This window comes from Benincasa hispida, chromosome 9, assembly GCF_009727055.1.
Source record: "Benincasa hispida cultivar B227 chromosome 9, ASM972705v1, whole genome shotgun sequence".
NCBI classification, from domain to species: domain Eukaryota; kingdom Viridiplantae; phylum Streptophyta; class Magnoliopsida; order Cucurbitales; family Cucurbitaceae; genus Benincasa; species Benincasa hispida.
Genome location: NC_052357.1, coordinates 32,592,109 through 32,664,197, shown reverse-complemented (window position 1 = coordinate 32,664,197; position 72,089 = coordinate 32,592,109). Strand labels below are relative to the sequence as shown.

The following is a 72,089-nucleotide window of genomic DNA, read 5'->3' as shown; positions in this document are numbered from 1 at the left end:
TCTAAACAATTTCTGAGAAAAGTTCTCAGGCTCTCACCCTCTTTTCCTCTCCATCTCTTTCCTTCTCCAAAATCACATAGCCCACAAACTATTGTGATTCTCATCCCAATAGAGAATACAGAGGTTCTGATTAATGGTGTCTAAATTAGGATTTCGATTTTGTGACCTTTTCGAGAAGAGGAATCATACTTGAAGATCGGATCTTCAAGGGTTAGTACCTCTTAATCTCTTTTCTTTTTTTTTTTTCTATTAGCATGATGTAATTAAATTAATGCATAATATTTCTATTTTATTACTATAAATTTCATGTTCTATAAAATTGGGATTTGAGTTCCAATTCCTGCTTCTGCTCAAGGACCTTCACCGGTTCCTTCAATAGCAAGTTTTTAAGTTTCATTTGAAGTATGGCAAAAAATAAGTTTCCATCAAATTTATAACAAATACACTCTCACTTATGTGTTTCCTCTTTTCTTTAACCCAAAAACACTCTCAAGAGTATTTTCAATTTGAGTACTTTATGTTTCTAGTTGCCAAATTTGAGTTCAAAAACGTATATTTGCTAAATTTTTGGCTGCATCAATTTTTTTTGGGACAATTTTGGGGGGAGGGGGTATCAAAACTCTAATTTGGAGGTTGATTATACAATTACTATGTTAGTTGAATTATGATCCTTTTGATCCCATCAGTTTTGAATTCACTTTATCCTTTTTTTAATTCCATTTTATCTATTTTCTCAGATTTTATTAATTTTTTTTTGGTGTTGACTTATTTTTTCGTATTTTATCAAATTCTATCTATTTTTTCATCTTTTGTTTACTTTATTTTTTTCATATTGTTCGAGTTAGGTGTTTCGAATTTGGAAGTTGGAAGATTGTTGTGCGATAGTTGTGATGTGCTACGTACCAAGATAAAAAATAATAATCATAACAATACTACCTCAAAAGCTACCTAAAACATAGGCATACGCACCCTAAATAACCTAAAAATGAGTTTGAGTTAGGCATTTCAAATTTCTTGGAAGATAGTCACGAGATATTACAATATAGTCGCAGTATGCTATGAAAATTAAAAGAATTATAATACCAAGAAAGATAGAAAAACATGTGCATACCCACCCTAAATCACCTAAAATACGCATAAAAATGAGTTTGAGTTCAGCATTCCAAATTTGAAAATTGTAAGATAACTACGGGATGTGGGGAGATAGTTCAGAGATTCTGCCAAGATTAAAAAATGAAAATAAAAATTTAAAAAAAAAAAACAGTACCTAAAATGCTAGCTAATATATATGCATACCCACCCTAAATCACCTCAAACACGTATAAAAATTAGATTGAATTAGGCGTTTCAAATTTGGAAGTCGGAAGACAGTTGTAAGATGTTTACAAAGATTTTTTTTCTAAAAAAAAGAAAAGTACCTAAAATGCGTAGCTAAAACATGTGCAAACCCCGTACTAAATTACCTAAAACACATGCAAAAATGAGTTCGTGTTAGCTAGGCATTTTAAATTTGGAAGTTGGACGATAGTTGCGAGATTTTATGTGATAGTTGCAAGAAGCTACCAAGATTAAAAGCGGTACCTCAAAAGCTAGCTAAAACATATGCATACCCACCCTAAATCATCTAAAACACGTATAAAAATGAGTTCAAGTTAGCCTTTTCAAATTTGGAAGTTGAAAGATAATTTCAAGATGTTACGAATTAGTTGTGAGATGTAGATGCTACCAAGGCAAAAAAATAGTACCTAAAAAGTTAGTTAAGACATGTGCATACCTACCTAAATCATCTAAAACACGTATAAAAATGAGTTAGAGTTAGACACTTTAAATTTGGAAGTTGGAAAATAGTTGTGAAATAATCCCAAGATTAAAAAAAAAAAAAAAAAAAAAGTACATAAAAACCTAGATAAAACTTGTGCAAACCCACCCTAAATAATCTTAAAGACGTATAAAAATGAGTTCGAGCTAAGAGTTCCAAATTTGGAAATTGGAATTGTTGGGTTTTATGCCTTAAAACTCATAGATAGTAAATGTAAATAATTGACTGTCATCAATAAAGAGTTATTGATGTTATTTCAATAAGTGTTAATGATTGTGTTATATTCATTTTGTCTTAATAACCCTAGATCCAACAAACTAACATCCTAGGTTGTCTTATGAGTTTTAAACTATATGTGGAGGCATATAGGGATCAATGTTCAAGATACAGCCTAAAGAAAAAATAGTATAAGGATAAGACTAGTACCTTATCCTAGTGACACTATTGATACGAGCCACTTTGTATTTGATACAAACGCAATGAACCAACACGTTCGTGTAGGTGACATACGAGTGAGGTATCCTATCCAATCAATTTGCATAAGATCGAACTACGAAATAGTAACCGCTAGATGTAACTCCACTGACTAGTTAGGTTTCTATTTCAATAGGATGACCTAGGCAACTTAGTCTTAATCCGGAGTCTATTATGAACTCTAGTTCACAAGGGATTGTCCTTTGATTTGCATAAATGAGAGTGACCAGTTTACTGACTCAATAAGCCAACCATTTTGGGGACAAGACTGAGCGGAGAGCTGGGAATATAATAATACAAAATGGATTTCACTCCTTTCTAATTTTAGGGTAAGTAGATGAATGTTTCCTTAAGTGGTGTCTCGGGACATGAACACAATGCCTTACCTTCTCACTGGCCCGAGAGGGGTTTTTTTTTAATTGGGTGGACCATAAACAGGTTATTCATTAAAAGAATACTAGTACTTAAGGATATAGAGGTAACCTAGGGGTAAAATAGTCATTTGACTCAACTGGTATTATGAACACTCGTGAAGGACTAACTTGCTGTTATTGGTCTATATCTGTGGACATAAAAATATCTATAGTGAAAAGAGTGCAGTTGTAGGTCTTTAGTGAAGTGTACCCAAAATTAACAAATATTGATTAATTTGGTAAATGAATTTAACCAATTAATCTCATATCGTTGGAGCTTTTCATCTATAGGTCCATGAGGTCCCCTCTTTAGCTCGTAAAGGGAATTGAGGTAACTATGTCTTGAATAGAGTTTGAAATATTTAAATTCACTTAGGGAAATAATATAATGTATAATGATACATTATAATATAAAGTTTATAGTTTAATTAAATTTTTTAATATAAATTTAATTTTGGATATGATTCAACTTCTGAGAAAATTAAATATTTGAAGAAGTTCATATTAATTTAATATGATTAGATTCATAAAACTATAGGTTAAAATTAATGTGTATTAGATGCACATTTAAATTATAGGTCATGATAGAAATACAATTGAATATGATTCGTTTATAGGCTAAATTAAATATTTGATATTTAATTAGATAATTATTTAATTGGAGAATTAAATAATATTTTATTTTATTTTATTAAATTAAAGAGTTGTTTCATTTAAATATGATTTAAATGAAAGCATTAATTAAATAAGATTTAATTAGATATTAATTAAATTAATTTATTTAATATTAAATTAAAAGTTAACTCTCACGTAGGAAGTTAACAAAAACATTGGATGACTCCCACGTTTCTCTCTCTCCTTTGACTATAATCCTACAATTTTTTAAGAATGTAGGTGATTGCATAGAAGAAATAGAACGGTTTTGTGAACATACTTTCTCTCCAAAAGAAGAAAAAAAAATTATCCTCCTTCTCTTCCCAATTGTTATTTGGCTCCCAGAAGCCTACAATCCTCAATTCTTAAAGAATAGGGAGGAAGCCCTTTTTGGTGGTGCTGTTTTTAATCAAATTGGAGAATTGGTAATTGTCATACGATTCTACAAAAGTAAATAACATTTCTTTTTTCTCTGTAGATTTAAATATATTGCATGCATAACATAGATTAATAATATAGTGGGTTGTATTTTTTTTCTTTTTGTCTTTCTGTTCTCTGTATTTCCCAGTGTATGGGTATTTCACGAAGTCCTAAATTAATTTAGAGTATGGTCTCGTGTTTTCTTCTGCTGCATTAGAGCTTTCTGTGAACCCCGAATCCCAATTTTACACTTAAGTGTGTTTTCTTATTTAAATTGTCTTAATTTTTCACTTAATTGTGTGTCCCTATTTAAATTTGTATAAATAAGTTGAGTAGGTTAATGAGAAAGTTAGTGTGAAATGGTGAAGAATGAATGGGGATTTGAAAAGAAAAATATGGACATTGAGTTTGGAAAATTTGAGAAAAATTGGCTAAGTATGAAAAATTTATGTGAAATGCGTGTTGTGCACAAAGCACTGGAAGGCAAGTGACTAGTGGCACAATCGTGTAGAAATTGCACGGAGACAAACAATGTTCGCAGTAGCTAAGAGTGAGATCGTTGAGAGTGAGATCAACGAGATCGTTGAGAGCGAGATCATTGAGATCGAGACCAGCGAGAAAGTGGGAGAGAGCGAAAGAAGCCTGTGCATCAGCCATGCCTTGTCCGGTGCTACATTCGAACGTCACGCCCATGCCTCACCTATGCATTGAACGGCCGAGCAAGCTTCTGGGCGATGTATTTGGATGCGTTGGGGTGAATTATGCATTTAAAAACCCTAATTTGAATACAAACAAAGCTTGAAGACGTAAGGGCAAACGTCAATTAAAATCTAGGTGTCCGATTAAGAGAAATTCTTAAACCCTAAGAAATTGTGTTGGATGCGTTTGGGAAGAACACATTCAACCAAGGTGAAGTCAGCTTACGTTGATAAAGGGAGGACTAAACATTTGGCCATGCAGCCAAGTAGGTGCTGTCAATCCCACGAGCAATTTGAATACCTGTAAATGGGGAGTTGGGATTTTATTTTCAAATCACATAAAAATCATAAATTTCGTAGAGAAAGTAGAGGGCAGTGAGGGTTTAGAGGAATGTGTCAAATTTGGACGAGGAGATCTTCCAATCTACTTGTGTGTTTGGAGTGATTCCAAAGTTATCTAAAAGCTCTAGAAGTCTAGTTTTCAGAGTAGGACTGCTGGAGGAAAAGGCTCAAAGGAATTGGGCTGGAGGTTGAGAAGAATGCAGAAAGGTCAGACTGTCGTATCAGTCTGAGCCAGTCTTAAATATTTTGAGATTCCGGCCAAACCACGAGAAATTATGAGCTAAAAACTTAGGGTAAGCTTCCTAAGACATTTTAGAATAAGTTTGTAGAAGAAAGTATTTCCAAATAAGGTTCGAAACTATGAGTAATCTAAGTTGAAATTTGAATCTGGATTCTAGGGGTGAAAAAGGGACCCGAGGAGCTATTGGAGTGAAAAGTTTCTAAGAATTCGAGGTGAGTGGCTAAAATGTTTTCGAACTAAAACGTTTTAAACTGGTTTGATTACAAACGTTTTACAGAAAGCCTGTTTGCGAAAATATTCTCATGCCTACTAGTTTTATAAAGTGGTTTCCAAGCAAGTTTGAATTGTGATTTGAACGCATGCATATTGTTGAAAAACTATTTACATATNATTATGCATTTAAAAACCCTAATTTGAATACAAACAAAGCTTGAAGACGTAAGGGCAAACGTCAATTAAAATCTAGGTGTCCGATTAAGAGAAATTCTTAAACCCTAAGAAATTGTGTTGGATGCGTTTGGGAAGAACACATTCAACCAAGGTGAAGTCAGCTTACGTTGATAAAGGGAGGACTAAACATTTGGCCATGCAGCCAAGTAGGTGCTGTCAATCCCACGAGCAATTTGAATACCTGTAAATGGGGAGTTGGGATTTTATTTTCAAATCACATAAAAATCATAAATTTCGTAGAGAAAGTAGAGGGCAGTGAGGGTTTAGAGGAATGTGTCAAATTTGGACGAGGAGATCTTCCAATCTACTTGTGTGTTTGGAGTGATTCCAAAGTTATCTAAAAGCTCTAGAAGTCTAGTTTTCAGAGTAGGACTGCTGGAGGAAAAGGCTCAAAGGAATTGGGCTGGAGGTTGAGAAGAATGCAGAAAGGTCAGACTGTCGTATCAGTCTGAGCCAGTCTTAAATATTTTGAGATTCCGGCCAAACCACGAGAAATTATGAGCTAAAAACTTAGGGTAAGCTTCCTAAGACATTTTAGAATAAGTTTGTAGAAGAAAGTATTTCCAAATAAGGTTCGAAACTATGAGTAATCTAAGTTGAAATTTGAATCTGGATTCTAGGGGTGAAAAAGGGACCCGAGGAGCTATTGGAGTGAAAAGTTTCTAAGAATTCGAGGTGAGTGGCTAAAATGTTTTCGAACTAAAACGTTTTAAACTGGTTTGATTACAAACGTTTTACAGAAAGCCTGTTTGCGAAAATATTCTCATGCCTACTAGTTTTATAAAGTGGTTTCCAAGCAAGTTTGAATTGTGATTTGAACGCATGCATATTGTTGAAAAACTATTTACATATGTATATGTATTGATTTTATCCAGCATCGTTTACCATCTTTAAAGCCATGTTGTATATGTGTTATACTGTACATGTTTTAAAGAGAAAAGTTGTTTATAAATAGTTTTGGTAAAATGTGATGCCGAAGTACAAGGAGAAAGCATCCACCTAACTAGATACTGAAGTACAAGGAGAAGGTATCTATTGGTACTGAAGTACGTTTGAGAAGGTACCAAGCCAACGGGATACTGAAGTATGTTAGAGAAGGTATCCTAGTAGCTCGATACTGAAGTACAAGGAGAAGGTATCTGAGCAGTAGTACCTAATGTGGTCACAGGTGAATAAAGTCAGAGATTGAGCAAAAGGGTTCTCTTTGGACTAGTTGTTGGTGTTGGGATTATTTTACCAGTTATACAGTACTTTGATTTGAGAAATGATTTTACTGTTTTATGTTTAAAACAGTTTTATATACATTACGCTTGGAAATTGTTTATGCTGCATTAAATTATATTTCAGATAAAACTATCTTCTAGAATTATGCATGAGAATTTACTATGTTTTCTCGGTCACTCACTGGGCGTAAGCTCACCTCGTTTTTGTTTCCCCCCCTCCCCCAGGTAGCGGTCAAATCCTCTGAAGATAACTCAGTATCTGCTCTGCCACTAAAGGACAAAAAGACTTGTAATCGTTTGCTAGGTGGTTACTGTTAATATTGTACACATGTTACTATTGTTCATATAGGGACTAGGGTTTGTGGGTTTTGCGACTTGTAAATCTAATGTTGTAAATACTCTAAACATATTAAGTTTCTAAGTTAATAAATTGTGGGCCTATAGCCATCTCGTTGCATATAATTTGTATTTGGTATCAGAGTTGTTCTGCGGGAGTTTTTAGGCAGTAAGTGTCAACCTAAGGGTTGATAACTGCTGCAGTCACGCCCTTCTCTAGGTTAAGAGAGTGGTCTGGGGCGGGGTGTGACAGTTTAGTATCAGAGCATAAGTTTTTGGGACAATTGAGGAATTAGTTGATACCAACTTGGTAATAAAGGATGGGTTATACATAAGTTTGGGAAAGATTTAAGCTAGCTTAGTACTAAAACATAAGACTTTGGGTGAAAAAGAGAGTTCATGCATTAGATTAAAGTCCCATAGATAAGTCCCTAACATGTGTACTTAATAACTAGGCAAAGATGCTAAGGAAAAGAGGCAGACCAAGTAAGTAGACTGAGAAGAGGAATATTGACCCTACCAATGGAGGTCCTAAGGTCTCGTCAGACCCAGATCCGAAGGGGAAGAGAGTTAGAGACTCAGTAGAACAGGAGGAAACTTCTGAAAACGAGTCTAGTACACCAAAAGTAGATGTAGAACCCCAGATGGAGGATCGAGTATTCGATAGAATCACTCAAAGATTAGCGGCGAGTGTAGGATAATTTCAAAATGATCCAGAAAAGAAGTTCGACGTCGAGAGGCTGAAAGCTTTAGGAGCCACGACGTTCGATGGAACCACAGATACATTAGATGCTGAAATCTGGTTGGATTTGATTGAGAAGTGTTTTAAAGTTATGAGGTGCCCTGAGGACCATAAGGTCGAGTCAACGGCATTCTTGCTGCAAAAAGGGGCTGAGAAGTGGTGGAAAGTGACAGAGGCTAGAAGGGATAGTTCAGAAACTATGACTTGGTCTGAGTTTAGACAAGTATTTGAGGATAAATACTACCCTAGTTCTTTTAGAGATGCAAAGGGGGAGGAATTCCTTAGGCTAACTCAAGGAGTGATGATGGTTGCTGAGTATGAGCAAAAATTTACTGAGTTATCTCAGTATGCCCTTCCGATCATCACGGAAGAAAATGAGAGGTATAAGAGATTTGAGAGTGGCCTAAGAAGAAAAATATGTACACCTGTTACCTCTACATCTAATTGGGTGAATTTCACTCAGTTAGTTGAGACCGCTATCCGAGTAGAGTGGAGTGTAGCGAAGGAGAATGAACTTCAACCAGGAGAAGGATAGTTTGGAGTGCCTGGAGAAACAATAAGTAAAAAATTTAGATCCTCGTTCTCTGGACAGTCGGGGATAAGGAGTTTTGGGGGCATGAGCCAACAAAGTTTGAGTCGAAAGAAGTCCAGACCTGTAGCAAAACAAAGTGGTAAATCAGTATCAGGTCGTACTAGTGAGTCAGTGGCTAGTACGGGGAGGAAACCACTTTGTGTAAATTGTGGTAGGCCTCATACAAGAGTATGTTATGGTAATAGGAATGTGTGTTTCCAGTGTGGACAAGCTGAGCATTTCAAAAGAGATTTTCCTCAGCTAGGTCATGGAGCACAAAATGAGCAAAGAGGAGTTACCCAGACTGTAAACCAACCTAGAACGACCGGAACTAGAGGTGAGAGATCTGGTGTAGCTAAGCAGAAAGGGGTAGCTGGACGACCCCAACAGCAACCGCAGCAGCAGCGGGTAGAATGTACGCTACTGACACACCAGAAGCAGATGGAGGAAGAAGCTCCAGATGTCGTAACTGGTACGATAAACTTTATGTAATCAATCCGCTTAAATGCATTATTTGATCCTGGTGCTAACACACTCATCATATCTAGTATGTATGCATTACATATAGATAAAATACCTGAGTATGGATTAGGAATTATTTATCTCACGCTGTAGAAAGATACTCTAGTGGTAACATAAGTATTATAGAAATTGTGAAGTATTCTTGGACCAAAGTTTTTGGGTCGACTTAATTCCATTAGAATTACTAGAATTTGATGTTATCTTAGGTATGGATTTCCTAAGTAAACACTATTCCACTATAGATTGCTTTAGAAGAGAAATAGTGTTTAGGAAACACGGTGAAAAAGAAATAACTCTGGTAGGAAGTAAAAGAATACTCCAAGGAAGTTTAATATCAGCGATAAATGCTAGAAAACTGTTAAGTAAAGGATGTGAAGCCTATTTAGCATCTGTAGTAGTTTCCCAAGATAAGAAACTAAAACCTGAGAATGTACCTGTAGTACAAGAATTCTTAGATGTGTTCTCTGAAGAATTACTAGGCTTACCGCCTGATAGGGAAGTGGAATTTACTATTGAGTTAATTCCTGGTACTACACCTATATCCCAAGCACCATATAGGATGGCCCCAACGGAGTTAAAAGAGTTAAAAGTTCAATTACAGGAACTTGTGGATAAGAGGTACATTCGACCCAGTGTATCACCTTGGGGAGCTCCAGTTTTGTTTGTTAGTAAGAAAGACAATACTCTTAGATTATGCATAGACTATAGACAGTTGAATAAAGTGACCATTAAGAATAAGTACCCATTGCCTCGTATAAATGATCTCTTCGATCAGTTAAAGGGAGCAACGGTGTTCTCTAAGATAGATTTGAGGTCAGGCTATCACCAGTTGAAGGTGAAAGACAAAGATATTCCTAAAACTACATTCAGAACTAGATATGGACATTTTGAGTTCTTAATAATGCCGTTTGGATTGACAAATGCTCCTGCGGTATTTATGGACTTGATGAATAGGATATTCCATTCTTATCTGGATCAGTTTTTTATAGTATTCATAGATGACATACTTGTGTATTTCAGTAGTGCGAAAAAACACAAAGAACATCTAAGGATGGTATACAAACTTTAAGTGAAAAGAAGTTATATGCCAAATTTAGTAAGTGTGATTTTTGGTTAAATCAAGTCATATTTCTTGGGCATATAGTTTCAGCTGACGGAGTTAGTGTTGATTCCCAAAAGATAGAAGCAGTAGTTAATTAGGAATGACCCCTGAATGTAACCGAAGTACACAGTTTTCTAAGTTTAGCAGGTTATTATAGGAGATTCGTGGAGGGTTTCTCTAAGATATCCCTTCCATTGACAAACCTGACCAGAAAAGATGCGAAGTTTGAATGGTCGCCAGAATGCGAGCATAGTTTCCAAGTGTTGAAACAAAGGTTAGTATCAACATCAGTATTAACTCTACTACACTAAGTAAAGGGTTTGAAGTTTATTATGATGCATCTCGACAAGGATTAGGATGTATGCTGATGCAGAAGGGAAAAGTAGTAGCCTATGCTTCGCGACAGTTAAAGAAGCATGAATGTAATTACCCTACACACGACTTAGAATTAGCAATAGTTGTGTTAGCTCTAAAATTGTGGAGACATTACCTGTTTGGTGAGCGATGTCATATATTTACAAACCATAAGAGTCTAAAGCATATCTTTGATCAAAAGGAACTAAACTTAAGACAGAGAAGATGGCTTGAATTGATTAAAGATTATGACTGTACAATTGACTATCACCCAGGTAAAGCAAATGTGGTAGCTGATGCCTTAAGTCGAAAAACTAGATCAACTAGAGCTAGTATTAATTCAGTGAAGGGTAGATTGATCCATGAGTTGTATAATACTAGGGCAACATTATCAAGAGGTCGAAAGGGAGGATTACTAGCCTTATTTCAAGTGTGTCCTACTCTTATAGAAAATATTCTACGTGAGCAATTAAAGGATTCTGATCTGAAGAAGTTAGCTGAAGAAGTGGATAAAGGATTGAGGACGGACTATCAACTAAGAACAGAAAAAGTGCTACTAAAGGAGGGTAGGATTTGCGTACCTAAGGACTTAGCTCTTAGACAAGCTATCCTAAAAGAAGCACATAGTTTGGCATATGCTATGCACCCAGGCAGTACGAAGATGTACAGAATATTAAAGAAATCGTACTGGTGGCCGGGTATGAAAAAAGAAATAGCGGAGTATGTTGACAAGTGTCTAATATGTCAACAAGTTAAACCAGAGAGACAGAAACTAGTAGGATTACTTAATCCACTCCCAGTACCAGAATGGAAGTGGGAACATATTACGATGGATTTCTTGTCTGGATTACCTAAGACACCAGCAAGCTATGATGGTATATGGGTAATTGTGGATAGATTGACAAAAATAGCTAAGTTTTTACCTATTAAAGCCATTTATACCCAGAACCAACTAGCTAAGCTATATGTTGATAGAGTCGTAAGTCAGTTTGGAGCTCCAGTTTCAATTGTATTAGATAGAGACTCCAGATTTACATCAAAGTTTTGGCCTAGTTTGCAGAAAGCTATGGGGACCAAGTTATATTTCAGTACCGCTTTTCATCCACAAACGGATGGTCAGTCTGAGTGGATAATCCAGACATTGGAAGACATGCTGAGGGCATGTGTGTTGCAATTCAAAGGCAGTTAGGATACGCATCTGTCGTTAATTGAATTTGCGTATAACAACAGCTACCATTCAAGTATCGGAATGGCACCATATGAAGCCTTATACGGAAGACCTTGTAGGACTCCGATATGCTGGAATGAAGTCGGTGAAAGGAAATTACTAGGTCCAGAACTTGTACAACAGATATCAGATAACATTAAGATTATAAGAGATAATCTTAAGACGACTCGAGATAGGCAAAAAAGTTATGCTGATAAGCGGAGAAGAGAATTAGAGTTTGAAATGGGTGATAAAGTATTTCTGAAAATATCTCCGTGGAAAGGGATACTCAAGTTTGGTAGAAAAGGGAAGTTAAGCCCGAGATATATTGAACCCTATGAGATAATAGAAAGGATTGGTCCAATGGTATATCGATTTGATTTACCTCCAGAATTATCTCGTGTTCATGATGTGTTTCATGTGGCAATGCTTATAAAGTATGTGTCAGACCCTACTCATATATTATCTGAGCAACACGTACAGTTGAAAGAGAATTTGTCGTATAAGGAGGAACCAGTGGAGATTCTGGACAGAAAGAAACAAGTCTTGAGGAATAAGACAATCACATTAGTAAAGGTACTATGGCGGAATCATGCTATAGAAGAAATAACATGGAAAGTTGAGGAACAAATTAGAAATAATTATCCGCAATTGTTTAACTGACGAACTTGTGGCGAAATTTCGAGGACGAAATTTTTATAAAGAGGACGTAAATGTGAACCCTGAATCCCAATTTTACACTTAAGTGAGCTTTCTTGTTTAAATTGTCTTAATTTTCCACTTAATTGTGTGTCCCTATTTAAATTTGTATAAATAAGTTGAGTAGGTTGATGAGAAAGTTAGTGTGAAATGGTGAAGAAGGAATGGGGATTTGAAAAGAAAAATATGGACATTGAGTTTGGAAAATTTGAGAAAAATTGGCTAAGTATGAAAAATTTATGTGAAATGCGTGTTGTGCACAAAGCACTGGAAGGCAAGTGACTAGTGGCACAATCGTGTAGAAATTGCACGGAGACAAACAATGTTCGCAGTAGCTAAGAGTGAGATCGTTGAGAGTGAGATCAACGAGATCGTTGAGAGCGAGATCATTGAGATCGAGACCAGCGAGAAAGTGGGAGAGAGCGAAAGAAGCCTGTGCATCAGCCATGCCTTGTCCGGTGCTACATTCGAACGTCACGCCCATGCCTCACCTATGCATTGAACGGCCGAGCAAGCTTCTGGGCGATGTATTTGGATGCGTTGGGGTGAATTATGCATTTAAAAACCCTAATTTGAATACAAACAAAGCTTGAAGACGTAAGGGCAAACGTCAATTAAAATCTAGGTGTCCGATTAAGAGAAATTCTTAAACCCTAAGAAATTGTGTTGGATGCGTTTGGGAAGAACAGCCGTCCTGTTGCATATAATTTGTATTTGGTATCAGAGTTATTCTGCATGAGTTTTTAGGCAGTAAGTGTCAACTTAAAGGTTGATAACTGCTGCAGTCACGCCCTTCTCTAAGTTAAGAGGGTGGTCTAGGGCGGGGTGTCACACTTTCAAATGATGTGACACTATTGGATGCGACCCATTTTGTGTAGGTAATACAAATGATGTGATCTATAGATCATTCATGTAGAGACATGTGAGTGGAGGCATCCTATACAATGAGTTTGCATATAGACTGGACCATGAAATAGTCAATTTTTCTTTACAACGATCATTTACTGTTAAAAGTGACTATTTCATACTTAAGTAACCTAGGATAACTCGATCTTAAACCTGAGCTAGCTATGAAATCCTGTTTATTCAGGATTCCTTTGATCTGCATGGGTGAGAATAGTCTAGCAGCACTGCTCAATAAGCCTTCCATTTTGGGGATAAGACCAACTGAATAGCTGGGGACATAGCCCTGCAAGATGGAATTCACTCCTACCCATTTTAGGGTTAGCAGATAGGTTGTTCTCTTAAGTACTAATTCCAAGTCTAGAACAATTGGGGCCCTGCCTTCTCATGATAGAGAAAGAGCTTGATTCATAAGTATTATGAATCAAATTGTTCATTAGAGGGTCAGTGGGAACTTAAGGAATGAGATGTATTCACAGGGGTAAAATAATAATCTTGACCCACCTGTGATTACAAACGACCTATGAAGGATCAACTTACTGATTATGGTTTATATGGATAGAAATATATCTACAATGAGGAGAGTGCAACTATCGAGCTATAGTGGTGTGCCTTGATAGTTAACAAATAGTAATTAATTCGATTAAAGAGTTTTGATGAATTAATTATAGATCGTTGGAGCTCATAATCTGTAGATCCATGAGGTTTCTTTATTAGCTCATTGAATTGGAATAACAAATTGATATAGATGTATGAATTTAGGGTTTTCGATTGTTGTATATGATACAATTATAAACATTTATTTTAATTGAAATTCAAAATTGAGAAATCAATTAATATTTAAAATTATGATGTAAATATAAAATTTGATTATTTGGTCATATTAACATTTTATTAATGAATATTAGATATTAAATTAATATTATTTAAAAATCAATTAAAATTAATGTATTTAAATTAATTATTTTAAATTAATTTTATAAAATTATTTTATGAAATCATTTTATGTTAATGGGTTTTTCCAATTTTAGGAAAAATCCACTAACATGTATTATGGAATATCCCCAAGATCCATTGCTAGTCTTCAAGCTGAAGTTGCCCAACATGCAACCTAATACATTTGCATGGTTTTTGCCTATATATAGAAGCTCCATGCATGAAGCCCAGCGAGAGATTGAAAAATAAAAAAGTTCTGAATTGATAACCCTGCTCTCGTTCCTCATCAACTCAACTTGTTCAGGTGTTTCCATCACACATTCCAGCTTGAGCATAATAGAGAAGATCTCAGTAGTAGTCCTCTCGATGATTCAAGCGAGATCTTAGTGTTTTTCAGCTGATTTTGTGGAGGAATCTTCAAAGGTAATATGTGTTTCAAACCCTCTTTTGAATATAATATGTACAACATGCTCGAAACTCAAATTAAATGTAATTTAAGTGCTTATTGATTCTGTAGTCTTCCATTGCATGATATTTCATTCCTTCATAAGTCTATAAGAATTATCTTATCCATAACTATATGTTATGACTATGAAATATGACAAATGGATGTCAAGACTGCCTTTCTAAATGACAATCTTGAAGAAAGCATCTTTATGTCTCAGCCCGAGGGGTTCATAACCCAAGGTCGGAGCAAAAAGTTTACAAGTTGAATCAATCAATTTATGGGTTGAAGAAGGCGTCCAGATCTTGGAACATTAAATTTGATACCGCAATCAAATCTTTTTGTTTTGAGTAGAACATTGATGAACCTTGTGTCTACAAGAAAATCATCAATGGTAAAGTAGCTTTCTTAGTATTTTATGTGGACGATATCCTACTCATTGGGAATGATGTAAGGTACCTTCCTAATATTAAAAAATGTTTAGTAACCCAATTCTAAATGAAAAATTTGAGAGAGGCAACTTATATTGATAAAATGTTGGCCCGATATTCAATGCAGAACTCTAAGAAGGGTTTATTACCTTTTAGGCATGGGATTCACTTGTTTAAGGAACATTTTCCTAAGATACCTCTAGAAATTGAGGATATGAGACGTATTCCTTATGCCTCAGTTCTGGGCAGCTTAATGTATGTTATGCTCTACACTAGGTAAGATATTTGTTATGTAGTAGAAATAGTCAGTAGATACTAGTCCAATCCAACGTTAGATTACTCAATTGCGGTTAAGAATTGTTAGGTTGTATGTCCTAAAACTTGTAGTTTGTAGAGAAACATTTTCGATTATCAATAAATATATTATTCAACATTTCTTCAATAAAGCTATTATTGAATTTGTAAATTGCACTTGTAAAGATTAAATTCAATAAACTAAGATCCATGACTATTATATGAATACTTGAACTTTATGTGGAGATATAAAAGTGAATCAATCAAAATGATCTATAGTATACGAATAAGGTTGAGTGTCTTATTCTGGTAACACTATCAGATGCGGCCCACTCTGTAGTTATTATAATTTGTTGTAAGGTGCTATAAACAAGGTGATCCTAATTCGTTCATGTATTGACATGAGGAGTGGGGGCATCCTATACAACGAGTTCGCGTAAGATCGGACCAAGAAATAAGTCACTCTTACTTTATAACACTATTTACTGTTTAAGATAACTATTTTGATTAGATGACCTAGGTAACTCGATCTTAATCCTAAGCTAACTATGAACTCCCGTTTATTCAGGATTATCCTTAGATTTGCATGAGTGAGGGTTGGCTCAATAGCGCCGGCTTAATAAGCCTCCCATTTCAGGGGTAAAACCAGGTAGATAGCTAGGGACATAGGGTGCAAGATGAAATTCACGCCTACCCGATTTAGGGATAGGAGGAAGGTTATTCTTTTAAGTGTTGAATCCAGGTCTTAAACAAGGGGCCCCACCCTCTCATTGGCCTGAGAGGGATCCGACTAAATGATTGGATCATAACCCAATTGTTCATTAGATAATCAGTGAAACTTTAGGAGCAAGACGTAATTGCGAGGGTAAAACAGCATTTGACCCAGTCGTTATTACGAACAACCTGTGAAGGATTGACTTACTGATTATGGTTAAATTAAGTAAACACAAATATATCTACAGTGAGGAGAGTGCAACTATCGAGCTATAGTGGTATGACTCGATAGTTAACGAATATTGATTAATTCGGTCTAAAGAGTTTTAGCTAATTAATCTCAAATCGTTGGAGCTCATGATTTGTAGGTCTATAGGGTCCCTCTACTAGCTCGTAAAACATGAACACCTTGAATTAGTAAATTGAGTAAATTTGGAATGATATCAATTTGAAGTGTTCAAATTGAATTTAGGGTTTGAATTTGAATAGTTCAAATTAAAAATATGGTTTGTATAATTATATTCGATATAATTAATTAACATTTAATTTATCGAAATTAAACTAAATTGGAGAGTTTATAATATTTAAATATTAATTACATGAATAGGATTCATGTTTAAAATTAGATGTGTGATTAATTTAATATTTGGTATTAAATGATTATTTAATTAATTAAAATCAAATTAATTTTTAATTTTAATTCAATTTGAGAAATTGGTTTTTGAAATATTGAATTTAATTAATTATGAATTTATTAAATAATATTTTAGTTAATTTTGAATTAATTAAAATTAGAAATTAAAGTTGGAAATTGAGTTCTTAGTGGAAACATCCAATCTTATCTATATAGGAGGTGGATTCTTCCTAATTCACATGTCTTCCCCACTTCATCTTGTCCATTTGAAATGGCATCATCAATCTCCATAGTGGCTGCATGAAGAAGAATGATAAAACTCTTCAATTTTGGCTGATTAAAAAAGACATTAAGACTGTTGAAAACTAGTTTCTACAAAAATTGTTTCCCTCTCTGAAAACCCACACCAATTCCTTCACAAATTCAATTCAATTGTGAGTTCCACCACTCAAATTCAAGGCTAAGCATAGTAGAGAAGACCTCTTGGTGATCCACAACTTCAATTGGAGAAGATTGCAGCTTAAATACGTGTTTGAAGAGAATCTTCAAAGGTATGTGTTGAAACCTTCTTAATACCCTATAAACATGCTTATTTTGATGTCAAAAATTAAGGAATTAGAATGCTTAATGATCATGTTTTCTTCCGCTTCATGTTTATGTATTCCAACAAGAATATATTCAAGTATCTTAAGAGAACGAGGGACTATATACTGGTGTATGGAGCTAAAGATTTGATCCTTAAAGGATACACTGACTCTGATTTCCAAACTGACAAGGATTCTAGGAAATCCACGTCAAGATCGGTGTTCATCCTGAAAGGAGGAGCTGTAGTATGGTGTAACATCAAGCAAGAATGTATTGCAGACTCTACTATGGAAGTGGATATGTAGCTGCTTATGAAGTAACAAAGGAAGTAATTTGGCTCAGGAAGTTCCTAAGTGATTTGGAAGTTGTTCCAAACATAGACTTACCTATCATTTTGTACTTGACAATAGTGGGGCCGTAGCCAACTCTAAAGAGTCTTGCAGTCACAAACAAGGAAAACATATTGAGAGGAAGTATCACTTGATACGGGAGATTGTGCAACGAGCAGATGTAATCGTCACAAAGATCGCTTCGAAGCACAACATTCTTGATCCATTTACGAAGGCTCTCTCAGCTAAAGTGATAGAGAGTCATCTAAAGAGTCTCGGTCTGCGAGACATGTATATTGTATAATTTAGGTCAAGTGAGAGATATGTAATGGGTATATAGATACTATAATTTATTATATTTATTTACCATTCCCGCTGTTTTGGGTTTTGATATTTGTATATTCCACTGACTAGAGTTTTAGTTCAAGTGAGAGTTTGTTGAGTTTTATGCCTTAAAACTAGTAGATAGTAAATGTAAATAATTGATTGTTATCAATAAAGAGTTATCGATGTTATTTCAATAAGTGTTATCGATTGTGTTGTATCATTTTGTCTTAATAACCCTAAATCCAACAAGCTAACATCCTAGGTTGTCTTAAGAGTCTTGAACTATATATGGAGACATACAAGGATCAATGTTCAAGATACAACTCTAAAGGGTTTATAGTATAGGGATAAGGTTGGGTACCTTATCCTAGTGATAATATGGATACGATCCACTTATATTTGATACGAATGCAATGACTCAATGTGTTCGTGTAGGAAACATGCGAGTGGAGGTATCCTATGTAATGAGGTTGCATAAGATTGAACTACTAAATAATAACCACTAGATGTAACTCCATTGATTAGTTAGGTTTCTATTTCAATAGGATGACCTAGGCAACTTAATCTTAATTCCGAGTCTATTATGAACTTCTATTCATGAGGGATTGTCCTTTGATTTGCATGGGTAAGAGTAGTCAGTTCGTCGACTCAATAAGCCTACCATTTTGGGGTAAGACCGACGTAAGCTGGGAACATAATAATACAGATGGATTTCATTCCCTCTCGACTTTAGAGTAAGTAGATGAGTATTCCTTTAAGTGGTATCTCCAAGACTTGAATAAAGGGCCCTACACTCTCACTGGCTTGAGAAGAATTTCTATTTAATGGTTGGACCATAAACATGTTGTTCATTAGAGGAGCACTGGTACTTAAGGATATAGAGGTAACCCAAGGGTAAAACGGTAATTTGACCTAGGTGTTGTTACGAACACTCATGAATGACTAACTTGTTGTTATTGGTCTATATCCATGGACACATAAATATATTTGCAGTGAAAAGAGTACAACTGTGGATCTTTAGTGGAGTGTACGCACGGTTAACGAATATTGATTAATTTGGTTAATGAGTTCAGCCAATTAATCTCATATCGTTGGAGCTTCTGATCTGTAGGTCCATGAGGTCCCCTTCCTAGCTTGTAAAAGGAATCGAGGTAATTATATCTTGAATTGAGTTTGAAATGTTTAAATTCACTTAGGAAAATATTATAATATAAATTTAGTTCACTTATATTATAATGATACATATATTTTAATTAAACTTTATAATATAAATTTAATTTTGGACATCATTCAAAATTAATTTATGGGAGAATTAAATATTTGAAGGAGTTCAAATATTAATTTAATATGAATTAAATTCATCTTAAAACTATAAGTTAAAATTAATGTGTATTTAATGGACATTAAAACTATAGGTTATGAGAGAAATAGAATATGATTCATTTGTAGGTTAAATTAAATATTTGATATTTAATTGGAGAATTAAATAATTATTTAATTTAATTTAATATAATTAATTGAATTAAAACTATAGGTTATGTGAGAGATGTTTCCCTTAAATATGATTTGAATGAAATCATTAATTAAATAAGATTTAATTAATTATTAAACTAATTAATTAAGTTAATTTATTTAATATTAAATTAAAAGTTAACTCTCACTAGGGAGTTAATAGAAACGTGGGATGACTCCCACGTTTCTCTCTTTCTCATTTGATTATAATTTTGCAATTTTTGAAGAACATGGGTGATTGCGATTGAATACACAGAACGGTTTTGTAAACATACTCTCTCTCTCTATATATATATATATCATCTTCTCTTCTTGTCAATTGTTATTTGGTTCCCACAAACCTACAATCCTTAATTCTTAAATAATAGGGAGGAAGCCCTTTTTGGTGGTGGTGTTTTCAATCCCAATTGGAGAATTGGTGATTTCATATAGTTCTACAAAAGTAAGTAACATTTCCCTTTTCTCTATAGATTTAATTTCATTGCATGCTTAACCTAGAATAATAATACAGTAGGCTGTATTTTTTTTGTCTCTGTTATTTTTTTTTAAATCTCCTAGTGTATGGGTATTTCATGAATTCTTAAATCTCTTTTACTATGGTCTCGTGTTTTCTTCTGCTGCATTAGAGCTTTTAACCCTACATGAAGATAGTTGTGAGATGTTACCAAGATTTTTTTTTTTTTTTTTAAAAAAAAGTACCTAAAAATCTATTAAAACATGTGCATACCCACTCTAAATCACCTAAAATACGTATAAAAATTAGTTCAAGTTAGACATTTCAAATTTGGAAGTTGGAAGATGTTGGGAATATCCTAGAACTAGCAGTTCGTAAATTTTGTGTTAAAACATTCTATTTATCAATAAAATATTATTTCATATTTTTATCCAATAAAGTCATTGATATTGCATTCTATTATGAAAATCCAATAAATAAATTCATGGTTATAGTATGAATACTTTAACTTTATATAGTGACATAAATAGGATCAAGTTATAGTATATAGCATAATGGTCTATAAGTATATGGATGAAGTTGGGTATTTCATCTTGGTAACACTATTGGATGCAGTCCATTTTGTATACTGATACAAATGATGTGATCCACAAATCATTCATGTAGAGACATGTGAGTGGAGGCATCCTATGCAATGAGTTTGCATAAGACTGGACCTCGAAATAGTCACTTTTCTTTATAACAACCGTTTACGGTTAAAACTGACTATTTCAAACTAAAAAGACCTAGGATAACATGATCTTAATCCTGAGCTAACTATGTACTCCTGTTTATTTCGGGATTATCTTTTGATCTGCATAGGTGAGAGTATTCCAACAGCACTGCTCAATAAGCCTCCCATTTTAGGGATAAGACCGGGTAGATAGCTAGGGTCATAGCTATGCAAAATGGAATTCACTCCTACCCGACTTAGGGTTAGCAGATAGGTTGTTTTCTTAAGTGTTGATGCCCAGTCTTGAACAATGGGGCCCGCCGTCTCTTGGTAGAGAGGGATATGATTTATAAATGATATTACAAATCAGTTGTTTAATAGAGGGTCAGTGGGAGCTTAAGGTGCAAGATGTATTTACAGGAGTGAAACAATAATTTTTACCCAACTATAAATACAAATGACCTACGAAGGATCGACTTACTGATTATGGTCGAAATGGACAGAAATATATCTACAATGAGAAAAGTGCAACTATCGAGCTATAGTGGTGTGCCTTGATAGTTAACGAATAGTAATTAATTCGGTTTAAAATATTTAACTGATTAATTACAAATCGTTGGAGCTCATGATCTATAGGTCCATTAGGTCCCTCTACTAGCTCATAAATTGGAATAACAAATTGAGTATTAATTGGATGAATTTTGGAATTAGGGTTATGAATTTGAAATGTTCAAATTCAATTTTTTAGGGTTTTCAATTTATTGTATTTGATACAATTATAAAACATTTAATTTAGATAATGAAATTAAACGAAATTGGAGAATCAATTAATATTTAAATTATGATTTGAATATGAAATTGAATCATATTAGTGGAATTAGTGTTCTATCGATTTAATATTAAGATATTAAATTAATATTATTTTAATTAAAAGGTTTAATAAAAATAAAATAAAATTATTTTTATATAAATTAGTCTTTGAATTAATTTGTAAAACTAATTTTAAATAAAATTATTTTATTTAAAATTAAAAATCAAAATCAATTTTGAGAAATTTGATTGAAAATCAAAGAGGAACTACCCTCCATGCAGCCCTGTGTGTTTATATGAAACCAGTCTATAAAATGCATCTTCATGCATGGATTTGAGGGGGAAAAAAGCTGGGATTTCTAACTGTTATGCTGAAGAGTTGAAAACCCTTCTCGACCCACCTAAATTTCACCATCTATTCAGCTTAGTTTGAGTGTTTTCACCACACATTCCTTCGTAAGCCTTGTGGAGAAGATCTTGGCGGTGGTCTTGTTGAAGTTTCAAATCTTGAAGTAATTCTGCTGAATTCGTGGATTAAGTCTTCAAATATAATGTTTGCTTCAAACCCTCTACGAATTTCACTTGAATAGCATGTTTAAAACTCAAATTAAGAGTAGTTATAATGCTTATTAATTCTGATTTGTTTAGCTACATGTTAGATAACTCTTTCAAAAGATAGTTGCGAGATAGTTGTGACATGTTATCAAGATAAAGAACAGTACCTTAAAAGCTTGATGTGCATCCCCACTCTAATTCACCTAAAACATGTATAAAAATGAGTTTGAGTAAGACATTTCAAATTTGGAATTTGGAAGATAGTTGCAAGATGTAGATTTTTTTTTTTAAAAAAAAAAAACATTACCTAAAAAGCTAGCTAAAACATGTACATACACACCCTTAATCACCTAAAATATGTATAAAAATTAGTTCGAGTTGGACGTTTCAAATTTGAAAGTTGGAAGATAGTTGCGAGATAATTAAACATTAAATTGATTTTGAGTGATTAAATATGTATTTAGTGACTTTAAATATGACAAAAGCAATTTTAACAATGTCAAAATCATTTTCAAATATAGATCTACTATCTTGTGAAGTATTTGAGCCTAACAAAAAGGGAGATATTTTAGCCCGCTCTACCCTACTCCAAATTGATGGACCAAGCATCTTGAAGTATTTTAGTATGGAAAATTGTACTTTATTGCAAGTTTTTAAGCTTCATTTGGAAGGAGGACAAAAAAACAAGTTTCCATCAAATTTGTAATAAATACACTCTCACTTATGCGTTCTCTCTTTTCTTTAATCCAAAAACGCTCTCAAGATATTTTGAATTTGAGTACTTTATATTTTTAGTTGCTAGATTTGAGTCCCAAAAATGTATATTTGTTGAATTTTAGATCCCATCAATTTTCATTTTTGGACAATTTGTGAGGTGGGGAATCTCTAATTTGGAAGTTAATAGTACAAATACTATGTAGTTGAACTAGGATCATTTTGGTCCATCAATTTTGAATTCACTCTATTTTTTTTAATTCTATTTTATTTATTTTATCCAATTCTATCTTTTTTGTTTTTTAATTTTTGTTTACTTTATTGTTTTCGTATTTAGATCTTCTTGGCTAGAAAATATATAATATTATATTAGTATTGTTTAAAAATTAAGAGGTATATATGTATTATCTTAATACTATTCAATACATTTTAAGCAATGATAGACTATAACGGATAATACTTATTCGTTTTTAATGGTTTTTAGAATACTATTTTTCAAACTTGACACAGCTTTTCTTTATGCTGAAGTAGGTGTCAAAAACATCAGTTCATTTGTTGTTTCTTCGCCAATTCATATTGTTCATATGATACTTCAACAAATAAGACATTTGTTTGATGGTAGTTAAAATGGAAAATTTCATTTCTGAGATCTTTATCCCTACATTCATTCGTTTAGATTCCATCCAAAGTAAGTTATCCGTATCTTTTTTCCAAACTTTCATCTTTTTTTCTTATTTAGATTTTCTTTCCTTATAATTATAATATTTTTAAATTTCTAAAAAATTTTAACACTATTTTAAATATTCTAAATTACTTTCCTATGATTTTGATTTTATGTTTTCGTACCAAAGTAAGTATTAAGTCGAATCATTTCGTGTTTTATTCTTCCATTTTTGTGGTGGATATGATACTTCAACAAATAAGAGTTTTATTTGTAATTTTCTCATTACTCTCCTCTTGTGCTTCTTATTCTCTCTCTTCTTATATTTCTCCTTCCTCTACATCTTCTTTATTTGTGGCTTCTTGTCACATTCTTACTTTATTGTTTCAGCCGGATTTTTTCAAAAAAATACACTGTATTTACTAGTACATTTTGTATACGTTCATACTTTGTTCTCCCCGAGCTTTCTTCGAGTTGCTCCTGGTCAATCATCTTTTCCTTTTTTATTTAGGGTAAACAACGAGCCTCCCTTCCATAAATAGTCCAACTATCTCTCAATCAACAAGGTAATCTCTTGTTATCTCTCTGTTTGTTATTTTACTTTCCTAAATTACTTTCCTACACTGCTATTTTCTTTTTTGTTCTACATGTCAATCTCTCTTTTTTACTGTTTTCCATAAATAAATTTACCTTAGAAAGATTCCCTATGGGTTGACCTAGTTTTATTGCTAATACTACCCGATAGTAGCTTTAGATTGGTATATCATAAACGTGTTTGATTGATTGAAGGCCTCAACAACCTCCTATCCATCATTAGTTCCTTAAAAAATTAGAAATAAAGATAAGAAATAGGAAAGGGAACATTATCAAATAGGCCCTTAACCACTACTACTTAGTCATCAAATTTTGGTTGCCACATCCTTGCAATCACTGAACGAAGGAAGGTGGTTGTCATTGTTATCAAAATTGACTTGAATGGCAGGAAATATATGGAATCATTCATTACATATCCATATTTGGAATGAAGAACAAATTCCTCGTTCGCTTTATTATTTAATGAACTACGGTCTTTTGTTCTAAATTATAGTGATGAATGATGAGATTGTTGAGAGTTGCTCAATGCAAGATTCAAAGCCTACAGGTAGGCCCAAGCCCAAAGGAGAATAAAAGCTTACATAGAGGTTCGCACGTCCCAAAAGATATGGTCAAACCCTCAAGTTTCGTGTTGACCAGTCGAGCTTATGAAGTTTCACCAAAGGGAAAATGATCGAGTTGAGGTTGTTGTTGCACTTTGTAACCTCCATGACCACACCCATTCTGACATAGTTGAGCTCTCGAAGTTTCACCTCGATGGTCACACCAAACGGGTATCAAGGTAAGGACCTTATAAATAACCTAACAACAACAACCTCATGGGGTAAGTAATTCTCCTTGTGCTTAACCAAGTTAAATACTTCTTACACTAACTTAGGCATCAAAGTGTGCTCTTGCATAGGCTAGTTCTAGCACCAAAGCCTCGATGTGAGTTTCTTGTGCCAACAATGATCAACATCGTCCCTTTGTTTCAAATCAATCTTTAATGATGACAAGAGGATATGGTAAACTTAACGCTTGCAAGGAAATATGACAATTGATATGTAATAACAATGACGAGGCTCATCAAAAAAACGAGAATCGAAAAAAGACTCTACATCTCGAATTGACCTATTGGCTATCTCTCTATATATCCCATCAATTTATCCAACCATAATTTAGTGCATGACAAATTTCTCTTACTTTCTTTTTAAAATATTTTATTCATTTTTTTCCTTGTATGATAAAACTAAGATGCATTCCTGTTTGCTAAAAGAAATACATTCAGAAACTTGATTGTCACATCATTTTCCTATTAGTTTAGAAAAAGTCAAAAGTATTTTTCAAACTCCAATTGTTTTTTTAAAAATAAAAGTCTTTTTTTTTTTTACTCTAAAGTCTATTTTGTTAATAGATAAAAAATGTGCTACCTTAAGAGTATATTCCATTATTAAATTGGAACACCAAAACCAATGGTATTAGCTGTTAGGTACACCACAGCTTGTGGGGGCCACACTGAAACCCAATAAGATGAGATAGATGATAATGATAACAACTTGATAAGGCGATAAGTCCTCCCACCAAAATATATTTCTTTATTTATTATTTTATTTCCCCACCCAAAAAAATAATAATAATAAAATATCTTCATTTTCCGCCTTCTACGGCCATCTCAATTATTACTCATTTAAAAAAAATAACAAAAAATAAAAAAAAAGAAGAAAAATGGGATAAGGAATCGGACTTCAATCGTTAAAAATGAACCTCTATATAAAGTCCCCATGCACCCTTCCGTACTCTAACTTTTTCCCCGCCTTCACTCACTCCCATCTTCACCCCTATCCATTTTTCTCTCTGAACTTATCCTTTTTCATTGCAGAGCTTCAAACACATTCCTGTTGAATGGACCATTGTCTCTCTCTCCACAAATCCTTCCCTCTCAAATCTCTTCCTTCTTCTACTCCCAAATCCAACCCCTTCCGCTCTTCTGATTTTGCTCTTTCTTTCTTCCGGAAGCCGCCGCCGCCGCTTACTGCTAGGTCCGGCTCCTTCGTTGTTCTTGCCAGTGCTGGAGCTAGTCACTGTGAGTTTGGCAGTTTGAATACTCCTTTGAACCCGAAATCCTCTGTTGGTAAGCATCTAAGTAGAGTTTTGCAGAATTATAGACAGCTTTTCCACGTTTCTGTTGAGGATGAGTTGAAACGTTTGGCTGATGAGCGTGATGCTGCTCTTGATCGTATGCTGCTTTCCGCTCACTCTGATGAAGCCTTGCTGCATAGGTTTGTGTTTTCTCAATCTAATGATTTGGATCCTGTGGTTTAGGATGTTTTTTTGGTTATTGGATTTATGCGATTTTGATGTATGGTGACTCTTTTTTTATTTCGGAGATTCTTTTAAATTGCTTCTCAAATACGTTACTATGGATTTAATCATCATTTAGCATACTCTCTTTTTTTTTCTCTTTACATTATAGCCACTTAACTGTAGGGACTTTGATTTATTACCGAGTTCTGGAAGAGTGCGAAGAAAAATTTAAATCGGGATATTTTCCTCTGTTCGGTGTGTGTTTTGAGATGTAGGGGCAGTTGTTGATTTGGTTGTTTCGTCACATCTGTTAGTTTGTATGTAACTTTACTTACTTATTTTTCCCTTTATGATTAGTCTATTCTATGTGCCTTGGTTTAGATTCCTTTCACTGTGGATATAACTTTACTTGATTTCTATGCGATTAGATCTTTCGAACAGGTGGTTCCTTTCTCGTAAACCGTTTTTGGTTTGAAGGATCTATCCAGATAGCTTGTCTATGTGAGACCAAATTGATGAAGATAATTATGTGAACATATTGTTACATATTCAGGCATAATGAAAGTTGGGTCAGGGGTGGAAGGACAGAAAGAGAGAGAGAGAGGTAGAACCAAGATTTTTGGCTAAATAACATTATATTGGAAAGAGAAGCAAAATTTTATGGAGATATGGAGTTTGAGTTATGTTGGGCAATGGGCATACATGAAAAAGTTTTCCTACTTGCTGTATGTGATAGCAATTTCTCTAGATTTAGAAGGTTTAGATGATGCAAGGGATGTATATCTCGTTAGTCTTCTGTTTACAGTTTGGAGTCCCTTTCTATGAGGCCAACGCCAACATATACTCAAAACAACTGATTTCTGGTTGTACCTTAGACACCTTAGACACCTGAACATTAAACTTTTTTCTTTTTCCTTCCATTAAAATTTTCTGAGCAACTCATTTTTCTAGTGTGGAATCAACATGCTTCCTTAAGATGGGGTTCTATCTCTAAACCAATTGACAATGGAGTGACCCATGTATCTTTTAAAAATCGTGAGGTCTTCCCATCTTTTCAATGTGGGATTTTTTAGAGAGAAACAATTATAGTTGGGATGAAATTCTGTAGGACGTGATTGTGCAAACCCTGATAATGTCAAAAAGGTGTTTTAGGAAGTAAGATGAGAGAGAGCAATATTCTTAAATGAGTAATTCTGCACCAAAACATAGCCAACAAGAAAGCTAATAAATGATCTTTCCTTGTCACAATAAATGCAGTTGTTTCTTTCCTTCCATATGGTCCAACCCCGGTGATCAGTGGAGTAGTCTACTCACAAATATCTTGAGTATTGCATTCAAGAATTTAATTCCCTCAACAGAGTATTAGTTCATGGTCAAGTTTACTTGACATTACTAGCATATGGTAGTAGTTTCTTTGTGAAGTAATATCAATATTTTACTGACATATCTTAATTCCAGGAGGATTGCACAATTGAAGGAACAGGAGTGCCAAATAGCAGTTCAAGATGTCATGTACATGCTCATTTTCTATAGATTTTCTGAAATCAGAGTTAATTTGGTACCCAAGCTCTCTAGATGTGTTTATAATGGAAGACTAGAAATTTTGCCATGCAAAGACTGGGAACTGGAGTCCATTTATGAGTTAGAGGTACTTGAGATGATTAAAGAACACATAACCACAGTGATTGGTTTGAGGGCAGATTCGAGTGTCACAGACAACTGGGCTATGACGAACATTAGACAAGCACATCTGGGCCGTGTTTACGTGGCCTCCATCTTATATGGCTACTTCTTGAAGTCTGCTATATTGAGGCATCACCTGGAGCAAAGACTAGCCATACCTAACACCCACCGTAATGGCAGTAATCAGAAAACTTTCCTCCAGTTCCCGGAGATGTGTCTTTATGGATTTAGAAATTTTCTCTCTGGTCGTCTTAGCAACATGCTATCGGTGCCCCATAACCAAGTGTTGAGCAGCAACCAGGAGACAGAGCCAGAGAAGTTAAAGCGTTTCTTGACTGGATTTGATTCCGAAGCATTGCAGAGATGTGCAAAGCTGAAATCTAAGGAAGCCTTGAATCTGATTGAGAACCATAGTTGTGCTTTGCTAGGAAATGAGGAAGTCGGTTTTTTCGAGAGCGATGAGGTGATAGTGACTTCATTTTCAAGCTTGAAGAGATTGGTTTTGGAGGCCGTTGCTTTTGGTTCTTTCCTTTGGGATGCAGAGGAGTATGTGGATGCCATTTATAAGCTCAAGGAGAACTAATCCAGAAGGTATTTTCGTAGATATAATAACCCTTTCTTTGTATATAGGATGAGTTGAAGACACATTTCCAGGAAAGTTCACCATTGTATATAATTCTCTATATATAATTTCTTATGAATCTGAGATGATGAATTCTCTTTAGCAATTGTTACATGAGTTATCAGTAGACTGTCCTGAGGCTTGAGTTATTTGTCTGGTTTTAGTATTGGCTTTAAAGTGAAGAAATTTGAAGCATTTTGTAAATTGCACAACTGGATTGAAATAACTTAGGTGAATGTGAATCTTGATCATTGAAAATATGATGAATCTGTTTGATAGGTAAGATCGAGATTTCTGGAATATAACTTCAAGTTTTGGTTCAGAATTTCGAAGTGTATACTCAGCAACAAAATTTTGGATGTCGATAGAAATGTGACAATATAGATAAAATGTTTATCAGCCTTTTGGTAGTATCCAACGAACCAATGTCCACTTGCCTATTTCAGATTAGGGCGTTGAAAAATGCATTGTATATTGTTAGACTATTTAAGCTACTTCATTGAGAATGCATACGGTAGCTAATATTATATTTTAAGTAACTAAAATATTACTATTAGATAACAATTAATTAATATGTGGGAAGAAATGATAAAATTATATCCAAATTCTGAATAGACCAATTCAAGTATCTACATTTTATAGAAAGAAAAAAGAATTTTTAACTTTCTTTCCAAAAGATAAAAGAAATTTAAAATGTTCTCTCTTTCAGGTGCACTCTCTCCTACGCATTAACTGTTTCTTTTGTTTTTGATTGAGAAATTCGAAAAAGAGATGTCTTTCTTTTGATTGTGTAAGCCTGTAATGATGAAACATAGAGCATATCTTCTATCTCCTATCTAGCATAGCATGCTTTGCTTTTCAAAATTTCAAAATTTTCAAAACCAATAGTGTCCTTACTCTTTTGTGCAAAACCTCTCGAGGCTAATCTTCCCTTAGTTAAAATCACCCGGCACATATTAGAAGAACTTAGCCTAGATATTTTGCAAGCCATCTAAAACCTATTTTGAAGTCCTTTGAAATTTTGTCAATAAGGACATTGCCACCTTTAAGTTTGGATGGTGATCTTTGCTTCTTGCGATTAATTGAAAGCTACTTATGGAAAGATTTGTTGTTTTGTGTAGTGTTATTGTCTATCTGTGTTGTACTCTTTTGAAAAAAAATTAAAAATGAAAAAGCCGAAAAGAAAAAATAAAGCTAGAGTAAGACTACTCCTTGTGGGATTAGCCAAAATAGTCAAGGGTAGGCAAGAAACCCATGCTTTCCATTGCCGGAATTGAGTGTTTGTCCTTGTGTGTGACCCTTGCTCGTAACTAGACACTCTCATCAACGGTGTAGGTGAGTTGGAACGAAGGTGATTGTGACATCGGAAAAAAAGAAAGAGCAAAATGAAAGTATGAAGAACCTAGCAAGCACAAAAGTTTGCACAAACTCTTGATTGCTTGAGGACAACAAAAAGTTCAAGTTCGAGGGTGTGATAAATGTCATATTTCGCATTTTTTAACCTTTCATTTAGTGCAACTATATGTGTAAATTAGGTATAAAGTATGTCATTATAACCTCGAGCAGTCCTAAGTCAATCAAGATAGGTTTATTACATGTTTGTGAGTTGTCTTGGGTAAGTTAACTATTAAGGATGTTTTGGAGTTAATAGGTATTCTAAGTTTATTTAAGGGTTGTTATTTTGCTAAAAATCCAGAAAAAAGCCCAAATGCAGCCACATCGCAACTACATCACAATTGCATCGTGTCCTAGACCCAGTCAACGAGAATTTTGCAGCAAGCCGTTAGTTGCTGATTTTTCATTCTCATGTCATCATTTGACTCCAAAATCGCTTAGGGATTCAAGGAACATGGATTTCGACCATCATCCAACCAATTTGAATTTACAAATGGTGTGAGGATCAGTAATGGACACATCAATTTGAGATTGGAACAAAAACCCACACGTTAGTCTACACCTTGTTCAAGAACAAAAGTTCATTTAAAGACTAAGGTCTTTTTAGGTTATCTTTACCTGTGAGAATGTGTCGTAGATGAAGAGAATCGAATTCCTGGGGAAGCGTGAGATCGCCTTGCATTTCGAAATTTAATTTTATAGAAACAAAATACAGCAGTCTAAACATGAAAAACAGAGGATAAACATCATAATAAGTATGCTATATAATGAGAAGCAAAGGGAAGACTCTTCACAAGTCCCAAATACTCAAGATAACCATTGAAGAGATGAAGAAATGGCTCAAATTAATTCAGCCAAATCCTCGATACTCAGAACTCGACGCTCGACTGCTTGCTACTCGATCCTCGATCAGAATTCCCTTCTTCGTCTGACTGATCTCTGTTAAATCCTCGATGGAACTCGATGAAAACAAAGTTAATACTCAATCGTACTTGACGGTTCTTGAACGATACTCAGTGCAACTCGAAGGTGAAAACGATATACTTGGACCTACTTGATAGTGATGAATTGATGCACGATTGACTCGATAATTTGATTACTCGATGTGATTTGTAATGTAAACGATTGACGCTCGATTTGCAGTAAAGAGTTTACTCGATTAAACAAGAAAGATAAGGGAAGAAGAAAGAGACACAGTGTTTTACGTGGTTCAGCAAGGTTGCCTACGTCCATAGAAAGATATGAAATCTTTACTTAGTGAAGATTGCTTACAGATTTGTTGTTTACAAGAAAACTAAGAAATGATGATAACTCTCTATTTTTGAATTCGAAATCAGTGGTATTTATAAGGTTATACCAGCTGGTTGTTACAAAATGTAAGTTATAAACAAACTAAAATCTGAGGTATTTGAGTCAAACTTCTTCAAATTCTCCACCTTGACTCCAACGCCTTGCAATCTTCGTGATCTTCCTGATTCTGACCGGTTTGCCTACCCTGTGTCTGGAAGCTTAAAACCAACCTGTTCTATGAAGGAAATCAAACTCTAGATTTCCATGAGCAGCAGAATTAAGATCATTCCAAATTACAATCATAAATGAACATTACATTTACAGTCAACTTCAAAACAAGCGGTTAAACAATTCTTACAGAAATTACAGCATGAATAACTCAAATGAACAAAGAGAAAACTCTACGAACATTTGAAGGTGCGTCTCCACGCTCCTTTGCGCATGATCGCTCGAACAACAGCAACCTCGAACACTCAATTTACACGACCGCAATACAGCATGAACACTTTGCGCTCGTCCTCAACGATCGCATCATCCACGAACTCCTCAGTAACAGCACGAACGGCCTCCATAGCACCTCGACGGTGTCGAGTTAAGTATGACACCACCAACAAGGCTACCTTGGTATTCACAGTGTGATAATCCAGAGGGTGGGCTCTATTCGGACTTGGATTGAGGCAGACGAAGAAGGAAACACCGATCGTGTACACGACTAAGCAAGTGGGAGATGGCGGAGACCTATCGTTAGGTCGATGCCCAATCGTTTAGCTAAAGCTAAGCGATTGTCTCTTATACACATCTAGATGTGTATAAGAGACAGGTAATAGGCCTAAGATGACATGCATTTCTGCATGTCATCACCTATCGTATAGGTCGATGCCCAATCGTTTAGCTAAAGCTATGCAATCGTTTAGCTAATCGTTAGCTCGATCTGTCGCCTACAGACACAACACGATCGTTTACTTTGGGCAAGCGATCGTCTAGCAAAACTAAGCGATCGTTTAGTAAATACTATGTGATCGTTTAGCAAATACTATGTGATCGTTTAGCTCGCCACTGCACAATCGTTCAGCTCGCCCTAGCCTTCATTTAGTAAATCTATATTTACTTGACGACTAACGTGAGATCCCTTTTTGCCGAGAGAAATCTCAAAAAACTTTTATGAAAAACTTTTCCAACAATTTGTAAATCTTATTAAAATTAGGAAAACCATTTTCTTTTTAAACTCACGGTTATCAAGAATCCAATAACCACCCACTCATTTGGTTAGAAAAAGAATTAATTATCCAATAATTAATATTTTTATAAATATAAATGATAACCAACTTATCATACTATATTTATAACCTATAGTTTTAATATTTCATCTCATGAAACATATAAACCATAGTTCTTTTTCTATTCCGTGGTACTTAATGTAAATCTCATTTACATCAATCCTCCACTAGATGTATCTCATACATCATATCGATTATACCATATATAATCAAAATACCTCTAGGCAATTTGAACATTTCAAATCAACACCAAGAACTGATCCTCAACTCAATCCATTGAGCTACCAAGAGGACCTCATGGATTTGTAGCTCGAAGCTCCAACGGTACGTGAATAACTGACTAAACTCTTTAGTCACAAGATCCACCATTCGTTAACTGCCAGGCACTCTACTAAAGACCGACAGCTGAACTCTTCTTACTACAGATATATTATGTGTCCATCTTAACCAATCAGCAGTGTGATAACCCTTCACAGATTGCTCGTAAGTACAGCTGGGTCAATAACCGTTATCCCCCTGTAGTTACATTTGTCTCTTTAAGTACCACTGATCCCTCTAATGAACATAAGTCATAGTCCTACTATGACCGAGTCTTCTCTTCCAAAGAGAAGTTGTGGCCACTATATTCAAGCCCGGAATCAGTCCTTAAGGGAGCAATCTCTCTACTTATCTCTACTTTAGGAAAGGAGTGAATTCCATCTTGTGAATTGAGTTCCCAGTTCCCAAATCAGACAAGTCCCTCTCGAGATCTATCTCCAGCGAAGCTCTGGTCATTAATCAGAGGAAGTTGTGGAAGTCAAGAACTCTCAAATACTTTGTTGCTCATGCTCTCATCTGTGATCACAGGAATCTGCCCAAGGCAGAAGTCCCAGATACTTTGAATTTGGGCATCAAGGCTCTATTTATAGAGCTCAAAACGCCAACAGCTTTGATAATCTCGCTCTAAATCACTGCCATTCCTATCGTAGTAGGTGAAATGTCATCATGTTCTCATCTCTTTGATACTCTTGGGTTATGCGTTCATGATTGTTTCTTCCAAAGTATCAACGCACTCCATCCACTTTGCGATCATGCTTCTATCATGGTTATCACTATAGTTGCGGCATTTCATGCGACCAACTTGTCTTCATTAAGATCGATGCATGCAATCGACTTTCCGATGGTTTGAGATCAAGCATGCGATTGATTCCTATAACAACTACAAAATAGACATTTTGACGCAAAATAACGCATGATATAGGGTTAGCGGGGATTTTTAGTACTGATCAAACACAAGTTTATTATTCCACATGAATTCTTAGCAATATTAACGCATATTCTATTCATCAACCCTCATAATTCTAAAAAAAAAAAAGGCTACAGTAGCTTGTATTTCTACAAGCTAGCATACCCTCAAATTTAGAATCATGTTTGTCTTCAAGCATGACTTATAATAAGGAAACTCAAAACTTGCCCTCTGACTCTTCCTTTCCGTTGACCAGCTTCTTAGAATATAATTCACTTGCATTTCTAGCCAGGGTAGTAGCACTCTCCTCAAACTTAGCCACTCCTTCTATGAAATATTTTCTAAGTTTTAATACTGGCAAGCCTCCACTCAAAACTTTTTATTCATCGCAGACAACTTTGCTTTTATATTTTTACAGGCAATCGTTCAAAATGATTCAAAGCTATGCGACTCATTATTAGATTAAGGCATTGAAACCAGTCACTCATATTTTATAACGTTGTCTGTTGTTTAAGACTGACTATTTCAAAGCAATGACCTAGGTAACTTGACCTTAATCCTGAGCTAATTATGAACTCCTGTTTGTTTGGGATTATCCTTTGATCTACAAACGGTAAGAGTAGACCAATGCCTCTGCTCAATAAGCTTCCCATTTTGGGGATAAGATCGGATGAATAGCTGGGGACATAGGGTGCAAGACAGAATTCACTCCTACCCGGATAGGGTTAGTAGAGAGGTTGTTCCCTTTAAGTGCTAATTTTGGGTCTTGAACAAGAGGTCTCACCCTCTCATTGGTTAAGAGGGATTTGATTTGTTGATTAGGTCACAAATCAATTGTTCATTAGGGGATCAGTGAGACTCAAGGAACAAGAGGTAATTTCGGGGGTAAAATAGAGATTCGACCCAGCTGTTATTATGAACAACCTGTGGAGAGTTAACTTACTAATCATGGTTATATCGAGTGGACATCTATAGTGAGGGGAGTTCAGCTATGGCTTTAGTGGAATCACCATTAGTTAACAAATGGGGGTTAGTTCAATCTAATAAGTTTAGCCGATTAATCTCGGATCGTTTGAGCCCATGATCTGTAGGTCCGCAAGATCCCCCTACTAGCTCGTAAATGGATTAGCTCTAGAGTTTGAAACGTTCAAATTAGAATTAAATGTAATTGGAGAAATAATACTTAAATATGATTTAAATATTTGAAGATGAAATTGTGTAAAAATTAATTTAATATTAGATATTAAATTAATCAAAATTATTTAAATAATTATTTATTAATTTTATTAAGAAAATTAATTTATAAAATTAATTTTGTAAAATTAATAATATTTTCAATTTTATAANAAAATTATTTAAATAATTATTTATTAATTTTATTAAGAAAATTAATTTATAAAATTAATTTTGTAAAATTAATAATATTTTCAATTTTATAAAATTGATTTATGAAATCAATTTTGATAAATTGAAAAAGAAAGGAAAAACACAAAATGGAAAATACAGTATTTTCCATTGTCTTCATCAAGTAGCTCACTAACAACCCACTTCTCAAGCTTCATTAACTCCAAGCATGAGCTGCATCTCATGCAACTAATCTCTTTACATGATAGTCTACAATATATTGAAGAGATTTGAGTGATTTTAAGGCAATGCAACGAATCAATTTTTTCTGAAAAAATCGTGAGAAAAAATGTGTTCTTCATTTGGGTTGCTGCAGTGAGTTTGTCTCCAAATTTCCTTAACTCAGGCCTATTTTAAGTCTCACTACTCAATTTAAAGCACCAAGAGGATAGTATGGAAGATCTTGGGGTGGTCTACAACAAGATTCAGATGAGATTTACAGCTGAATTCAAGCTTTAAGGAAATTTTACAAAGGTATGTTATGAAACCCATTTATTTCTGTTGAACCATGTTTTCATTTCTGCCAAAATTAATGAACAGGAGTGCTTATGAATCCTGGTCACTTTCGTTGCACGATGGTACGTTTCAACATATTAATTTACTTAAAGAGTTTATTAATTGATCATGTATCATTGGAGCTTATAACGGTAGGTTCATTAGGTCCCACTGCTAGCTCACAAATAGATTAAACAAGTATTTTAAAGTGGAAGGAATATTAAGGGTTCAAATTATTCTAAGGGAATTAATGCCAATTGTATATGGTACAATTAATATATGTATATAGATACATTATTATATAAAGTTAATTTTAAATAAGATTCAAATTGAACTATATAATATGAGAGTATTACTATTTGAATAAGATTCAAACATTAATTTAATATGAATTGTATTTATATTTAAATTATAGTTTAAAATTAATGTGAATTGGGATTCATATTAAAACTATAGGTAAAGAGAGATTATGTACATTAGTGATTTATATATACATTAATTTAAATATATGATATTTAATTGAATTAATTAAATTATATTCAATTAACCTTTTAATAAATTAATTTAAATTAATTAATTGAAAAATAGATCCCTTTCAATTGCAAGGAAGTGGTTAATGGGGATGAAAGAAGTTACAGCTCTCCTCATGTATTAAAATTACAGAGAGGTTTACATTTTGGTGATTGAACTTTTTTGAGAAAAAGACTATCAATCTCTCTCTCACTCTCTTACTCTCAAAATCACAAGAAAAGTTCTCCACCAAAATATTTCCCTTCCCTTAACTTCTAAAAAAGATTCCACCATCCTTCTTGTCCAAAGAGAATAACAGAGAAGTCATGTGGTCGTGTATTGCTCGCAGTACTAAGTATGTGATCATATTGTTCGTGATGCCTTTATCCAAGACTGGGAGAAGATTCAAAGAAGAGGTTTTTCAAAGGTATTTGCTCTTCTCCCTTATTAATCCTGTAAAAGCATGTTTAATACTGTATTTGTTTTTTATTCTATAAAATATTCCAATAACAAAATTGGGGCAAAGCGATTACACGCTTCCTCAAAGGAATTTGATTCCTTCACTTACTTTTTGTAATGTTTCTTATTCGAATAAAAAAGAAGTTTTCTATTTGTCATGTTATGTTCTTGCTAAAAGTTATAGTCTTCCATTTTCTAATTCTCAAACTGTCTATTCTGCTCCTTTACAATTAGTTATGACTGATATTTGGAGATCTTTTTATCAAAATTCTAGGAATGACTTTAAATATTACATTAGTTTTGTTGATGTCTTGTCAACATATACTTGGATTTATTTCCTTAGAACAAAAAATTAAGCTTTTAGTGCTTTTCTTGTTGGGTTGTATGTCCTAAAACTTATAGTTCGTAAAGTTAAACATATTCTATTATCAATAAAGATGTTATTCAACATTACTTCAATAAAGTTGTTATTAAATCTATAAATTACACTTATAAAGTCTAAATCCAATAAATTAAGATCCATGACTATTATATGAATACTTGAACTTTATGTGGAGATATAAAATGGATCAGGTTCGAGTAAATAGTCAAAATGATCTACAGTATATAAATAAGATTGGGTTCCTTATTCTGGTAACACTATTGGATGCGACCCACTCTATAGTTGTTACAATTTATTGTAAGGTGCTACAAACGAAGTGATCCTGATTCGTTCATATATTGACATGAGGAGTGGGGGCGTCCTATGCAATGAGTTTGCATAAGATCAGACCAAGAAATAAGTCACTCTTACTTTATAACGTTGTTTACTGTTTAAGACTGACTATTTCGCTTAGATGACCTAGGTAACTCAATCTTAATCCTGAGCTAACTATGAACTCCTGTTTATTCGGGATTATCCTTAGATTTTCATAGGTGAGGGGGTGAGGGTTGGCTGAATAGTGCTGGCTCAATAAGTCTTCCATTTTAGGGGTAAGACTGGGTAGATAGTTGAGGATATAGGGTACAATAAGGAATTCACGCCTACCCGATTTAGGGATAGGAGAAAGGTTGTTATCTTAAGTACTAAATCTAGGTCTTGAACAAGGGGCCTCACCCTCTCATTGGCTCGAGATGGATCCAGTTTAGTGATTGGATCATAAATCAATTGTTCATTAGAGGATCAGTGGAACTTAAGGAGCAAGATATAATATTGGTGTGAAACAGCATATTGACTCAGCTGGTATTTTGAACAACCTTTGAAGGGTCGACTTATTGATTATGGTTAAATCAAGTGGACACAAATATATCTACAGTGAGAAAAGTACAATTATCGAGCTATAGTAGTATGACTTGATAGTTAATGAATACTGATTAATTTTATCTAAAGAATTTTGGCCAATTAATCTTAAATCGTTGGAGCTCATGATCTATAGGTCTATAAGGTCCTCTACTGGCTCGTAAAACATGAACACCTTAAATGAATAAATTGAGTGAATTTCGAATGATATCAATTTGAAGTGTTCAAATTGAATTTCAAATTGAAATTAGGGTTTGAATTTGAATACGTTCAAATTCAAATTAGGGTATGTAGAATTATATTTGATATAAATAATGTTTTTCTTCATGGATTGTTAGAAAATGAAGTATATATGACTCAAGTACCAGGTATGGTAAACTCCTCAACTCTTACATTAGTGTGTAGACTGGAGAAAGCTTTATTTATATGGTTTGAAATAGGCTTCTCGTGCTTGGTTTGATAGGTTGACTTCCTTCCTTCCTTCATTGGAATTTACAAACTCTAAAGTTGATTCTTCTCTTCTTGTATACCATGAAAGTGGAGTTTTTTGCTATATTCTTGTCTATGTTGATGATATTATCATCCCATATAGTTCACCATATGGTTGATAAGTTGATTATTAATTTGAATAACAATTCTCTCTCAAAGATCTTGGTTTGTTGAATTACTTTTTGGGAGTTGAAGTTTCATATCTAGAGGCTAAAGGTTTTTTTTTCCCACAAACGAAGTATATTTCATATCTATTGTATAAAGCCAAAATGCAAGATGCAAGATCAATTTCTACTCCTATGATAAGTGGATTTGAATATCAGCTTATCGTGGTGAAAAATTTGATGATGCAAAGTTATATAGAAGCATTGTTGGAGATTTGCAATATTTGACTTTAATGAGACTAGAAATTTTTTACTGTGTAAATAAAGTGTGCTAGTTTATGCACTTTCAAAATTAGTTTCATTGACAAGCAGTGGAATGCATTCTCATATATTTGACAAGAACTCTTGATCGTAGTTTGTTGTTTAAGCAGCAAAAGAACTTGAATATTCATGGATTTGTAGATGCAGACTGGGCTTCAGACCCAAAAGAAAGGAAGTAGACTTTTGGAGTTTGTGTTTATTTTGGAGGGAATTTAATTCAATTGACTTTAAAGAAACAAACAGAAATATCAAGATCTAGTATAGAAGCAGAATATAGAAGTCTAGCTCTTGCTTCTTCATAATTGATTTGGCTACATTCTCAGTTCACTGATTTACATGTTCAGTTATGTCAATCTCCAATTCTATTGTGTGATTCTCTTAGTGTTGTATATTTAAGTGCTAATCGAGTTCTTAATTCTCGCACCATGCATGTTGAAATTGACATTTATTTGGTTAGATATCTAGTACAACAAAAGAGGGTTCGGATTCAACATCTTCCAACTGCTGTTCAAATTGCAGATGTGTTCCAAGCCTCTTTCAGCTACAAAGTTTCTTCCTTTAAAAGACAAGCTCAATGTGTGTTCTTCTCATCACATAAGCTTGAGGGGTTATTAAGAAAACTCACTAGATCAATTTTATTCAGTTGGGATATATGTATTTGGATTGTTACAATTGATCGATTTAATTTTATGTTTCTGTTAATCGGTTGTATAGTTTGTTTATCATTTTTAAAGGTTATTGTATTTGATTATTGATCATCAATAAAGCATAACATCATTTGTGACCATTTTCCTATTTACATTCTAAATTTCTATAAAGATTGATGTGATTGATTCTGCATGAAAATGTTTTCAGAATTCGAAGGTAATTAATTATGTTTTTATTTATTTAATAAAATTAATCATGCTAACCTCATATAATTTTAATAGATTAATTAATAAAAATATTCATCAACTAATTATAAAAGAATCATGAAGATCATCTTAATTTGATAATTAATTACAATACCATTAAAAAATGAATACAAATACTAAGTCAAAATAAATAATACTAATTTTTTGGAAAATTGTAATAGATAGAAAAATCAAGAAAAATATCTAAGAAATATAGCCACTCTTTAAAATATTTACAAATACAGTAAATATTGACTCAACTATTGAACTTTTTTTAAATTCCAAATTTGCCCTCCGATCTCCTCCACTGAAAAATGCCTCAGATCCTACGATAAACACACGAAGGAATTAACTCAAAAACACTTCTAAGTAACACTTAATCACAGTGATCAAACAACTAAATCACAATGAACAGAATCAAATTTACCTTTCCAGTAAGAATGATGACTCCGATTGAACTATCGTCTCTGGCAACATTAAATGCTCGTATGGGCTCTTTAATTGTCCACGGCCGGAATGCATTCCTCCTCTCCGGTTGATTAATCGTAATCTAAAATTAGGGCATAGAAATTTGTAAATATTAAATAGATGAACACAACGACCAAATTGTTGAATTTGAAGCTCAATTAAAACCTTCGCAATGGTTTTTCCGATGGTCTTCTCGTAGATGATGTTGGTGAATTCCTTACTGGAATCGTCGTCGCTGATGCTCAAACGACAAGGTGAGTTGAAATGGCGTCGTGTTTGCGGTGGCATCTGTCCTTGATTAAGGCGGCAGAGAGGTGGATTGAGTCGGGTTTTGGCGAAGATGGAAATGGTTTTGGGCATGAAGCTTCAAGGCAGATCAATTTTATTTTCCTTATATTTCTCAAATTGAATGATAGCAGTGTATTCATTTATAATTTTTATAATTTAGTTTATTTTATTTTAGTATAGATAATAAAACTATGTTTGAATATAAGAAAATGAATTAAAATATTACAAATAATAATAGTCTCTCTAGAAAGCATGTAACGGAAGAAAAACGGATTAAGTATTCTAATTCATTAATTTTGGCTTTGAATTAAGCATGTTCATAAACTAACAAGAGGGTTTCATGTCATACATTTGAAGAAATACTTGAATCGCGATCCTCAGTGGCTATCTTTTTTAATTCAGCTCGTGAACCACCCCAAAGTCTTCCCTACTATCCTTTAGGTGTAAGTTGTGGGACTCAAAATAAGTTTGAATTGAGGAAACAAGGAGAAGAGGTTACTGCATCACCATGGTTGAAGGTCTTCTTCAACCTTTTTCAGCAAATTTCTATCCATTGCATGTCCGATTCTCAGCCCAATCTTCTTGATTTATTGCATAACTATCATGCAAACACCAATGCTGCATGTATTGCAGCTCATGCTTGGAAGATTGACTGAAATCATGGTGGAACCCTGAATAAGCTATTTGAATAAAAAGTTGAAAAATCTCATTTTTTGGGATTTTTCTATTTTCTATTCTTTTCCAATTTTGGTTTTTCTAATTGATTTCTAAAATCAGTGTTTATTTTCAAAAATGGAATCTTTATTAATTTTACAAAATTAATTCATTAATTAATTTTTTTATAAAATTAATAATAATCAATTAATTAAACAATTTAATTAATTCTAATTAATTCAATAACAAATATTAAATTAATTTAACACTAATTCTACCATCATAAATCTTATTCACGAATTTAATATTTAAATCATATTTAAATATTAATTGGTTCTCCAATTTCATTTAATTCCAAAATTACGCTACTCTGAGGCTAATACATTTGTGAGCTAGTAGAGGACCTATAGATCATGGGCTCCAAGATTAATTGGCTAAACTCTTTACATCGAATTAACCCATTCGTTAAAGATATATTGTGTGCACTCGATATAACCATGATTAGTAAGTTAACCCTTCACAGGTTGGGTCAAATTGTTGTTTTATCCCTGAGATTACCTCTTATTCTTTAAGTTCCACTATCCTCTAATGAACAATTGGTTTGTGATCCGATCATCAAACTGAGTCCCTCTTGGGCCAATGAGAGGGTGCGGCCCTTGTTCAAGATCTGGAGTCGGCTTTAAGAGAACAACCTCTCTGCTATCTCTATTAGGAGTGAATTACATCTTGCACTCTATGTCCCTAGATATCTATCCGATCTTACCCCTGAAATGGGAGGTTTATTAATCCAGTGCTATTGAGTCAACCCCCATTTATGCAAATCTAAGAATAATCCCGAATAAACTGGAGTTCATAGTTAACTCAGGATTAAAGTCAAGTTACCTAGGTCATCACTTTGAAATAGTCAATCTTAAAAAGTAAACAACGTTATAAAGTAATAGTGACTTATTTCGTGGTTCGATCTTGTGTAAACTCATTGCACATGACGCCCCCACTCCTCATGTCATTACATGTACGAATCGGGATCACTTCGTCTGTAGCACTTTACAACTCTTTATAACAACTACAGAGTGGACTGCATCCAATAGTGTTACTAGAATAAGGCACCCAACCTTATTACTATAGACCATTTTGACTATTTACTCGAACCTAATTCACCTTTATGTCTCCACATAAAGTTTAAGTACTCATGTAATAGTCATGAATATTTTAATTTATTGGATTTATGTCTAAAACGAAATAAGCAATTCATATTCAATAACAACTTTTATTGAATTTTCAGAATAAGTTTTATTGTTTACAAACCATGAGTTTTAGAACATAAAACCTAACGCTCACGTGGTCTATCTAAGATAAACTTTCGTATTTTGCTGTTGTTTGTAAATATTTTCAGCAATTTTTTTTATTTAAAATAATTTTCCTAAATAGTATTAAAAATAAATATATTTGTGAACCTAAGTATAATACATGGAGTATTTATTGGGTTTACTTATAACTTTTATTAGGTTTATTTAGATTTAGATAGAAATTTAGACTTCGAATTACCTTCTAAATTTTGAAGAAGCGTAAATTAATATATTTAATAAAGTTTAAGATTTAAATGGATGTCAAGTAAAAATGAAATTTTTTCAAAATAAATATAAATCAACTTTGAATAAACATGCTTATTATAGTAATTAATATAAGTTTTAAGTTTTATTTTAGTTTCTAAATTTTGAATAATATTCTATTTTGGTCCTTAAATTTTTAAAATATTTTATTTTAGTTCCTAAACTTCAGAAAATATTCGTTTTGGTCCTTAAATTTTTAATAAATGCTTATTTTGATCCCTGATATATTAAAAAAAAATTCAAAAAAATTACTTCAAGAAATTGACTTGAATTTTTTGATGACTCGGTTATCAAATAAGTTAATTACGCTAAAAAATATGGAGTTTCAATTTTAAATAAGATGACAAAGGATCTTTTTAGTTCAAATTTTAGTCATTTAGTATTTTGATGTATTGGTTGTCGGTATTTTATTTCACATTCATCTTACCCAATACACCTAGAATCTAGTCATAAAAAATACAAGCTCCTTCACATTTATGTTGAAGAGTTAACATAATTTTAATAGAAGAGACTAAAATAAAAACCTTTTAAAAGTTTATAAAACAAAACGAACATTTTTTAAAATTTAGAAGCTAAATTAAGTTTACTGAGGATTTAAATCGTAATTAAAATTTTTTTTATAATCTCATTGTCACTTTTTTTAGACTAGGGTTCATGGGTTGGGTTGGATTGAGTTGAAAGATTTTTTTATATTCAATCCAATTGTTGGGTTGTAAATTTTTTCAACCCAAATAACTCTTATTAGAAAATGAACTCAACCCAACTCAACTATAAAATATTTGGTTTGGATTAAATCGGGTCATTTATTTAAAATTTTATTTAAAAAAAAAACAAAATGTAAATAAGTAAAAATATAATTTAATTATTTTCATATATTGAATAAAGATTAACTACTCAACTTCAATTTATATAGTGTAAATTTTCTTTATAAAGTGTAAATAAACTACTTTTAAGAGTTGTTAAAGAATAAATGATTAAAAAAAATAATGAAATTAAATAAAATTAAAATCAATATATGTATAAATAATTATGTTATAAGTAACAAAAAAAAAATTATATATTAAAATTAATAATAAATTCGGATTGGTTTGAGTTATATTAAGTGAATTTAATGAATCAATCCAATCCAATTCATAAAATTTTCATTTATTTGAACTCAATCCAATTCAAATGAATTGACCCAATTCATCAAATCACACCAATTGAATTAGGTTGATTGGATTTTTCAGATCGGATTTTTTCGAAAATAGAGACAATGTTAATTAAATTTAACGTATTGATGGAAGGCAAATGGATGCGATAACCAAAAAGACTATATATAATTTATTTTGACAGAGACACTTTCAATGACGCGCTTTCAATTGTCTGTTTACATTAAACACTGACGCTTAGTTGGATCCCATACTCTCTCTCTCTCTTTCTCTTTCAGAGCCACAGATCTCTCCGCTTCTTCTTTCCTCTCTTTCTTCAACCTCTCTCTCTCTCTCTCACAGACGAAAATGGCGAACCTACGGAATACTGCTACAACCGCTAATGGAGGTTTTCTTCATTCCTTGCTTAGATTCTTCTCCTTCAGAGCTCTCCTCTCCGCCATTTCCATTGCATTCTTTCTCTTCCTCTCTTTCTCCTTATTCTTCACTTCCACCACTCACTCTTCCGATCTCACCCTTCCTGTAAGTTTTCGTCTTCTTTATTTCATCTTACTTTTTATTTTCTTCCTCATTATCATCTCTAATTTTCTCTTTCTGTTCCTTCCCACTATCATCATGATTTTGCTTTCTTTCTTGTGTCAATGGACTTCTCATTTCTGGAATATTACTTTAAATATCACTGTTCTCCTTCTATTATAATTATGTATTGTTTTGTGTTTGAGTTTTTGGATCCGGTTTTCGTAGATGCTCTGCCTCGCCTTAGATCGGAATTCTTCTTCAAATTCTCTCTCGAGCCTTGAATGTATTTCTTTTTCTTTTTTCTTTTTTCTTTTTTTAAACGAAGTTCACTTTATGAAACGTTTGCTTTTCGGATGTTGATATTTGTTCTGCTGTTTGTTTTTCTCTGGAATTTCCTTGGATGATGTTTTGTGTTGCGCACTGAAGTAAACGTGTGTTATGAAATTTTAGGGTTGCGATTCTGTTCCCTCAAACTATTATCATGATTTTGCTTTGTTTTGTGTTACTGGACTTCTCATTTCTGGAGTATTCCTTTAGATATCAATATTCTCCTGCTATTATAATTCTGTATTGTTTTGTGTTTGAGTGTTTGGATCCAGTTTCCATTGATGCTCTGCCTCGCTTTAGATCGGAATTCTTCTTCAGCTTGTCTTCTGAATGTACATTTTTTGTTTACATAGTTCGTTATATGAAACGTTTGTTTTTCAGATATTGACATTCGTTTTACTATTTGTTTTTCTCTGGAATTTCTTTGGATGTGTGTTGTGCTGTGCTCTGAAGTAAATGTGTGGTATGAAATTTTAGGGTTACGATTCTGCTCCATATCGAATTAATTCCAGAACAAGGCTTCCGCTAGCTGTTAAATCAGACCCGCTAAAATCACGGTTCGACCAGATCCGGAAGCAAGCCGATGACCATCGGACTTTGCTTCACGCCTATGCCTCTTATGCTCGAAGGCTTAAATTGGAGTATTCGAAGCTTGTTAGGGTATTCGCGGATCTTTCCCAGAATTATACGGATCTCAATAATAAACCCAGTTACCGTAGTCTCTTTGAGCCTGAAACAGCTTCTATCGATGAGGCTCTGCTTCGTCAGTTTGAGAAAGAGGTTAAAGAGCGTATTAAACTCACCAGACAAGTCATTGCTGAAGCCAAAGAATCATTTGATAATCAACTTAAGATTCAGAAGTTGAAGGATACGATTTTTTCAGTGAATGAATTATTGTCGAAAGCCAAGAAACAAGGTGCATTCTCAAGTTTAATTGCGGCGAAATCTCTTCCAAAAAGTTTGCACTGCATTGCAATGAGGTTGATGGAAGAAAGAATTGCACATCCAGACAAATATTCAGATGTAGGAAAGCCAGTACCACCAGAAATAGAGGATCCAAGTCTTTACCATTATGCAATATTCTCAGACAATGTAGTTGCTGCATCGGTTGTCGTTAATTCAGCTAGTAAGAATGCTGAAGAACCATGGAAGCATGTGTTTCATGTTGTTACTGACAAGATGAATCTTGGGGCAATGCAAGTTATGTTCAAATTGAAGGACTATAATGGAGCTCACATTGAAGTTAAGGCAGTGGAGGATTATAAGTTCTTGAATTCTTCCTATGTTCCAGTGCTTCGCCAATTAGAGTCTGCTAATTTACAAAGGTTTTACTTTGAGAATAGTGTTGAAAATGCAACGAAGGATACCACAAATATGAAGTTCAGAAATCCCAAATATCTATCAATTTTAAACCATTTGCGATTTTACTTACCTGAGATGTACCCAAAACTACATAGAATTCTGTTTTTGGATGATGATATAGTAGTCCAGAAGGACTTGACTGGCTTGTGGAAGATCGATATGGATGGAAAAGTAAATGGTGCAGTCGAGACATGTTTTGGCTCGTTCCACAGATATGCACAGTACATGAACTTTTCACATCCATTAATCAAAGAGAAGTTTGATCCCAAGGCATGTGCATGGGCTTATGGAATGAACTTCTTCGATTTGGATGCTTGGAGAAGAGAAAAATGCACAGAAGAATATCACTACTGGCAGAATATGGTAAGACAAACTACTTCTCAACTTGTATTCTGAATGTTCATTCCCTTCATGATAATTCTTTTTGCAAATTTTTTGGTCTGTCCCATTTCAAATATCTGACTGCCTATTAAGTTGCAATCAAATCATCTACTTGAATAACCGTATTCTAATTAGCAATTTTCTGATTTATTGGACAGCATGCCTTTATGTTAAAGTGTTTGATATTATTACATTTACTATAACCCTCTAGCTTAAACTTTTGGATGAATCAGTGATTTAATATGGTATCAAAGCAAGAAGTCTTATGTTCAAACCAGTGTATGAGGGTCTTATAGGATACTTTCTTCCACTTGAACTCAATTAATATTTAATATTTAAGATGTGTTTACGAATGCTAGTAATAGCACAATTTAAGTGCTTAATGACGAATCATTCATTTAGTTCTATTAGCTTAAAATTGCTTTCAAAAGTATGTTTTTACTTGTTCCTCTTGCCCTATCTCTAACCTATTAGTTATTGTTTCATGCAGAATGAAAATCGAACCTTGTGGAAGTTAGGGACATTGCCTCCTGGTTTAATCACATTCTACTCCACAACAAAGCCACTGGACAAGACATGGCATGTCCTTGGACTTGGTTACAATCCCAGCATCAGCAAGGGCGAGATCGAAAATGCTGCAGTTGTGCATTTCAATGGGAACATGAAACCTTGGCTAGACATTGCCATCACTCAATTTCGGCCATATTGGACCAAGTATGTGGATTATGACTTGGAGTTTGTTCAAGCCTGCAATCTTGGCCTTTAAATTGCCTCATGCATGTTCATCTTTATAGTGTTATAGAAGGAAAGATGTTGGGTCAGCTTATCCAAAGGAAAGCATTAACCATTCTTAGTGCCTATAAATATCATCATTTTGATTTCCCTTCTATTTTGTCACATAGAAATATTTGAGTTTTGAAGTAAATTATTATATGATTTTTTGAGGATGATTAAAATCTGTCGGTGGCATTACAGTTAGGCAGTTTCATCCATTAATTTTGGGGGCCTACCTTACATTGAAAATATGGTTAAAAGAATTAATTGGAAGTTGGCTTGCTTTAATGGATTCTGAAGCCTGTCGGTGTAATTGTCAATTTATTATTCTGTTTTGTTCCAATTTGGAAATCTTTGTCAAATTAGGAATGTTGATTCACATTTTAATCTACATATTGGTCAAATTTAAATCAAAAGATAAGTTAGATAAATTTGCTAGAATTTGGGCATAATCAAATTTTCATTCCAGAAGAAATTTTAGAAAAGTGTATCTTAGAATTTTATTCCAAATCTAAATCAAAATTTGATAGAACCTAACATTTATATGTATTAGATTTTGATGTATTCTAAACTTCATCCCAAATATTTTATTTTAAAATAAATGTAAAATTCAAACTCTAGTCATGTTATTTCAAATTTAGAAATGTTGTTATATTCATATTCAATTAATATCAATTTGGTACAGTAGTTTGAGATCAAATTTGTTATTGAAAATTTTAATTGATAATAGTACATAAAAAAATGTCAAAAACAGAAAAGAAAAGGAAAAAAAAAAAAAGCAAAGTCAGCATATAGACTTGTAGAACTTAGGCTTCGTTTACCTCATTGAAAAATCAATGGAAATTAAAAAAAAAATAAAAAATCATTTGACTACTTTTGATGTTGTTTACTTGTGTTTTGTAATTGTAATGACACATGGACTCCACATCCAAATTTGTAATGAAATAACGCGATCCGATTGATGAATAAAGAATATTCAATTCGATTGTATGTGAGAATTATATCTTGCCGCTATCATTACTATCATAGTTATCGTTATACTACCATTGAAAAATTATCGATTTTGATATTTTTATTATTACCGTTAGTGCTCGATCCTTAGAGGTGGAGGTAAAGGTAGCGGTAACAATAAATTCGACAAAATTCATTATTTTAAGTAAATGCGATTAAAATCAATCCAATTACATTTACAATTCAAGTTCATCACAGTTGGTCCATCAATAAAATTTCATTATTATTACATTAATTTTCATTACGGTTTGATAAACATGACCTTAAGGTTAAACACCTTTACACTCTCAAATAGTCAAACACACTATAAATCCATTTGCACTTCCAAACCGTAATTGTTTTAACTTATAGACTAATTAATTTTTAGACTAAACAACTCTAGATTTAATAACTCAATTTAAAGTTTTAAATGTTCCCAAACTAAAAAAAAAATTGATCGGTTATGCATAATCTCTCACACTTTCATCCTTTTTTGTATGTTATTCGATTACGATTTTGTTTTAAATTTTTATTTTTATAATTTTTTTCTCATAATTTCATTACTATAATTTTTATTTTCTTGGAAAAACATTTGAATTTTGAATCACAAAAATAATTTTAAATTCTTAATCTTTTTTCTTGTTTAGTTGTAGAACTCGGCTTGGACTTTGAACTCCTCATTAAAATGTTGGCTTGAGTAATGTGTCTGCATAACATAATTGAGGTAGTCAAATTATAGATTGATTCGAAATGTAATCTCATTTTTGTGGAAAGTGTTTTCTAAAAAAATGTGTTTGAAATGGTTGTAGCCTAGTAGTCAAGTATTACTTGAGTCAAAATATAGGTCTTTCACATATTACCATAGAAGACTAACTGTTTTAAATCGATGGCTTACGTAATTCGACCTTAATCATGAACTAACTATGAACCTCTGTTTCTTTGGGATTAACTTTAGATTTGCATAGGTGAGGGTTGACTCAACAGCGCCGGTTCAATAAGCCTCCCATTTCAGGGTAAGACCGGATAGATAGTTGGGAACATAGGGTGCAAAACGGAATTCACACCTATCCGATGTAGAGATAGTAGAGAGGTTATTCTCTTAAGTACTAAATCTAGGTCTTGAATAAGAGGTCTCACCCTATCAATGGCCCGAGAGGGACTCAGTTTAGTGATTGAATCACAAATCAATTGTTCATTAGAGGATTAGTGAGACTTAAGAAGTAAGATGTAATTTTGGGGTAAAACAACATTTGACCCAGTGTTATTATGAACAGCCTGTGAAGAGTCGACTTACTGGTTATGGTTAAATCAAATTGACAGAAATATATCTACAGTGAGAATAGTGCAACTACTGAACTATAGTAGTGTGTCTCGGTAATTAACGAATATTGATTAATTCAGTTTAAAGAGTTTAGCCAATTAGTCTCAAATCGTTGGAGTTCATGATTTTTAGGTTCATAAGGTCCCTCTACTAGCTCGTAAATCTTGGATTAGTATATTGAGTGATTTTGAAGCGTTCAAATTCAATTTAGGAATTAAATTTGAAGTGTTCAAATTTTAAATTAAGATTTGAATTTGAATTGTTCAATTTCAAATAGGGTTTAGATAATTATATTCGATATAATTGATATTTAACTTATCGAAATTAAACGTAATTGGAGAGTTTAAAATATTTTATGTTGATTTAAATATTAATTACATGAATAGGATTCATGTATGATAAAAGTGTTTAATTAATTTAATATTTGATATTAAATTACTAATTAATTAATTAATTTTTTAATTAATTAATTAAAAATCAAATTAATTTTTAATTTTCAAATTCAATTTTAGAATTTGAATTTTGTATTTGATTAATTTTGAATTAAATCAATATAAATTGAAAATTGATTATTCAATAGTGGGATTACCTAACTTTTGAAGTGTGGATTAATCCCAAATGCCGATACCTATCCCACTTGATATTGCCATTTGAAGTGTCATGTAGCTGATAGCTTGAGTTCTTGCATGTATATGATATATAAAAAGCTCAGAATTTCTGAGTTTGAAGATGATGAAGATTAAATTTTTGAAATTCAGCAAAACTCTCTCTATCCCTCAAACCCTCTCCGATTCCATACACAAATTCACTTCAATTCTAAGTTCCACTACTTAAATCCAAGTTGGAGAATAATAGAGAAGACACTCTTGGTGGTCTTTTGTTGATTTGAAAGTCAAATTCGTGGAAAACTACTTGGATTCGGAGGAATTCTTCAAAGGTATATGTTCTAAAACCCTATTCTTTGAAAATCTGTTTTTGTATACTTTTGAAACTCAAATTAAATGTAATTAGAGTGCTTATTGGTTCTGATTGCTTCTGTTGTATATTTATACATTCTATCAATTGGTATCAGAGCATGATTTAAGTACTCAATTAACATTAATTTGAGTTTAATGGGTGAATTTCTATGGATGCATGTTTGGTTGACTGATATGGTTGAAATTCAACTTTGGCATTAGATTTCTCTTTGTTTATGAAGTTTAATTTATAATTGACTCTTGACAGATGAGCTTATAAGCTGATCTTGATGAAACCCATAGTGTTGCAACACTAGGGTAGAGCATTGCAACGCTACTCATCCTAGCCTAGAAAGGCGTGCGTTCATGAGTCAGTTTGCACGAGTGAAGCTAGTTTGACCGGTATTGTTGGTTTTTGGTCCGGTTCAACTCCCTTTGGTCTGGTTCAGCCTCATTTGGAATCTTGGAGAGCCGGTTCGAGCAATTTGGGTCTGGTTGGGATCTGGTTGAGCAGTCCAGATTCAAGTTAAAGTTGTTTTTGACTCTTTATGTAATATTTAGTCATTATGGTTGCTTAGGATGCCAAAGTTGAACCATATTAGTGGTGTTTAAATATTTTTGCATGTGACGTATGTTATATTAAAATTGAAGCATGTATGTGCATAATGTATGCCATGTAAATTTAAAATCCCACCATAGGAAGCATGTTACATGCATTGAAAATATATTATAAAGAGTTATAATATGCATTATGCATGTTTAGGGTTTCTATAGTTTAATATAAGTGTTATATTAAAGTATGTATGTCTTTGTTTTATGTTATGGATGCAAAGCATGTCTATTATTTTATAAGTTGTTATAAAATTAGATTAGACATTAAAATCCATAACAGAGACAATTTGCATGCTCTGTAGGCTAACCACTTGTTTTAATAGTTAAAATAGGTCATTATCTTATAAAACTACGATTACAAACTCAACGGGTATATAATCCTATTTAAGGTTGAGGGTACTTAAGTTGACAGTCCATGAAACACCTACTACCTGAGGATTATGGTCGAGTAATTGAGTGTTGTTAACCGGTTATATGAGCATGTGTGAGCGGTGTAAGATGTTAAAATTGGTTTATCACCTAAACATCGTAGGTTAAATTCCAATTATAAATGTTATACCTGGATAAACCACATAGACTTATGTTGTTTAATTAGTCAGAATAAACGTAAGTAAAAGTATATCCAAACAAGTAGAACATTACCACGGGAGATGAGTGAATAACATATATGATATGTTGTTAGAACACTTCAGTGGGAGATTAGTAACATATACGATATATTTTTCTTATCTCTCAAGTCTCTAAGAGTTCACACCTGAGATTCATGTTTGGCTTCGTGTCACCCTGGGAGTGACCTCCATTCGGAAAGTATTTGCATGAGTCAATAGCAAGGTGAATAGGGGAAGTAGTTCATAGTACAATTAAATATATATGATATATTAATCTTAGCTCTCACGTCCCTAAGAGTTCACATCGTGAGATTCATTCTTGGTTTCGTGTCACTCTGGGAGTGACCTCCATTCGAAAAGTGTTTGCATGGGTTAATGGTACGATTAAATATATACGATATATTGATCTTAGCTCTCACGTCCCTAAGAGTTCACAGCGTGAGATTCATACTTACTAGGGGTGTTCGTGGGTTGGGTTGGGTTGGGTTGAATGACTTTTTAGACCCAACCCGATTGTTCGGGTTGTAAATTTCTTCAACCCAAATAACCCTCATTAAAAAATGAACTCAATCCAACCCAACCATAAAACATTTGGATTGGTTTGGTTCGGGTTACTCGGGTCATTTATTTAATTTTTTTTATAAAAGGAAGTAAAATATTGATACGTAAAATTTTGATTTAACTATTTTCATATATGAATTAAGATTAACAACTCAATTTCAATTTATATAATGTATAATATTTTTTCAAAGTACAAAAAAAGAAATTATTTTTAAGAGTTGTTGAAGAATAAATTATCCAAAAAACTTTTAAAATTAAAGAAAACTAAAATAAATACCAAAGTAATATCTAATTGTAACATAAGCAATATATATATAATATATATTTATATATATTATATATATTAAAGTTAATAATAAATCCGGGTTGGTTTGGGTTATTTTAGGTAACCCATGAACCAACCCAACCCATAAATTTTTTATTTATTTGAATCCAACACAACCCAAAAAGTTCATAACCTAACCCAAACCGAACGGGTTGGATTGGGTTGATTGATTTTTTCGGGTCATCGGATTTTTTGAACACCCCTAATGCTTGCCTTTGTGTCACCCTAGGAGTGACTTCCATTCAGAAAATGTTTGTGTGAGTCAATAGCAATGTGAATGGGGGAAGTAGATCATAGTAAGTGGGTAAAGGATATATGTAACGTGTTTTACAGTCTCTTCCATTAGTTTGGACCGTGAGATTTCTATGTTGCCCCTGTTGTCGTCTTTTGGGTGGCATTAGCTAGTTGTTAACCACAACTATCCCCTCGGAGGGTTGTAACATAGGATTTAGAACAACTCGAACTCCAAAAATAGATAGGATTTCTTAGGTCGATTCCCAACCTTGACTCTCTAATTCGGTAGCATCGTTAGGGCCGCTAATCTCTGAAATCTAAAAATAGAGGATTACATTTATAGAATTACTAAGTGTTAGTAAGTTCTTGACAGAAAGCAGTAACTAAATGACTATAGGAATAAGAGTTATTCTGGAGATAGTATTTACTCAAGAGCGTCTTGCATTAGTGAAAGAGTATTTGACTGCCCCTTGGTAGCACTTATTCTAATTCACTATTAAAGGAAATCAGACATAAGGATTTCCATGAGTAGTGGAAGGATCATTCCAAATTTCAATCGTATATGAACATTCACAATTACAGTCATAAACGGAAACAACAAGCTATGCACAAACCCGAAATTACAACATGTTTTACTCTACGATCATGGGAAAGAATACACATACCTTTGAAGACTCATCTTCAAGACCCTTGATCACGAACGCTCGTTCACAGAAACACGACAACACACGAACGCTCGAACTCTATGACCGCAACACTGCATGACCCACAGCGATCTCGAACACAACGATCACCTAGATCACAAACATAGCAAATGCAACGAACAACTTCCACAGAACCTCGATAGCGTTGAGTTGAGTATGACACCACCACAAAGATTACCTTCGTATTCTTGTTGTGAGAATCTAGAAGTGTGGGCTCTGTGTGGACTTGGTTAGAGGCAGAGATTGGAAGAGAACAATTGTGTAAACGATTGAGCAAGTAGGAGATGTCAAAGTATATCGTATAGATGATGCCTAATGTTTAACAAAAGCTATACAATCGTTTAGCTCATCGGTCAACTGAGTGTCTATCGTATAGAAACACTCCACGATCGTCTAGTCTCTCCAAGTTGTCGTTTAGTAAATCGTATTTACTTGACAACCTTTCCGTGAGAACTTTCCGAGAATGGAAATCTCAAATCAACGATTACTAAAATTTGGAAAACATTTTTCCTTTTTATCTCATAGTTACCATGAAACCACCAATAACCTCACACTCAATTGGTTATTAGAGAAAAAGAGATAATTATCCAATAATTAATATTATTATAAATATATACCATAACCAACTTACCATATTATATTTATAACCTATAGTTTTAATATTTCATCTCATAAAATATATAAACCATAGCTTTTTTTCTATTCTATGGTCCTTAATGTAAATCTCATTTACATTAATCATCCACTAGATGTATCTTATCATATATAATCGAATTACCTCTTGTCAATTTGAACATTTCAAATCAACACCAAGAACTTATTCTCAACTTGAATCCATTGAGCTACCAATGGAACCTTATGAACCTGTAGCTCGAACCTCCAACAGTACGTGAATAACTTACTAACTTTTTAGTCACGGGATCCACCATCCATTAACTGTCAGGCACTTCACTAAAGACCGACAACTAAACTCTCCTTACTATTGATATATTATGTGTCCATCTTAACTAATCATAGTGCGATAACCCTTCACAGATCGCTCGTAAATACAGCTTAGCCAATAACCATTATGCCCCTGTAGTTACATCTAAGTCCTTAAGTACCACTGATCCCTCTAATGAACATAAGTCATAGTCCTACTATGACTGAGTCCTCTCTTTCAAAGAGAAGTTGTGGCCACTATGTTCAAGCCCCGGAATCAGCCTTTAAGGGAGCAATCTATCTACTTACCCCTGCTTCAGAGAAGGAGTGAGTTCCATCTTGTGTAACTCAGTTCCCAGCTCCCAAATTAGATAAGTCCCCAAAAAGGTAGACATGTTGAGTTGGCAATCTGGCCACTCTCACCCATACTAAACAAAGGACCGCCCTCAAAGGCAGGAGTTCCCAAAACACTCAGGATTAGGGTCATGTCACCTATGGTCGTTTAGGTGAGATGTAAGTCTCCAGTATCAATGGAATTATATACAGAGACGAATCATCTCATGGTCCGGTCTTATACAAACTCTTTGTATAGGACATCCATTCACATATCTCCACATGAATGGTCAAGATCTACCATCTGTAGTAGTTCACAACACTTGCAAACCTTTACAAAACGGGTCGTATCCGTAATGTCACCAGGATCAGGTATCCCACCTTAATCCTTAAACTACAAACCTATTTAGGTTATCACTTAAGGCATGATCCACTTGTATATCTCATATATATGCTTAAGTTTATATACGATAACCATGGAGCTTTGTTTATTAGATATGAGTAAATTCCAGAATGAAATAACTCTTATTTCTTTTCATAACAATGTGTATATATTACAAACAACAAGACTCAAAGAGAATTAGGACACCAATCCCAATAACTATAGTATCAATACAAATAAATAATGAATTTTGGGTACATTATTACTTTTGCTAAAATTGAATTGGGTTTAAAAGCAATTTACTAATTATAATTTGTTTAAAATTTCAGTATGTCGAATTCTTCCAAATTACATGCTTCCAGTTTAGTTAACGGTAATAAATATTCAACATAGAAATCAAATATACTAGCAGACGATAATTTGAAATTTCTTTTAACAGAGGAATGTCCTCTATCTCCCAATTCATCTTCAAATAAAAAAGTTTTGAACTTCATACATGAGGATATGAAAGTAGGACGACAAAGTAAATATGATTTGCTTGTCATTGAGACATGCTTAGTGGAAAATGATTAAAAAGACCTGAATAATAAATTCAGGTGCCACTAATCATATCTATGCTTTCACTCAGGAAACTTGTTCTTGGAGACAGCTTACAAAAGGTGAAACAACCTTTAAGGTAGAGACCAGGGAGGTTGTTTCAACTCAAGCAGTGGGAGATATGAAGTTATTTGTTAGAGATAAATACATTTTACTTGAAAATTTTTATTATATTCCTTCTATGAAAAGGAATTTAATTTCTATCTCATGTTTACTTAAATGTAATTATAAAGTTTCTTTTGAAAATAATGAAGTGTTCATTATTTCAAAAGGTCTTAAGATATGTTCTACAAATTTGGAAAATAAATTATACTTGTTAAAACCAATTGAGGTAAAAGCTGTTTTGAATATAGAGATGTTTAAAACAGCTAAAACTCATAATAAGAAAAGGAAAATTTCTCAAAATGCCCGTTCTGTCGATTCTAAATAATTTATACGTCCACTGCCCGTTCTATCGTGACTCGTCGTCGCGCCTTGCCGGCCTCTTCTTTTTTGCCGAAAACTTGGAATTTCGGGTGAGATTTAAGGTTTATTTGGTTTTTATTTAATGGGCTATGAATGCCCATCAAATTCGCTCTAATTTAAGTAATACCCATGATGTGTTGTTGCTCAGATCGGGGTTTTGAGGCTTTTTTCGGCACTGTTTAGTAGCTTGGGGGTGAATTGTTCTAACACACTTTATGGGTAAGACTGTAGTTCTTGAGTTGTTTTGTTTGGGTTTTAACCTTAGAATTTATGTCACGAATAAGGATTAGGTTTTTGGCTGTCATTTAAAAGTAATTGAGGGTCACATTACGTTTTGGGTGAATGATTTGGGACGATTTAAGATAATTTTATGTATGGATTTAAGCCTAATAGGTTTAATTAATTTTTGGTTTAGGTAGTAGTGTTGACTTAAGGTCTCTCAAGTTAAAAGGGGAGATTAAATTCCTTACGCTAGATTATTGTGGTAAGTTACCTATTGTTGGTTTGCCCTCGAACCTAAGTATGTGTTGAATATTGGTTCCTACTTTAGCATTTATGCCTATGTGAGACTAATAATGACTATTAGCATTTTTATCGAGCTATGCACATCGCATGTTATGAGCCTTCGGGTTCACACCCTATACTTCTATTACGATGTTCCCGGCTATGCACGTCGCATGTTATGAGCCTTCGGGTTTACACCCTATGCTTCTATTATGATGTTCCCTTGGGTTCCCCACTTATGTTTATGACTGTGTCCCTCCAGGTTCACTACCTATGAAAGCGTGTCCTCGGACTTTGCCCTTTATACTTATGCCTATGCCTACGATGCATTTTTTGCACTTGAGTCCCAATAGGAAGGCTAATAGTTCACCTAGTGAGCCCAGTAGTGGGTTACTTATGTCATACCCACTCCCAGATTACCCTCTTAATTTGAAAGAGGATATGACTGTGGTAGTTACTAGCCCTACCGCCAGCACTTACCACCTTAGCCTTCCTATCTAAAGGCCAACCTATTAAACATTAATTATGTATGCATACAATATGTCTCCTTAAGGTTCTAAATAATATTATATAAACACATGCATACAGCCATGACATACCATCTAAGGGAAAAATATTCACAGATGGGCCCAAACAACTCTAACAAAGCCCTAGTCTCTCTCAAAACATGTGTACATAAACAAATCATCAACCTAAGTCTTCTTAATAAGTCGGGTCTTTCAGTGGCAAGCAGCAACAGGATCAACCTTGAGGAATCTGACCGCTACCTGACAAAGGAAAACACAGAAAATTTATGAGCCCAGTGAGTGACTATAGATTCATACTACGTCATGCATTACATCACTATAACATGTAAGTATACCGATGAATATCTCAAGAAACTTTCTCTAAATATAGCTTAAAACCATTCTTATACATCATTAAATATCATTATTCCTTAGTTGAGAACGAGTCTAAAACACTCTAACTCCCAACCTCTATTACCAACCAAGAGATCCATACTTCGGCCTCCCTTTGGTGGTGTATGACCTAGGAGACCCATATTTCAGCCTCTCATTTAGAACTACCTACGTGCACGTGGAGTTTTCTAAGTACCGTCAATACCTTAGGTATTATTACCCAGATACTTTCTCCATGTCCTTTACTATCAGGTTATTTCGTAGCATCAAATTAAGTTTCATTGCATATCATTTACACAAGAACTCATTCTATCATATCCTTCCTCTAGGAAGCATATTTCAACATTAAAATCCTAACTTTTGTAACGATTTCACAACATACCTTGGTCTGTGTTAAACATATACAAGCCGGGGTAGATACGCTAAGCTATTCATTAACCATTTGTTGCTTGAGGGAGTATAAATTCACCATTAACATCACTGTAACTTACTTGGCCTTATATGCATAAGTATTAAAATCATTAAGTTCACTTAGTCACTCACAGCTTGTCAAGGCTCTTAACGGTTTATATGCCTCTCCTAGCTCTTCTTAGCCCGAAAGAACATAATTCCCAGTTAAACTACTTAGAATTCTTAGTAAAATACCTCAAATAGTTCATTTACTAATGGAACTTTCATCAACAAAGACAGCATTACTAACGAGATGATCATCACGAGTGAATTCATACTTCATGAGCGAGATCCTCATGAGTGATATCCTCATCATGAGCGAGATTAAGCTTTTTCTAGCAAACTTTCGTCCTAGCGATACTCACCTTACCAGCGAGATTCAGCCCAAATTTCAGCGAGATTTCTTTTTTGAGTGAAATCTTTATTACAAAATTAGCGAGATTATCATCCTGAGTGAGATCCTCATGCCCTTTATCTTGCTCTCGCTCTCTATGGTGAGCTGTTTGCTTGTTCTTCCCAAACAGTTGTCTGCTTCTGCACAGATTCTTTGTTTCAACTTCAAAAATTCATAACTCAAAATCTAAAATTCTTTTCAAGAAACTTTCTTCTACTAACTTGTTTAGAATTAAGTAACTTTCTTACCTTAAACTTTCAGTGGAAAATTTCTTATGGTTTGGCCTGGAGCTTCCAATCTTCACCTCAGGTCCTGATTAATCCAAGATTCCGCCTCTTCTACAAATTCTTCACTTTTTGTTCTTTTCCTCCAACAATCTTTTTCCGACAAGACAACCTCGAAAACTAGATTCTCCTAGCTTTTAAATGGCCGATTTCACTAAATTTTCTCATGCCAATTGCCAAAACCATGCTTTTGAAATTCCCTTTCCTTTTAATCTTCCTGCCGCCTCCCGAGTTCAAGGATAAAACCGCCACGTCACCCCTACATTTAGTGCCTACAGCCAAAACCAGTAAATGAGCTTCCTCATTTAATATGTTTTTCTTTTCCCTTTCTCCACAACTCCTATAAATAAACATAGATTTCCAATTGTTAAATATTTAATATAACATTCCCTTGACTAGACATGCTTATCTAGGAAAATTAGAGTTCGGGGTTTACATTCACCTCCCCCTTAAAAGAAATTTCATCCTATAAATTTACCTGATATGTCGTTTGAAAAGTTGAGGATATTTCTTTCTCATTTGTTCTTCAGGTTCCCAGGTAGCTTCCTCGATTCCATGATTACGCCATAGCACCTTCACTAAAGAAATCGTCTTATTTCTGAGTACCTGGTCTTTCCTGTCTAAAATCTCGATGGCCTCTTCCTTGTAAGATAAATCTTCTTTGAGCTGTACTGGTTATGTTGTTAGTATGTGCATTGGGTCAGGCACGTATTTCCTTAACATTGACACATGAAATACGTCGTGAATACAAGTTAGATCCATCGGCACCTGCAATCTATATGCTACTGGACCAATTCGTTCCACAGTTTCATATGGTCCGATGTACCGTGGACTTAACTTTCCTTTTCTCCCAAATCAGAGAATTCCTTTCCATGGGGACAGCCGAAGGAATACCCGATCTCCAACTTCAAATTCTAGTTCTCTTCTTCGCTTATTAGCATAGCTCTTTTGTCTATCTTAAGCCGACTTAAGATTATCCCTGATAAGTTTCACATTCTCCGTTGTTTGTTGAACTAATTCTGGACCCAATAATTGTCGTTCTCTGACTTCATTCCAACATACTGGGGTCCTGCAAGGTCGGTCGTACAATGCTTCATAGGGAGCCATTTTGATACTAGAATGGTAGCTATTGTTGTATGCAAATTCAATCAATGATAAGTGCGTANCCAACTTCCTTTGAATTGTAATACACAAGCTCTTAACATATCTTCCAGTGTATGTATAGTTCTTTCCGACTGTCCATCTGTTCGTGGATGAAAAGCCGTACTGAAATGCAATTTAATGCCCATAGCCTTCTATAAACTAGGCCAGAATTTTGAAGTAAACCTCGAATCTCGGTCTGACACTATCAACACTGGGGCTCCATATTGACTCATTATCCTATCCATATAAATCTTAGCTAGACGGTCTAGTGTAAAAGTAACTTTTACTGGTATAAACTTGGCCATCTTGGTTAGTTTATCAACTATTACCCAAATGCCATCGTATCCTGAGGGCGTCCTAGGCAATCCAAATAGAAAGCCCATTGTCACATGCTCTCACTTCCACTCAGGCACTAGGAGTAGATTAAGTAATCCTGCTGGTCTTTGTCTCTCAGGTTTTACTTGTTGACAGATTATACATCGGTCCACATATTCAGTTATGTCTTTCTTTATCCCAGGCCACCAGTAAGATCTCTTTAAAGTTCTATACATCTTGGTGCTCCCTGGATGCATAGCATAAGCGGAACTATGTGCTTCTTCTAGAATGGCTTGCTTAAGTTGTAGCTTATTATATACACATATTCTCCCCTCCTTTTCTAGTACATTACCTGCTCTCAGTTAAAAGTCAACTCTGATTTACTTACTTACATCATCAGCAATCTTCTAAAGGTCAGGGTCTTTCCACTGATCCTGCTTAAAGTCTTCTACTAGGGTAGGACTTACTTGGAATGTAGCTATCATCCCTCCTAACGGTCCCATTGATAAGGGGTTTTAGAATTCCTGAACTCCTGCAATAATATTCCTTTCATTGTACCAATAATGGCCTTGTGTCCCGAGGACTTCCTACTTAGTGCATCTGCTACAACATTAGCCTTACCAGGGTGGTACTCGATGGAACAGTCATAATCTTCAATCAATTCAATCCATCTTCTTTGTCTTAGATTTAACTCTTTTTTATCAGAGATATATTTTAAACTTTTGTGATCTATGAATATTCTGCAACACTCTCCAAATAGGTAATGTCTCCACAACTTCAGAGCCAAAACAACTGCTGTCAATTCTAGATCATGCGTAGGATAAATGCTCTCGTGCTTCTTAAGTTGACGAGAGGCATATGCAATCACTTTCCCATCCTGCATCAACACAAATCCCAATCCTTTTCGGGATGCGTCACAATAAATCTCAAATTCCTTACCTAGAATAGGCAAGGTAAGCACTGGTGCTGATACTAGTCTTTGTTTCAGCTCCTAAAAACTATGCTCACACTTCGACGACCATTCAAACCTCATGCCTTTCTTGGTCAAGTTCGTCAATGGAAGGGATATCTTAGAGAAACCTCCACAAACCTCCGGTAATAACCAGCCAAACCTAGGAAACTGCGTATCTCTNCCTCCACAAACCTCCGGTAATAACCAGCCAAACCTAGGAAACTGCGTATCTCTGAAACAGTCGTGGGTCGTTTCCAATTAACTATTGCTTCCGTCTTTTGGGAATCTATGCTGATACCATCTGCTGAAACAACATGCCCAAGATATACAACCCAATCTAACCAAAAATCACATTTACTAAACTTAGCATATAACTGCCTATCTCGCAGAGTCTTCATACTATCCTCAGGTGGGTTATATGATCCTCCCTACTACCAGAATATACCAGTATATCATCAATGAATACTATCACAAACTGGTCCAAGTAGGGATGAAATATCCTGTTCATAAGATCCATAAATACTGCAGGGGCATTTGTCAATCCGAATAGCATTACTAGAAATTCATAATGTTCATATCTTGTTCTAAATGCGGTTTTAGGGATGTCAGCTTATTTCACCTTCAGTTGATGATACCCCTATCTCAGGTATATCTTTGAAAACACTATAGCTTCTCTTAGCTGATCAAACAAATCATCAATGCGTGGTAACAGATATTTATTCTTAATCGTTACCTTATTCACTTGCCTATAATCGATACACAATTTAAGTGTACCATCTTTCTTCCTTACAAATAACACCGGATCTCCCCAAGACGATACACTAGGTCGAATTTATCCTTTGTCAATTAACTCCTGCAGCTGAACCTATAATTCTTTTAACTCAGTTGGTGCCATTATATACGGTGTCTGCGACATAGAAGTTGTTCCTGGAATTAAATCAATAGTAAACTCTACCTCTCTGTCGGATGGTAGTCCTGATAATTCCTCAGAAAATACATCCCAAAACTCATTTACCACGAGGACATCTTCTGGGTTCAGCTATTTCCCTTGAGCAACACTACGTGAGCCAGATAGGCTTTACATCCCTTACTCAGCAGCTTCCTAGCTTTCGCTGCTGATATAAGATTCCCCGCACTTAATCTTTTAATTCCTACTAGTATTGCATGTTGGCCATTTGATTTTCTAAGCACTACCTTCTTCTTATAACAGTCCACTAAAGCACGATACTTACTTAGAAAATCCATCCCTAGGATAACATCAAACTCCAACAGCTCCAAGGGAAGTAAATCAGCATAAAAGTCCTGACCATTGATCAGTATCTCACAATGATTATAACATTTATCTATTGTTATCACATCTCCCAAAGGGGTAAAGATATATAGCTCTTCAGGCATAGACTCAACCAACCTATTTATACTAGATACATACATGCTAGATAGAAATGAATGTATGGCACCAGGGTCAAATAAAACATAAGCAGACTGTCCACATAATATGACATTACCAGTCACAACATCTGGAGACTCCACTGCCCCCTGGTGTGTCACGGCATACACTCGCCCCTTTGCTGGGGTCGACCCACGACATTCTTCTGCTTGGCACAACTTGACTCTTCGCCTCGATTTCCAGCGCCCTTTGGTTGGTTAACTGTCTAAGAGGTTGTCTGTTGTGTTGTTGGGGCATCCCTGTTCACCTGGGGACAGTCCCTCTTGAAATGCTCTGCTTGTCCACATTGAAAACATACACTTCTGCAACTATAGCATGCTTCAAGATGCCTCTTGCCACAACTAGGGCACATTGGTTTCCTGTCTGTGCTGGCTACCGACTCACCAGCTCGTGGCATCTATGGTCGGCTAACTGCACTGGCGGAGGCTATCCATTTACTTTTCGTCGATCCCTGCCAACTTGTTCCCCTGAATTGGCTTCCACTAGTCTGAGTTACAATTGCAGGTCGGGATCCTCTGTCTCTAGGCCCTACTACTGCCTCACTACCTCTTGGCAACTGCTCATCATCTGCCAAACTCCATTCGATTCGTGTCGCCATTTCTACTAACTGGTTAAAATCTAGCAAATTAGACGTGGATGTCACCGGAGTTCTAATTTCTTTCCCTAAACCTTGTTCAAATTTCCTGCATCTATCTCTTTCCTCTGCAATAATCAGCAGAGCATACTGTGATAACTCTGTAAATTTTTGCTCATATCCTGCCACTGACATTGTTCCCTGCGTTAGTCTGAGGAACTCATCCCCTTTTTGCATATCGGAACGAGCTAGGGTAATACCTGTCTTCAAAGGCCTTCCTGAACTCAGGTCATAACATCGCATCAGTACTGGCTCATCTGGCGGATATCACTTTCCACCATTTCTCTGCTTCTTTTTGTAATAGAAAGGTGGCTAGCCCCATTTTTTTGTCCTCCGGACAACTCATAACATTAAAACATTTTTCAACTACATCCATTCATAACTCAGCTTCATCTGGGTCTGCTGTACCTTTAAATGTCACAGCCCTTAGGGCTTTAAACCTCTCAATACCATATTTCTTCTCTGGGTATGCTCGTACTGACCCTACACTGGCTGCTAACCTCTGCACTATCCTGTCAAAAACCACATCTTCTAGCTGAGAATCTGCCCTTGCCTGTGGAGTACTAGACTCTCCCTCGGATGTTGTTTCCTGACCCACTGGATCATTCACCTTCTTTTTTCCACCCAGTGGGTTCTTTCTAACCTTCGGGCCCCTATTGGTAGGGTCAGTATTCCTGCCTCATGTCTGCTTACTCTGTCTGCCACTTTACCTCGGCATTTCACCTATTATAATGTACACATGTTAGGGACTCACACTTTAGGGACTTAGACTTATACATGAACTTTCCCTTCTATTCCCAAAACCTTATGCTCTGATACCAACTTATCATATCCCCTCCCAGATTACCCTTTTAATTTGAAAGAGGATATGACTGTGGTAGTTACTAGCCCTACCGCCAGTACTTACCACCTTAGCCTTCCTATGTAAATGGCAACCTGTTAAACATTAATTATGTATACATACAATATGCCTTCTTAAGGTTCTACATAGTATTATATAAACACATGCATACAGCCATGACATAATATCTATGGGAAAAATATTCACAAATGGGCCCAAACAACTCTAACAAAGCCCTAGTCCCTCTCAAAACATGTGTACATAAACAGATCATCAACCTAAGTCTTCTTAATAGGCCGGGCCTTTCAGTGGCAAGCAGCAACAGGATCAACCTTGAGGAATCTGACTGATACCTGACAAAAGGAAAAACAGAAAATCTGTGAGCTAGTAGCCCAGTGAGTAACTATAGATTCATATTACGTCATGCATTACATCACTATCACATGTAAGTATACCAATGAATATCTCAAGAAACTTTCTCTAAATATAGCTTAAAACAATTCTTGTACATCATTAAACATCATTATTCCTTAGTTGAAAACGTGCCTACAATGCTCTAGCTCCCAACGTCTATTACCGGCCAAGAGACCCATACTTCGGCCTTCCTTTGGTGGTGTATGGCCTAGGAGACCCATACTTCGGCCTCATATTCAGAACTACCTACATGCACATGGAGTTTTCTAAGTACCGTCAATACCTTAGGTGCTATTACCTAAATACCTTCTCCATGTCCTTCAATATCGGGTTATTTCGTAGCATCAAATTAAGTTTCATTGCATATCATTTACACAAGAACTCATTCTATCATAGCCTTCCTCTAAGAAGCATATTTCAACATTAGAATATTAACGTTTGTAACGATTTCACAATATACCTTGGCCTGTGTTAAACATAGACAAGTCGGGGTAGATATGCTAAGCTATTCATTAACCATTTGTTGCTTGGGGGAGTATAAATTCACCATTAACATCACTGTAACTTACTTGGCCTTATATGCATAAGTATTGAAAACATTAAATTCACTTAGTCACTCACAGCTCGTCAGGGCTCTTAATGGTTTATACGTCTCTCCTAGCTCTTCTTGACCTGAAAGAACATAATTCCCAGTTAAACTACTTAAAATTCTTAGCAAAATACCTCAAATAGTTCATTTACTAACGAAACTTTCATCAACAAAGGCAGCATTACTGGCGAGATGATCATCATGAGTGAATTCATCCTTCATGAACGAGATCCTCATGAGTGAGATCCTCCTCATGAGCGAGATTAAGCTTTTCCTAACAAACTTTCGTCCTAGTGATACTCACCTTACAAGCGAGATTCAGCCCAAATTCCAGCGAGATTTCCTTTTTGAGCGAGATCTTCATCACAAAATTAGCGAGATTATCATCCTGAGCGAGATCTTCATGCCCTTTATCTCGCTCTCGCTCTCTATGGTGAGCTGTTTGCTTGTTCTTCCCAAGTAGTTGTCTGCTTCTGCACAGATTCTCTTTTTCAACTTCAAAAATTCATAACTCAAAATCCAAGACTCTTTTCAAGAAACTTCCTTCTACGAACTTGTTTAGAATTAAGTTAATTTCTTACCTTAAAATTTCAACTGAAAATTCCTTATGATTTGGCCTGGAGCTTCTAATCTTCACCTCAGGCCTCAATTAATCCAAGATTCTACCTCTTCTGCAAATTCTTCACTTTTTGTTCTTCTCCTCTTGCAATCTTTCTCCGGCAAGACAACCTCGAAAACTAGATTCTCCCAGCTTTCAAATGGCATCAATTTCATTAAATTTGCTCATGCCAATTGCCGAAACCATGCTTTTGAAGTTTCCCTTCCTTTTAATCTTCCTGCCGCCTCCCGAGTTCAAGGATAAAATCGTCATGTTACCCCCAGATTTAGTGCCTCCAGCCAAAGCCAATAAATGGGCTTACTCATTTAATATGTTTTTCTTTTCCTTTCTCCACAACTCCTATAAATAAACATAGATTTCCAATTGTTAAGTATTTAATATAACATTCCCTTGACTAGACATGCTTATCTAGGAAACTTAGAGTTCAGGGTTTACAACTTACTGGGTATATTTTATACTCATTCTTTTCTTTCAATATTTTTTAGGTAAGGGAAGGGATCAAACGACGAATGACAGGAAGAATCCGTGACTCAGCCGTTGGGACATGACATCACTTCCGCATTTGTTCATTTCTTTAATTTGACATGATTTGGTTTGGGTGTTTAGTTTTTTTTTTTAAAAAAAAAAAAAAAAGAAAGAAAGAAAGAAAAGAAAAGAAAACCCTTGATTATTTCATTTATTCATTGATTAGTTCATTTATTGGCTTAAGTTGTTCTAAAATAAAGTCAGAGGTATCCCAAACAGCGTTTCAGAATTTTAGTATTTGAGTTTTACTTAATGAAATAAAAGTTTTTTTTATTTAATTTTTCTTCAAGAAATTTATTATCAAGCTCATGCATGCATATAGTAGTGTCCTATAAGTATAATAGAAATTTGGGTCGTTACATACTCATTCAAAGTTTAGAAAGTGGAAGAGATGCCACTTGGGATTAAATGCTAAAGTAGGCCCATTTAAAAAAATTAGAAAAAGAATGTGAACTTTTAAGACCATCTGCAAAAATAACTCTTTTTTTTTTTTTTTTGTCCTTCGATTGTTTACAAGCTTTCACATAACTAATAATGGAATTTAAGATAGACACTTAATATTCTTGTTTGTTTTATAGACTCACAGATTTTAAAACCCATGACAATATATTTAGAGAACTTTAAAATCCACCTGATATGAGTTTTTTAATACCTGAATAGAATTTTTATGTCTGGAAGATGAACAATAAAAATATGAACTAATTAATTAATAAATTAATATCAATTATTTATTACTATTGATTTTTTTATTTTTTTTATTTTTTTTTTGTTGAAATGGACTTTCACTTTTCGCCCTCCCTCTCCGTTCTTCTTATGTTGTCTAATTTCATCTTGAGGCAAACTCATTGTCACCACAGAGTATAAAACAAAATAAATACACAAGAGGAAGATGTAAATGAGAATGAAAATGAGAAAACATAAAAAAAAGAGGAGGGAGGAAGAAAAGTGAAAGTCCACTTCAACAAAAATAAACCAATAAAAGTTCATTCTTTTCTGACACCTCATTAAAAAGAATGCCACATCAGTCTTGCATAGTCATTTTCATTTGGTTTTTAGTTAGGGCCTTCAAAAAAATCTGATAATTCGAACGGTCAAAACTGCCCAATCCATACTATAAGAGTTGGGTTGGATCAATTTTGTTCTTGGATTGGGTTGAGTTAGAATTTTTTTTTTTATTTTAATTGGGTTGGCTAAAAAAATCCGGGTTGACTCAACCCAACCCGATTTCATATATATATATATATATATCTGTCTCTTATACACATCTAGATGTGTATAAGAGACAGTATATATATATATATTCAATTTTATGATAATTTAGTTATTAGCGATGTATTATAGAAAAATTTACACATCTTAAATTAATAAGAAAAAATAAGTTATAACCGACAACCCAATCAAACTCAATCCAAATTTTAAGGGTTAGGTTGGGTTGAAGATTTTATTTGTGTTGTTTGGGTTGTCAATCCAACTAACCCGAATTTTCGAGTTGGTTCAAGAAAACATTCTCATCCCAATCCAACCCATGTCCCCTAGTTTTTAGGTTGCAAAATCTTACAATTTTAGTCCTTAATATAGTTTGATGTCAATTTAATTCTTAGATTTCAAAATGTTACAATTTTACTCATAAGATTTGAGTTTTACTTCAATTTGGCCCCTAGATTTCAAAATTTATACTTTTAACCTCGATCTTTCACTAAATACTCACTTTCTGTCTCTAATGTTAGTGTATATTAATTAATTTAAAAGAATTATAATTAATTAAATTTCATTATTTTTTTCATCACTATTAAAATTAATTTTAAAATTTCAATTCATTATCATTTTGAATTAATTAATAGACATTAAGCCGAAAGATTGAAACGAGTTAATGAAAAATCAAGTTTAAAAGTGTAAATCTTGAAATAATCTAAGGATTAAATTGAAACAAAACTCAAATTTCATGGATAAAATTATAACATTTTGAAATCTATGAACTAAATTTGTAGCCTATTGAAATCTAAGGTACCAATTAGATACTAAATTACCCTAAGTCTAAGGTCAAAATTAAAAGGTATTTTTTCCTAAATAATAATAATATCCAAATATTATCACCTAAGTAAAGCTCACTTATTACCCTAAGTATTTTTTACCAAAATGTTAGAGGTACAAATTCTTACACTCCAATGGTTGTTAAACTCCAAAAAAAAATACTATATAAAGTATTAATTATTAAATTGATAATTTGAATATGTCAAAACCACCACATTGGGAGATCAAGATATTACAATTTTGGCTCTCAAAACTATTTTTTACACTCTAATTTCTAAATGAGAAACTGATTGTTTTTCACTACGAACATCGTTTAATGGACAATACATCATTTTAAATATAACAAATATATAGTATAATAATTTGAACCCTTAATTTTAAATAAAAAATTACATGTCAATTATTGTCGAACTATGTACATATTGACTAACTAGATAAAACAAGTAGTACCACATCCAAAATCGATAATCCAATCTTCAACTCTAACCATGGTTGAACATTAAAAAATAATAATAATAGCTTTTATGGTAAGACATCAATTACCCAAACATAGAAAAATATACAGGGATTAACAAAATTATAGAAAACAAATTGTCTGGGTGGTGTAGTTGGTTATCACGCTAGTCTCACACACTAGAGGTCCTCGGTTCGAACCCGGGCTCAGACAAATGTTTTTACATATTTTTATGGCAATTTGTTTTTTCTGTGGAACAAAATTGTGGAGCTTTAGAATTTAACATTTTCATATATCGGATGGCTTAATATTTCCATGAAAAACAATCAAAACAGAGAGATTCTTAATTTTTTTTTTATTTAATCCAAAATGTCACATGTCCATTCGGAGAACATTATATTATAATAAATTATTGGACTTTGAATCGAGAAGTTAAATGGAAAAAAAAAAAAAAAAACAGCCAAAATACAGATAAAATGTTCAAATTCTGAATAGCAATTCAAGAATGTGTCTTATTCTTACCATTAGTAGTGAGTTGATGCAAAAATTTAAGGCCTTTGAAAGCTTTTGAAATCTTCCTCAAACCACTTTTCTTTCCCATTCCAAATCTCATTTTTGAAGTGGAAAATTTCAATGCTTGTAAGCAACAAATCTTCCCATTTGCTTCTTCTTCTTCTTCTTCTTCTTCTTCTTCTTCTAATTCCTCAATTTCCTTTTGTTGATTCACTAAACTCCTCAAATCCTTCTTCTTTGAAATGCATTTATTGTTTTCATTGATCTCTTCTTCTTCAACTACTACCAATTCCTTCTCCTCATACTTTTCCCAAAGCAAATCCATTTTCTCTTCATCTTCAAACACTTTAGTACACCCCAGAAACCTCTTATTGTAATAATTTGTTCCCATTTTTGCTTCTTTTGAGCTATTCCTAATGAACCCATTTTCTATAATATCATGATGATGATCTTTTGTTTCTTCTTCTTTGTTGATTTCTTTCTTGATTTCAGGTTCTTGAGCTTCTTCAAGTAGTGGGAATTGGATGATATTGAAGAAGTTGTTGAACCACTCATCAAGAAGGAATTGATGATGATGATGATCTTCATTTTGGTGGGAATGAGAGAAGAATGTGAAGAGAAAGGGTAGAAGAAGGAAAAGGAAAGTAGTGATCAAAAGTGGAGATAAAAAGGAGAGAACTTTGAGTATGTAAGGGAAGAAGAAGAGGATGTAAGAGAAATAAAGAGGGTGTGAGATAATTAAAGAACAAAATTGGGAGATTTGAGAGAGGAATAGAGATGAAAGGGAGGGTTCTTCTTCTTGATCTTCACTCATTTTTTTCCCTTTCTTTTCTATGGAATCTTGGAGGAGAAAGAAAAGATGTCAATTGGGAAAATTTTGGTGTGAATGAGTTGTGGAAGGAAAAAGTCTGTGTTTTGTGTTTTAGAAATGGAAGGAAAAAGAGAGAGGGGGGGACTCTGATCTAACAAACATTTAGAAAGGGAAAAAAGGTACTTTCTAAAGTGTCTGCTTGTCTATCATCCACTGTTGACACCTTGATTGTGCCTTTTTTTTTTTTTTCCTTTTCCTTTTACTTTTGGAAATGTTATGCTTTTGTTTTCATTTTAAATTTTTGAGTATTTTGTTTTTGGTTCTTGTTTATGTGATAACTAATTGTTGATATAAATAGGTATAATTACTGTTTAAAATTAGGTATCAAGTTAAGTGTGGTCATTTATTATTTTCTCGTTTTGAATGTTACTCAAGCTACACTTGCTTTTATAATCACGTGTCATATGTTATGATCATATTTGTCTAGGACGTGTTGACCATGGTTGCATGTCCAAACTAACCCTTTTGTATCATACTTTTATGTTATGTATTTCATTGTACAAGTTAGTGTATTTTCTTTGTATATTTTGTTATAAGTGTCTCCTCATCATTTTCATATTCAAGGGTGGCCGTTACAAAACTGCTTATAATATATTATATTTGGGTAAGACTAACTATCATACATTCATATATGAAGTTGTAAGTTATTAAGCTAGTGTCGTCCCTTATTGCTTTCTAGTCTACAAAAATCATTTTCTCAAACATGCTTTCAAACTTTTGTAAAAAAAAAACAAAAAAAATCTTTTTCTCTAACCCAGTTTTCTAAAACAGTGGATGTTGTGAGATACATCCATAGTGCCACCGACTATTTGGATTCAAATTGACTGACTTATTTGAGGGTGAGAACAAGTACCACACAATTACTTTGTGACCCTTTCGAAAGTCCGATTGTAACATCGTACAACATGATAATCTTAACCACAACCATGGTCAACGCTTTAATGCTAACTACTATCCTTTAACATTATTTTCACAAGCCATATTGCTTGGTTGGATCTTAGGAAAGGTTCTCTTTAATTTAACTAAGTTTCACTTATCTTGCATTTTGTGATGTCATCTTAAACATTCAATCAAACTCATCGCACATACAAGCATCCTTTTGTCAACGTTGACTTTGTCTCAGGTGGCCGTTCACAATTTTACTATAACAACTTGACTTTTCGTTAGCAATACACATCACCTGCTCATGCATTTCAACTCTTCTACGACTCTAGATAACTTGCCTTCTACTTAATGCCAAGTTTTATAGCTTGACCTTGGCCTCTATAACAGGTGCAAGCTAATTTGAAAGGCTTTTTAGACACTTTCAAGCAAGGATTGTTCTTGCCACTCATTAGCCCTATACATACGTTAACTTGCCAAACTAAGATGAGTCTTGCCACCTTACTAAAATAAAGACTAGCTTTTTGGCGTCGACTAGTTACCCACCTGTATACTCTAAGATATTTAAACTAGCTTTTGTGATCATTGTTTCAATATAGATTTAGACATGTTTATCAAGAATTGAACCTTAAGTCCTTTGTATTTATTGGGGCCTTTCGACATCCATTCATCTAGACATTATTGAGACATGATGACGGATATTTGTGACTATGACATATCGATCTAGTTACTGTTTCAAAGCCCGATCGTATACTTCGACGACATTTGAACCTGGGATTAGACACAATATTAACACATCCATACCCCATCACCTTTGTTAAGTTTTCCATCCTCGCATGAAGTCGTCTGAGACACTCGTCCCGCAATGCTCACCTATGCCACATGACACATGACACACATGTATATTATCATGGGTAGCTTGCTTAGACATCCAACCCTAGGGGCGGTATTGAGTCAACACCATACCTCTCCACATAACATTTTAAGGTATTTCTGATGTTTCATCGTGATAAAAATAATAAAATAAAATAAAATAATAGTGAGAATGACCACATACCAATGTAGAGCACTTGTTTGAACTTTGATTGATACAAAATACGAGAAATATTTTGCATTCATCTCTTACATACATTTAACTCCAATCTTCTCGTCTAACTTCATAACGCCAATCTTAACCTT

At 34.1% G+C, this 72,089-nt stretch overlaps 3 protein-coding genes and 1 non-coding gene across 4 annotated transcripts; 3 read left to right on the top strand and 1 right to left on the bottom strand.

Moving 5' to 3' along the window:
• Nucleotides 1-25,650: 25,650 nt before the first annotated feature.
• LOC120085987 (UV-B-induced protein At3g17800, chloroplastic) lies at nucleotides 25,651-28,616 on the top strand. The gene is made up of 2 exons (XM_039042357.1): nucleotides 25,651-26,135; nucleotides 27,619-28,616. Exons 1-2 carry the CDS (start codon nucleotides 25,759-25,761, stop codon nucleotides 28,424-28,426), a joined length of 1,185 nt encoding a protein of 394 aa, XP_038898285.1. The 5' UTR covers nucleotides 25,651-25,758; the 3' UTR covers nucleotides 28,427-28,616.
• Nucleotides 28,617-39,748: 11,132 nt separating this feature from the next.
• LOC120086162 (1,4-dihydroxy-2-naphthoyl-CoA synthase, peroxisomal-like) lies at nucleotides 39,749-40,464 on the bottom strand. The gene is made up of 3 exons (XM_039042645.1): nucleotides 40,240-40,464; nucleotides 40,034-40,156; nucleotides 39,749-39,932 (listed from the first exon to the last, which is right to left on the bottom strand). Exons 1-3 carry the CDS (start codon nucleotides 40,432-40,434, stop codon nucleotides 39,867-39,869), a joined length of 384 nt encoding a protein of 127 aa, XP_038898573.1. The 5' UTR covers nucleotides 40,435-40,464; the 3' UTR covers nucleotides 39,749-39,866.
• Nucleotides 40,465-44,003: 3,539 nt separating this feature from the next.
• LOC120086161 (galacturonosyltransferase 8) lies at nucleotides 44,004-47,432 on the top strand. Its single transcript, XM_039042644.1, has 3 exons — nucleotides 44,004-44,299; nucleotides 45,101-46,348; nucleotides 46,857-47,432. The coding sequence occupies exons 1-3, from the start codon at nucleotides 44,126-44,128 to the stop codon at nucleotides 47,130-47,132; spliced, it is 1,698 nt and encodes a 565-aa protein (XP_038898572.1). The 5' UTR covers nucleotides 44,004-44,125; the 3' UTR covers nucleotides 47,133-47,432.
• A 21,351-nt stretch (nucleotides 47,433-68,783) lies between these two features.
• On the top strand, nucleotides 68,784-68,857 carry TRNAV-CAC. Its single transcript has one exon. It is a non-coding gene; the product is annotated as a tRNA-Val (tRNA).
• Nucleotides 68,858-72,089: the final 3,232 nt, after the last annotated feature.

Bases quoted from the DNA above. Each gene is read 5' to 3' on its own strand.
- LOC120086161 (XM_039042644.1), top strand. From the start codon at position 44,126: ATGGCGAACCTACGGAATACTGCTACAACCGCTAATGGAGGTTTTCTT. The intron at 44,300-45,100 runs GTAAGTTTTCGT...ATGAAATTTTAG, and splicing joins CTTCCGATCTCACCCTTCCT to GGTTACGATTCTGCTCCATA. The intron at 46,349-46,856 runs GTAAGACAAACT...TGTTTCATGCAG, and splicing joins ATCACTACTGGCAGAATATG to AATGAAAATCGAACCTTGTG.
- LOC120086162 (XM_039042645.1), bottom strand. From the start codon at position 40,434: ATGCCCAAAACCATTTCCATCTTCGCCAAAACCCGACTCAATCCACCT. The intron at 40,157-40,239 runs GTTTTAATTGAG...CCCTAATTTTAG, and splicing joins TCGGAAAAACCATTGCGAAG to ATTACGATTAATCAACCGGA. The intron at 39,933-40,033 runs GTAAATTTGATT...TGTTTATCGTAG, and splicing joins TCATCATTCTTACTGGAAAG to GATCTGAGGCATTTTTCAGT.
- LOC120085987 (XM_039042357.1), top strand. From the start codon at position 25,759: ATGGACCATTGTCTCTCTCTCCACAAATCCTTCCCTCTCAAATCTCTT. The intron at 26,136-27,618 runs GTTTGTGTTTTC...TCTTAATTCCAG, and splicing joins GATGAAGCCTTGCTGCATAG to GAGGATTGCACAATTGAAGG.